At 36.1% G+C, this 72,089-nt stretch overlaps 3 protein-coding genes across 3 annotated transcripts in view; 1 reads left to right on the forward strand and 2 right to left on the reverse strand.

Moving 5' to 3' along the window:
• Window positions 1-5,716: 5,716 nt before the first annotated feature.
• Window positions 5,717-16,822, reverse strand: LOC144440727 (arylsulfatase B-like). Its single transcript, XM_078130109.1, has 14 exons — window positions 16,801-16,822; window positions 16,299-16,340; window positions 15,897-15,944; window positions 15,483-15,594; window positions 14,119-14,170; window positions 13,543-13,646; window positions 11,096-11,159; window positions 10,578-10,709; window positions 9,777-9,910; window positions 9,466-9,524; window positions 9,005-9,122; window positions 8,735-8,826; window positions 6,750-6,845; window positions 5,717-5,910 (listed from the first exon to the last, which is right to left on the reverse strand). Exons 1-14 carry the CDS (start codon window positions 16,820-16,822, stop codon window positions 5,717-5,719), a joined length of 1,269 nt encoding a protein of 422 aa, XP_077986235.1.
• Window positions 16,823-34,403: 17,581 nt separating this feature from the next.
• LOC144440728 (arylsulfatase B-like) lies at window positions 34,404-53,695 on the reverse strand. The gene is made up of 18 exons (XM_078130110.1): window positions 53,674-53,695; window positions 52,134-52,181; window positions 51,721-51,832; window positions 49,817-49,868; window positions 49,506-49,609; window positions 48,569-48,681; window positions 48,055-48,137; window positions 47,569-47,670; window positions 47,038-47,101; window positions 46,251-46,348; window positions 45,370-45,503; window positions 45,112-45,170; window positions 44,653-44,770; window positions 44,347-44,438; window positions 43,283-43,378; window positions 42,248-42,412; window positions 35,443-35,538; window positions 34,404-34,597 (listed from the first exon to the last, which is right to left on the reverse strand). Exons 1-18 carry the CDS (start codon window positions 53,693-53,695, stop codon window positions 34,404-34,406), a joined length of 1,752 nt encoding a protein of 583 aa, XP_077986236.1.
• Window positions 53,696-72,059: 18,364 nt separating this feature from the next.
• Window positions 72,060-72,089, forward strand: part of LOC144441518 (tubulin polyglutamylase TTLL11-like) — a 19,686-nt gene continuing 19,656 nt past the window's right edge. The window contains exon 1 of the mRNA XM_078131101.1: window positions 72,060-72,089. This exon is cut by the window's right edge and continues 243 nt beyond it. Coding sequence (XP_077987227.1) covers window positions 72,060-72,089 — 30 coding nt within the window.

The following is a 72,089-nucleotide window of genomic DNA, read 5'->3' on the forward strand; positions in this document are numbered from 1 at the left end:
CTATGCAGTGTATCAAAACAAGTTGAAATGTTTGGGGTGAAATTCACCAAGAATTATTTCTATATATGTGACAAGAGCTATATATTGGTAGAACTGCCGAATACACACGGTGCATTTACAATTATGAAATAGCAAAGCGAAAAACAATAATTAGAATATAAAACGTATTGTTAATTGTTCCGAGAATCAATAGGACAGTACAATACAGCTATTTTGAAAAGGCTAATTTTGAAATAAATGTGATATTTCGATCCATCTTCTAAAAATGAAATCATGGTCCTGGTCAAAACGTCGCATTCGTTTCTAATTTAACTTTCAAAAGTATCTGTATTTTACTATATACACTGGAGAATTCTCTAACGTCTGTGATTGTACTGTTTTAATAATTAGAATGTACTACCCCTCAACATAAAATGTTGAAATATTTGCGGCAATTAACGATTGTTCCTCATTTTGACTTGCATTTATCAGTTATCTACCCTGACTACTTTCAAATGGAGCCTTAAAACTATTTTAACTGAGTGATAATAGTATTGAGGTTTTGTGTTTGTTCAACGGATTGGACAGAACATTTTATGATAAACATTTTTGCCGCAGGTGAAACTGGAGAGGATAAGTATCGAATTCGACAAGCTTGGAGTCACAGTTACGCAACCTTCCTTTACCGTTATTTTAACTTACTCTTTGTCATACATCAACTTTCGTTGGAGACAAATATGTCAATTGATTAATTACCTTTTCGTTGGTCATTTCGATTTCTCCGTTGCACTGTATTTGCAGAACAATGGATTTTCGTTGGCTTTCATTCTAAATGTTTTTGTTCTAAAATTTACATACGTCCACTTTCGTCGACGTTAAATATTATCAATAGATTTCTGGGTGGAGCCCCTGCTATTATTAATTATGGGAGCTACGAGTTAATCCTATGAGTTGACATTTACTGCATGTATTGTATATCCCATGAAGGTGAGAATGTACAAGGATTTGTGCCATTTTAAGCCTGTGGCATGGGTTGGAAATTGTGTAAAGTTTTGAGCACGGTACTGTGGTGAAAGTAATATATATGAATACTTTCAACAACGACCAGTGTACTAGTAAGAATTGTTTGTTTTTAGTCCCCCTTCCAGGCTCCGTCCGTCCGTTTCAGACATGCATTATGCGATTTTTTTTCGAACTTGACAAAAAGGTGACATCACACGGAACATATGTACTTCACTTTATCTTCTGATACATGCAAATTTTACCGAATGGCGGTCATATTTGTTGTTAGAAAGTAATATTTACTGCATAACTCAAAAACGGTAAAACATAGAGACCCGATTCAAGTGTCTACTCCCACATTATCAGATGCAAACTGACCTTGACCTTGACCTTGAAATCCAGGGTCAATTATCAAAATCAAGACAATTCCTGCCTATCACAAACTTATTGTAGTATTTATGTATTTTCAAGGCTTTGACATGAATCTTCAGGTTCTAACACCGAAATTCATCAATTTCCTGCATTATCACAAGCACTTTGTAGTATTTATTTGTTGCCACCAATCTATTCTTTTAAATCACATCTCTATTCAGTCACATAGAAGTAGCGTATTTGAGGGATCGTGTCTTCTACGAAGATTTGTTTAAATAATTTTCATTGGGCTTATTACAAAGATTACACTATTTTTTCCTTGAATGGAAAGTTTAAAATTCATAATGTTTTAAAATTTTAAAAACTATTCTAAATTTGTTAATTTCAAAAAAACTGTCTTAATGTGTAGATTTAATTTACTTTTTCCAAACTGTAATAAGAAACTCTACACCCTGAATAGTCTATAAGTTTTCTTTGTATGCCATCAAATCTGTTCTTTACGACACTTTGAAATATATATATATAATGCTTAGCAAAAAGAATAACAAAATTTAATAATAATGACAGTTTTTCATCCCCTAGAATTTTCTCTCTTGGATTTCGAATATTACTGAGTCATGTTTTCCTTCTTCACTATATATAAAATCCATCCTAAAACTTCTCAATCATGAAATCAATGAATTAAAGTTTCTTCCTTTTCATCAAATAAGGTACTTTCCTCAAAAGCAACTATAGTTGGGTTCATTTTTGATAATGTCACATTTGAGTGGATAATATATTGTGCAGTAGTTAGAAAACTGAAAGTCCTTAACTTCTTGTTAAATACTGTTATCTTGTAAGGAATTTAATGAATTGGATCCCAACCAGTCAATATGTTTATTAAATAGTACTGTCAAATAAAATTTCTGATCTGGATAATTGTCTGCAATGTTTTTTTACATTCCTAGTGTAACACATTTAATTGAGATTGTTCCATACTCGATCAGGAAAACCGTATAAATGATTTGACGGTGTAATTTTTGGGTGCACCCAAACATTGCACTAGGAATGTACAGCAAATGCACATGCGTAAACCTTATCAATTGTATATATGGACTGTGTAACCCATATATATATATATATATATATATATATATATATATATATATATATATATATATATATATATATATATATATATATATATATATATATATACATATATATGTATTTGAGATCTTAGTGTTGCGAGGAACTAGTCTGTACGTACTTGTATGTGGTGATTCCAAATTTCACAAGTTCGGTGTATATGAAAGGCTTCAGATATCCAGTAATACAAGAGCATCTAAGTTATGTATTGATGGGGAATAGGTCCTGGAGACGCTACGTCAGCTTTGTTGTATTTGGAAGACTAAACTTGCTAGACGGTTTGTGTATTTGAACACTTGGTGGCGATCTACATCATCCACTGAGCTGTATTACATCGATCGTAATTCAATGAGCGACCAATCCTGTCAGATACTGCCGAATTATAGTGGCTATAACAAGGACAGGTCAACTGAACCCCACAACTGAGAAACCAGGGCACTATGTATGCTATAAAAGACACCATATCTTATATACATAGAGGCATAGCTCGCATGTATACGTCCGTGAATAAAATTCTTCTGTAGTCATGCCGATTTATTTTATTATTGGTCTTAATTCTAGGTGAGTCGTATACGGATAGACGGATAGCAATATCACTCAATGTATGCCAGTCTGACTCGGGTGTCCCAGGCTGAGAAACCATACGACCCCCCCCCCCTACTCCCCCATTGCAACATATACCTACAACTGTATGGCAATTAATAATACAGCCCATTTTATTATTGTATTTTTTTAAATGTTGCACTTCAATATAGTCATATTGTTATAACTTAACCTTAAATTGGGTAACATTTCTCACTAAGAGCCAGCTGGTGATACATGTTTGTTGGTGTTTGGTACAATACTGATGTATATACTGTAGAATGACAAGGAAAGTCTTAACAGTACCGATCGTGAATTGATGTGTGTGGTAGACAGTGTGAGTGTGTATGTGTGTGTCATGGCACAGTAAAATTTTAAATCAAGTCTATAGTATACTTAGGCCTTTTAAAGGACATGTAAACTCAAACCATAACTACTTGTCCACATGTACAGTGTACAATCCTTGTAAACATATTGTATGGCCATCAGTATTTTATTGGACATGATGCAATGTCTGACCGAATACAACCAAGAGGGATGAGTGCCCTTTAGATTTGATTGAATGCTGTTCCGTACTCCTTACCTCGACCACGACAAACTTGAGGACTGTCACTGTAGGTAGAGGGCACCTTGAGAATTGATTCACTCCTTCGGTAACAATTATTGCTCAATAGGAGGAGTCGACGGGTTCTCTGTTGTTAACAGTACTAACTTTCAAAGAGACCAGTAGATACATAGCTTATATCTATTTTCGTCCAACCTCTGGTAAAAAATCAAGAACAAACAAAAAGTCCATATCACGTGCCAGAGCAATAAACAGGGGTATAGAGGTTTTGGGAAATCATCTTAACATTGTTTCATCATAAACGAATTATCATTGTACAGAATGTAAAAATAAATAAAAAGTGTTTGCTTTGGGTGCAATAATCTGGAGACATGCCAGTGAATTTGCCTATCGTTTTGCATCATACAAATCATGTCACAAAGGCATGTCACTGTATGTAGAGTCATGTGACATATCTTCTCGATCACCATGCACGGGTGGAAAGTTTACCAATAGCCTAGGGTATCAACTGAAAAAACCAAGTATGTGCGTCAAAAATATTTGATGTGCTAAAAAATAAAACCCAGACGTAGCCAAATGTAGGCGAAGGTGATTAGGAGGAGAACAGGTCGTGTACAAAGTGTAGCCTTGGGTACGTAGTGAGTGTTTGTCAATTATTCATCTGTTTCGAGTGTTTACGCAGTAAGGAAAGTAGGGCAGAGTATGTGCAACTTACACAATGTCTCATAAAAGTGACAACCACACAACAGGGTACCTTGTTAGAAAAGATTAGATTCCCATAAACGTGACAACTTCAAACCAGAGAGCTTGTTTTTAAATATATAATGTCTCATAAACGTAACAACTGAGAAAACCAGTGCAGTTGTAGTGTAGCTCTGTTCATACTAACAACTATTTGTGTTGGCAAGTTTGCTCCAAACACACAACAAATATTGGTGTTTGAAATGCTTTAGTGGAAAATAAATGAACAGCAAGAGGCCAAGGATGACATATATTTGGATGACGTAGAACGTGAAGCTCCGGGCTTGTGATCGAACATAGGGATCATGTGATACCCCAGTGTTTGGGGCATGGGTTCTTATACACTCAGTCTCTATGCAATAAAATTGTTTGACAACAGGTGTAACAGCTTCTTAAACACCTAATGCATAATGTTGTTGATGTGTTCCTTTGCAATGATTTTTACTCTTTCTAACTCTAAACAATGGCCAGATGACCTAGTTACAAAAAATATGAATTATGCAAAGGCTCATTAAATACAAAACTACGTCAAGTAGCTGCTCAACTAGCTTTGTTGAACGCGCATGCGCGTTGTTATCATCAATATATACACCAACTTGTATGATATTTGAAAACTTTATTTCAAAGACATTGCGTAATTTTGTATTCATTTTTTTATGAAAACGCATCATCTGAAGTTCTTCCTTTTTTCATACAGAAGATGAGTACCAAGTTTCATTTCAACTGACTAAGCTGTTCATAAGGAAAATGAAGGGACAGACAGACAGACAGACAGAAATACATACAGACAGACAGACAGACAGACAGACAGACAGACAGACAGACAGACAGACAGACAGACAAAAACACATACACAAAGACACATACATGCATTCAGCATACATACATACATACATACATACATACATACATACATACATACATACATATATGCATACATACATACATACATACATACATACATACATACATACATATATACATAATTGTAAAGCGCTTTGAGCACCCAGACCTTAAGAACCAACAGTATTAATAGTATCATACAGACACACTGACAGAAAGACAGACAGTCACACACACACACACACACACACATTCATAGACACACACACGGACATCGCCTTTTCACTACTATTTCAAAAGTAAGTAAAATGAAAAGTCAATCAACAAAGCACTATTTGATTTGAGAGAAGCTACAACAAAGAATTAAACTAAATATCTGGACGTGTCTAAGGTATAAAATCAAATACGCTAAATGCCTATTATACAAACAATATTATCCAAAAGAAATTGAATACATGTTGATGGTTTTGTGTTCAGTAACTCAGTCCCATTCAATTTAAGTCTTTAACACCAACCAGGAGCCCATACACCGTTGAAATTTGCAGGGTCAGATTCTTCAGAATATCCAGGTTGGAAGAAAGCTGGCGGTGCATTGTCGAGATATTTCTTGGCTGCAGCACGCAGTTCTTCAACCTTCTCCGGCATTGTAGCAGACAAGTCATTGATTTCCCTTGGGTCCTCTGAAATGAAAGTTCTTTCTGATATTACACACGTAAAGTAGTTACAAGTGTAATCGGAATGATATGCCATGTAATACTTTTCAAATTACTGACAAACAATTTGACATCCTTTAAGTTGATATTTGAAAATAATTTCTTTACAGTGGAAGATAATGTATGATACGTGGTCTACAGAGTGTCGACCCAATATATGCACTATATGCAATTTGTGACCGCAACGTGCAAATTGTGCTTTACTGGACTTGCAAATACTTGGTATGCCTCGATCAATATAGCAAATGCGATAATGGCCGCAATTACTTTGGACTACCTGTAGAGGTCACTCGAATTTGACGTATGATACTTGTGAGTAGAAATGAAACTGTGTAAGCGCTTGACTGAATTTCATATGTGATAATGGCACGCATCTGAAAGTCACATGTCGATTTTTCAAATGGCAGTTTAAATTGTGAAATAGAAAATGACCTTCAAACAGAATGTTGTATTGTCAAAGGACGTGTAGTAGACTAAGTACAATCTCCCATTCTCAAAAAGCAAGTGCCATTCTTAAATGGAACGTAGACCAATGTAGAGTCATGAAATGGCATGTAGTAGTCAAATGTCTCATTGACCAATGGCAGCTAGCAGTCTCAAATTGTATTTTATAGTATTAATTCTGGCATTGATGTGATGGACTTCGAGAGTCTGCCTTTCAAATTTTGGAATCGGAGACTGGCACCAACATTTTGTATCAAACAAATAAGTTATAAGCTACTTGTTGTTTAACATATAAACCATTTTATTCGTGTTCCTTTTAAATACTGCATATTAACAACAATTGTTGACCTGTGTTTCAAACAAAGTGGCAAATTCCTCACCTGCGATATTGAATAGTAAGGTAGCATTAAATGATGGAAGAGGAGGTACATCAGGAATATCTGGATTTTGCAAATCTGCTGGGGGATACCAGTCGTCTGTTCAGAAAACGAATTTCGTAAAATTAATACATTACTCTCAATGATTTACATAATACTTAACCTTCCTACTGTGTAGCTCACTATGCCACGTCTGATTTTGTGAGTTACACAGTAAGTTAGGCAGTGAGTTACAAATTGAGTTACACAGGAGCAGTTGAAGTATATTATGTAATCGAGGGGCCATCATAAGCGTGAATTAAAGGTATATTTGACGAACTATATAACTCTATTTTAAAGAGGACATGCAAACGCAACATAAGTGATAATGATTTTTCAGCTCACATATGCTTATATAATAAGTAGTTAGGCTAACAAGAAAAAAATTAGTATCGCCTTTGTTCCCGTTTAAGATGTTACTGAAAACTGGGCCCCTAAACTAGCATATGAATAGTACATACAAGCTGAATGTGGAAACCAAAGGGGGGGGGGGGCGTTTGACTATTAGGAAAATATGGGCTTTAAAACAAATAAATAAATAAACAATATGTAATATATCAAACCCAGCTAGCCAGGGGACCGTGTAGAACGGCTCGAGTCCATGAACATCACTGGCCATGGCTGATAAGGTACAAGTTCTCCCATGCAACGAGCCGTCTCAGCGTCCTGCTCTCGTTGAACAAGCAACACCAATTTAACTTATAACCATCAGTCAAGTGCGTCAGGATTATTTCAAAACTGTACATTTTTAGGTTCATTAAATTAAAGTAGACTGTGTAACGTCGCGTCTCTGATTTACTGTCTCGAGCTTTCTCCGATTCAACTGATTCAACGCCGAGACATCTAGTTTTAGCAGTGTACAAGATTGTTTTGTTCTTATGTAAATATCCAAACAAAATTGTTACTTTCTTTGACCTCATGCCCCGTTTTCTTTGTTGCTAGTTTTCAACGCGTTTTCGTTATGCATTATATGATGTAAATAAAGTAATTTATCAATGCAATGCAATGCAATGTATGGTTTGTGTTCATGCAGTGTGTGTGTGTGTGGGGGTGACATGAACGTATCCACTCATCAAAATATGCTCGTTCCCGACGATCTATTACCGACGATCTTTTTCTGTACGTGCGAATTCGCCTTTTCAGGCATATAAATAACCACAGAATCACATTTTAATAGAAGAAATAGACACATATTTTGATATAATATAATAGCAATAACCCCCGCCGAAGGCGGGTATACTCTCGAATTTGGTACAATTCGCTCCATATAATTCGGCTCGTGCTATATATCGCGAATTGTATCAAAATCTCGTGTATACCCGCCTTCGGCGGGGGTTATTGCTTAATTCTACATAGGCATGTTCAGGTTGTAGATACCACTATTTGTAACATTTGAAGAAATACCAGTACCTCAATTTATCAATAGAAATGTATGATACATTGGTCGTCATGGCCTTCCAACAAGTGTAATTCATAATCCACAGAATGTTGATGTAGAATCACATGGGGATGCTAAATTTGGCCATGGCAATATTCAAGTGTTTCCAACATGGTGCTTAAAGTGGCCATATGGATGAGGAGTGGGTATTTATTTCGGATTTTTAATTTATGTAACAATTTTATCATGGCTTCCTCCCTGAAAAATCAATACATTTCAAATGATTAATAAATGTGTAAAATATTTGTTATTGAATGCACAATGACATTTTACACATTTTTTAAAAACCTTTCTCAATGTATGGAGATACAGACACAGCCTTGGCCGATGTTGTTTCAAATTCATTTTTCAAGTAAGGTATTAAAATATATATGAAAATTGTTCTATAAATCCAAAATCCAAAATAAATACCCAATCCTTATCCATATGACCACTTGAAAGTTTTACCTGATTAGGTGGTAAGGAAACTCATTGATTACAAGCTGTAGTTACTGTAATCTTTGTCACCTACCTATTCTGTTATTAATGAAGTATCCATCAAAAATAGACGGATGAGAATTTAGAAACATCCAGATACCGTCCATTAATTTATAATCGCCAACCCTAGATGAACGAAAAGAATGTAGAAATAGCCAATATCATTACAGAATGAATGGTAAGATAATCTTCTAGCAGTAAGACAGACAGACAGACAGACAGACAGACAGACAGATCTAGACAGAGACACACAAACGGCATGGATGGATGGATGGATAGGTGGATATAATGAAATACTACATACCTCATAGCATATCCACGTGAAGGCTCATAATTGTTCAAATACTGCAACATTTCCGTACGTGGAGTGGGCGCCCCTTTTGATAAAGTGTCCCAAATGTTGAAACCATCCAGGTTAGGATCTAAAAAATTGGAAATGTATGCTATACGAAGAGAAAACTTTACAACTGTGTTAGATTTACGTATTAGTAGAAATGTAAAATATGCTCCAAGGCTTTTGTTAAGTCTATAATTGCTTTATATTTTCAAGCCAACACCTCTCGTCCACTTAATGCAAGTCACTAAGGGAACTATTAGAATGAGATGTATGTACCATATCAACACCGATGTAGCAGTCATGTCTTTTACGGCGATTAATTTTTAATTAAAATTGTAAATAAAATCTAAAGTTATACAAGTTTATTCGTGTTTTATGAACATATAACAGCTATCTTCAAGGTTTACTCGGTGTCATTGTGTTCTTACCTGGGGTTCCACCAGCTAATGAGACTAAGGTTGGGAAAAAGTCAGTCACGTGAATTAATCTGTAGAAAAAAAGAAGAATGATACTACCTATATATATATATCAGTGAAATGGTTGGTTGGTTGGTTGGTTGGTTGGTTGGTTGGTTGGTTGGTTGAATTGGTCGGTCGGTCGGTCGGTCGGTCGGTCGATCGATCGATCGATCACTTCACGATGACGTTAATTATTAGCTGAAACAAAGTCATCATGAAATTTCAATAAGGAAAATTCATTTAATAGAGAGTCATCAAAACATTTCTAAGGTAGTACTTACTCATTATTGACGTATCCCGTAGATTCCAACATGTTTCCATGAATGAATGATACTGCTCTGAGTGCTCCTTCAAAGGGAGTTCCCGCACCACCTCGAAGAGGCCAACTCCTACCATGAGTTGGAAATGTACCATGCTGGTGTTTTAAAGAAAAATCATTAATCATTGTCAATGTTGTACGAGCCAAATATATCTGAAAACTATTAATTATACAAATCACACATAAGGACTCAAAGCTACATTAACAAGCTTTATGGCATACATGTGTTCCTTTATCACCAATGTACTTACAAAAGCATACAGTTATAAGATATGGCCTAATTACAACATTAATATTCATAAGTTGTTCATAAAACCCTTTCCAGTTATAGCCACATTATAGAGAACATGTGTAGTTTTTTAAATTTAACCATCCATTATTGAGAAACCCTGACAGACAGACAGACAGACAGACAGACAGACGGACACATGCGCATACATACATACATACATACATACATACATACATACATACATACATACAGATAGACAGACAGACAGACAGACAGACAGACAGATTGACACTGACACACACACACACACACACACATCACTATCACTAAAACATAATCTTCCCTTACAGAGCCTCAAGGTAACAACTATATTGGAACAATATGTTTGACCACTGACAAGATATTTCAATATACATCGGAAATGGAATCTTTGAGACTTGATGCATGAGATTCTTTGAAGAAGCTCCATTTTTTATATAACAAAAGTTGTCTTCCTTGTGCTGTGAAGTATTTTGCAATAAAACAACTTACATCATTAATGTATATAAACAATGTGTTATCCCACATATTCTTTGCCTTAAGAGTATCAGTTAGATTTCCAACTGCTTCATCCAGCATTGACATCATTCCTATTATGTAAAAGGTTACATAATCGTAACTCGTCTACAACAACATCAGTTGAATAATACAGTGAAATATAAATACAATATAACACGCTGGCATCAGATCTATTGACGGTTACACATTGCTAAGTAAACTACAACACTGACACCAGTTCTATTTAAGGTTACACAATGGTAAGTAAACTACAACACTGACATCAGTTCTATTTAAGGTTACACAATGGTAAGTAAACTACAACAAAGGTTGCACAGTGGTAAGTAAACTACAACAAAGGTTACACAGTGGTAAGTAAACTACAACACTGGTATCAGTTGTATTTAAGGGAGGGCACGTGTGTGACATTGAGTAACAAAAATCGCTAGCTACAGAAATGAAATCATCAATGACAATTCCGTCCTAAGCATGTATTATGCTGAAAACATTACCCCGTTGAACTCGTAGTGCTGGGTCTTCTGTTGTTGTATACAAATCCGCATATCTATTTGGGACCTGTTAAAGATGAAGAAGCGAGATAATGGTGACAACTATATTCTTATTTATTTGAAATATTTGTCATAAATTGTTCTTCCAATATGTTTGTGAGGGTTGATCCTCATGAATTTAGTGATAATGCAGGGTGACTACTACACAGCAAACGACAACACAAATATGGTGATGACAAACAAGCACTAGAGCGTAATAAGAAAAAAAAACTTGATGAATACACAAGAGCAGCACACCCTAAGATGTCATACATAAAACACATGCATGAAATAGCATGCTTCATTTTGTTGAATGCGGGTTTCCCACGAAATGTAGCTGAACCACATATCTAATATATATAAATTCATCTAAAAGAAGTATATTGTGATTCAGCATACGTGCAAATGAAGATAAAAACATGGTGGGTTGTTGATTTGGGGACTTATTATATACAACCAGTTTTGCATTTATACCTACCAGGTACGGGACATGAGTTAATATTGGTGCATAATACATAAACAAAGGAGTATCCGCGTCATGGTTTTTAACGATATCCACCACCCTGTTATTCATTAGTTCCTGTGAAAATGAAAAAAATGAAGTGAAAAAAAAAATATTCTGTTATTCCACGTGTGTGTGTGTGTGTGTGGGGGGGGGGGGGGTACACGCGTGTGTGCGTACGTACGTACGTACGTACGTATGTATGTATGTATGTATGTATGTATGTATGTATGTATGTATGTACACACACATACACACGTTGGTTGGTTGGTTGGTTGGTAGGTTGGTTGATTGGGTGGTTGGTTGACTTAGTATTAAACTTTTGGTCTTGTGGTGTGATTACACTTTTAAAATGGTTTGTTATTGTTTCTACCATTTATTTGTATTGTATACAAAATCATAGTCAGGGTAGTAAGAAGTAAAACTAATATCTATTTCTTGGAGATTACATATATAATCAGTCAAGTACTGTTTGACACTAAAACTGATGTATACATACCGATACATGTTGTCCTTGGCGATTCAGCACCACCCCTGTGTTGTCGTACAATGCAGGGTAATTTACAGTGCTGTTCCCACCGGCTTAGAGAAATAAAAAGACAATTTTCCCAATAAATGTACATGATTGGAGGAACTTGTGAGAATCAGAATCTATTAGTGTGTTCATGAATTTACCAAAATAGGTGGTAGGATGACAATTTATAAATCAAAGCCTGCATTCGTCATCCCACTGCACCTAATCACATTCCAAGCTCATACGTTATAAATAAATAAATGAGACCTTCTGAATCAATCCTCTGTGATCAAATCAAGTTCTTATATTAACTCAACACACTTGTTTTAATACCTATCCTTTCAGATAAACGAAATCGCTTTTTTTTATTGTCATGTACATCTGCACATGCCAAATTGCACGTGACAGCACAATGACCCGTTTCTATCAATCTGTCATGAAGCAACCGGTGTATATATGTCGTATATATGTTACTAGCATACTTACGAAAGTCGATCCCGTGAGAGTAATAGTTTAACCCATAGTAATGGGTTCCATAAAACGAATCAAATCCACGATATGTCGGTGTATATTCCCAATTACATGCACCAAGATGCCACCTGTGAGTATATTTCGTGACTATTGATTAGTTCCATAGCGATATTGTACAAGTTTGAAGATATACTTTATAGCCCCAAAAGACAAATACTCTCTTGAATAAGTCATCACTAATTACACAGTCATATCCCACGTGTGGGGATAAAAACATACTGTCAATCTCAGATCACTAAAAGAAGAAACGCGTGAACTGCATAAATTACTCTCGACAAACTGTGTCTGACCCTTGGCTTTTCTGTGAGTCCTTAAGTCTCGCTAACCCAGCCTCTTGTCGGTATAAGTGCATAGCCCCCCCCCCCTTCCCAGCAGAGTCTGGGAAACACGCTAGGTAACCGATCGCGAGACTATGTGCACTTGTGAGAACAAAGTATACATGCCTGTTTTCACATGCGCCATGTCGAGTCAGGACTATCCCCTCAATGAGGATATTTATCCCCATATGGATAAATGTTAATCCCATAATCCCAAGCGGGATGATTATCCTAATCGGGATTACTGTTTGTATTCCGTAGTGATTTTAGTGATCAACTCCTACACATGTTCTAGACAACTGGGGGGGGGGGGGGTTAGATTGTGTGTGTACATGTGTGTGTGTGTGTGGCGGGGGGTAACCCTGTTTTTGAAATTTGAAGCAGGTGATCCTGTTTTGAAAATGTGGATGGGAGGGGGTGGGGGAATTGTATTTTAGATTGTGAAACGAGACTATTTTGGTTTGACTGGCTAGTACCGAGGAGAAAAAAAACGTACGCTATCGCCCGAATAATGTCAGTCAACATATGTGTACAATGTTAGACTTACTTTCCAACCATGTGAGTGGCATATCCCAATGGTTTCAGGACTTCTGCCAATGTTGTAAAATTACGTCTCAAATAGGTTGGTGACCCTGTCAGAATAGTAATATGCTGCAAGATACGTATTGAGAAATAACAGGTATATTGACAAACATCATTTTATTTGTAAATAAAAGGACATGTAAGATTTCAATGTATTTGAAAAAGGGTGACCATCTTAAATGATAATGTCATACGAGTGGAGATAGACACTGCATGACTCTGAAATATCCATTACGGTTGATGATATTATTGACAAATTTCACTATATGAAAAGTCAAATTTACCCACATTTACCCAACCTTTACCCTAGGTGAGACGCACCTAACCACTATCTCTGTCCAGGGGTAGTACGAGACGAAGTACCACTTTTGACTGTCTACAACCCCCAGGTGAGAGATCACCGGGGGTAAATTAAGTCAAAGGTGGTACTTCGTCTCATACTACCCACATTTACACATCCTCTACCCAAGATTTACCCCGGTGGAAAGATAAGGGTCAAATATGACTTTTCGTATAGTGAAATATATTTCAAACTACTTACCCCAAGTCCAGCTCTGTGTGGATAATAGCCTGTTAAAAGTGCAGCACGAGTCCTTTAATATGAAAAAATAGTGTACATGGACATTCCGTGCTAAAACCAGTTGTGGAGTAAGTGAATGTGCATTTGTGATTACAGTAAATAATGTCACTCATTTATCTCAATGTAATTTAATTTCATAATTGATCTATCCACTTCCGTTAAAGGGATACATTCTGTGTCTATAAACTGGTTACTCAATTGAAAATAGTTTCACAAAACCTCGATTAAACTATGTTTCTAGAGACTACTATAATGTTGATACAAGCCGTCTATGACACATCTCTTCTGGCATTTTCAGATAATAGATTACCTCTACTTTAATATATATATATATATATATATATATATATATATATATATATATATATATATATATATATATATATATATATATATATATATATATATATATAGTTTTGCTGCTCTGCCACTGCGGTATAGAGCACTGTCTTAGCAGATTGATACTCACCGAGTTATATATATATATATATATATATAATATATAATATATATATAATAGAAATGACGTCAACATATATATATATATATATAATAGAAATGACGTTAGCAGGTTAATGTTTAAAGGTTATACTCTGATGTCTCAGCTAATTGGGCCTTCGGTTTTCTAAGATAGATACAAACTAAAACTATTATCGGAACGTTACATGTTAATACAACTGTGATAGATTATTGAATGGACGTTGGTTTGATTATATATAGTCGCAGTAGGGAGTTCAAGTTCCATAAACTTGCAGTGTGGTGTTTTGGGACTTCCATGTCAAACACTAGTTTGATCATAGGGTGATTACAATTGCCCAACAGAGGAACCGCTATCACCCACTTGCATAAAATTTGTGTAATGTACCACACTGAAGACCAATATATTTAGTTTCCGTTTATCTTAGCAAACCAAAGGCTCGTTTATCCGATTGTAACAGGTTTAAGTTCAGTCGAGTGATGATTGTTTATACTGTACGTCAGTAAGTAGAATACTGGGACTACCTTTAAATATCAGCAAATATTTGACCCACAAACATATATATTTATCTTGGTACAATTACCGCGTTCATCATGGACAACTAATGAACACCTTCAATATTCAGTGCTAAAAAGGATGTCTGGAAATTAAATAAGTTGACATTTTCAAAGCAAAACCGGAAAATGATAGGAAAGTTAATGTTAGGATCTTGTAAAGTTATTCTCGTCGACATATGTACTCGTTTTGTAATGTAAGGAAATTAGAGGTGTCTGGTGATTGATAACATCAGAAGTTATCGTTATAAAAGTCCTGAACATATTATATTAGATAAACACAATATACTCACGGAGAACACAGCGTCTGTACGTAAGTCTGATTCAGAATGACACCCTCTTTGGCTAGACTTTCTAACACGGGTGTCTGCATGATGGGATTGTGCCACGAATAATCACCCCAGCCTACGATAAAGAGTTAAATGTACTTAATGGAAATAAAGTTGATATTGTATATTTATTGGAAATAAATTGTAATACTGTCAATCGTATTCATGCATGTACTAGCATGGAAAATGAATGAGTGTACCGTCTTCTGGACAAAATTATTACTCCATAGAAATGTTACACAAATCATACATAACAGATTTGTTAAAAGGTGTTAATTGTGATTACCATTTAGACCCAAAGATGTCTGAATGAGATATCGACGAGAGGGCAACATTACTAACTCATTGTAAAATAAATGGAATGGCCGAGGAACGTACCGTTGCTGCATGATACAACCAGTACTATGTGTGGTTTCTTGTCATCTTCTGTTGATAAAAAATATTATATCTGTTTATAGAATTGAATATGTGGACAATATATATTGTCAAAACATTTGGCACGAGTACTAGAGATATTGCGCAAGTGGAAGTCATTTGAATATTATAACGAATTTGCTGGAAATCTTACAATAAGGAAACGAGTGACTCAATATTTACATATGACAACCACTATCTGTTAAAACACTGATGAAACACACATTTTGCCCAAATCTTCTGATATTACAATCAACTCATCGTGGATGTATTAAGTCTCTGCTATGTATAAGATTTTGTGGTTATCTATTCCTGTTCAAGCTTGAGTTATCATAAATGGAGATGAACTTATAATTGTCCTTCTACCTTCACCGGATTCCTTGCTGCAGCTTTCAGTACCTTCCACAGCTTATGGGGAGAAAAAAAATTGTTAGACGAATTATTCAACTGAGTCTCATGTTACAAGACATTGGTGAGCATGAATTGGGTTGATTAAGTATATATATAGAACATAAACCGCTCAACTCAACCAAAGCAAGCTATGTATTCCTATTGACAAAATTAAATAAACACAATTAGTGTCAACTATCGCTATCAAACAATTATTTGTAATTTTAGCATTTTCTCCCATATCAATATCTTGCATGAATCCTTTAATCTCCACACTTATTTGGTTCCCGCAAAGAGAGCTATACAACAAGTTAACATGTGTATCTTTGTCTTCATCAGACAATACGATCAAACCTTTTTTTTTTAACACGGACTGCATTAACATGAAATTTTATGAACATATTGTATGAGACAGATTAAGAGACTAATACTCCAGATTTCAATGTACAATGTTTAAACAATTTTAGGAAATACTTACTGTTGGTGATAAAACCAATCATTGTAACAACAACACAGGACAACAGCAAAATGCTAATTGTCTTCATGGTTTGTTAGTCCTTGACTTCAATAGGATTACCTGCGATTTATTTAAAACAAACATTTTAGCAGTCTTTAAGCATGATATCATGGTGACTTTGGCCTTTAATAGACATGTTTAAAACCCTCACAGCAGTATATATGAGAAGTGGAAAACCTCTTGATATATAGGCAGCAATATGTGTGAAGGGATTAGTACATAGACATTGAAAACATAACACATCAGGTCTTCGTAGAAGACACATCCTCAAATATTATGTGACTGAATTGAGACATGATTTAAAAGAAATTGGTGGCAACAAATAAATACTACAAAGTGTCTGATAATGCAGGAAATTGCTGAATTTCGATAATTGAACCCAGAGATCAGAGTCAAGGCCAAAGATCAATGTCTCAAAAGAAAGTTTGACACTTGAATGTAGGCTCTAGCTATATATTAACGTTTTTGAGTTATGTGGTAAATTGTGATTGTTCACTACAAATATGTTTGCCATTGCAGTGAATATGATCACCAGAAATAATGCATGTCTATATGTTTATCTGATTCTGCATTTATATAGACATGATCTAAAAGACATTAACCACACATAATTGTGACAAAGTGTCTGCAGTATGTTAGTAGTCTACCCTGTATGGCAAGATAAAGGTCAACGGTCACTCACATAACTAAGCTTGGATGTGATTACATGAGTTAGACACTTGAATAGAGTCGACGTATTGAATGGTTTGAGTTATGCAGTAATATAGTGGTTATTTACTGCAAATATGGCTGCCATGAGTGACAATTCCCTGAACACCAAATATGATACTAGTATATAGTTCTTCTTCAATATTACTTGCAAGTAAACATCATTTAAAAGAAACCGGGAATATGTAAATGCTGCTACGTGTCTGTGACAGGCAGGAATTGGTTTGAATATGATAGTTATCCCTGAAGTTCAAGGTTAAAGGTCAAGGCCTTAAAGGATTGCTCGTATCTGATAATATGGAGGTCTGTATGTAATACAGTTTGTGAGTTATACAGTAATACTTTTCAACTATAAATATACAGTTGCCATCCAGTAAAAGTGACCTGAGCACCAAAAATAATACTTGTGTATAATTATTTTCTTCAATATTACTAGTAAACATGACAAAATAAATTGACAATACTACAACGTGTTTGTAATAGGCGGGAATTGACTTGATTTTGATAACTGACCCTGAAGATCAAGGTCAAAGGTCAAGGTTTCGAAAAGATAGCTTGCACCTGTGTATTACAGTTTTTGAGTTTAATATGCAGCAAATTGTGATTTCCAACAACAAATTTGGCCGCCACTCGGTCACATGTACATATATAAAAAACAAATTGACATGTATCAAAGATTATTTTCTTGACATGTAAAGGGCAATCCGGATCTAAATCCAGGGACCAAAACTAGGAATCCATTTGCCAACCTCCAGTCTAAAACAACATCTAGTTTAGAGTTATTCAACATGTCATAGTCAACAAAATCGTAGTTCCTAGTAGAGCTTGTACCTTAACATTGAAAGGATTTGAAAACTAAGTCATACAATCCTCAATGATTGCTTTCTTGATTTGCTGATGCTTGATCGCAGCCACACTTTTAAAAAGGAGAGCAAGTAATTGTTTGGATGAAATGGATGCATTAACCAGCTTTAGATGCAAAGTCGATTCAAGATATTTATCAGCACCTACTTGAATAGTTAGAGATTTAGTGTTTGTTGACAAGGCATAAAGAACTAAAAATGGTGAAAGTTCACTCATCTGAGTACTACCTATATTTATTCGAATTAGTGATTTACAATATTAACCGTACCTTTGGGTAACATGCGATATGTACTCAACATATGTAATGCAAGTGGATCAAGGACAGTCAATAAGTAACTAGTACAGTGTGGGTGTGCCACTAAAGATGTCCCCAACAAGAGCTAAGAGCCCATTACTAAAATACGGTTTTTCGCTAACCAGCTCATCACAGCCTGGATGAATGGTATTGTTACCGATAGCATTCGTAATTTTAGTAAATTCCATATTTTGACCATGTAATGTCATACTTTAATTGAAAGGTCAGTAAACTGTACACAGGGACATGATATTCAAGCCATAATGTGTCCATTAACCAGGTAAAAATGGTAGGCGCATGCACGCACAGACAGACGGAGAGAACCCAGTGTAGTATCCCAATCCCTTCCCTTTTGAGTGACATAAAGACAGAGTGAATGTCACCTATCACAATAATAAAATCATGCAGTATAACAATGTAATATAATGTTTTGTGCATCCATATTACGAGGTGAAAAATTATCGATATTTGTTTTTAACCAAATGCTGAATTCAGGTTACAACGTTATGACTTTAATTGACCCCAGAGGGATTTTGAAAAGAATACCATATAGAGATATATAACGAAGGTACACACATGCAATTCTATTCATCATCACTTTTTGGGATACTTCTGATACTTCTGATGTAAACAATTTAAATTACCATGGTAATGATCGGTATAACAATGTAATATAACATTGTGTGCATCTGTATTATCAGGTGAACAATTACCGATAATTCTTTTTAACCAAATGCAGAATGCAGGTTATAATATTATGACTTTAATTAATGTCCATGGGAATTTTGAAAAGAATATAATATATTTATGTAATGAAAGCACACCCATTATGTTCCATTTATCATATCACTGAGATACTTCTGATTCTTATTTCAAGAATTTAAATTACCATGGTAATAATCGGTGCTGTTGTTGAATTACATTACTAGGCAAATATGATTAATCTAGTTTTTTTGGAGACTAATTTCAAATCATTCTCACTTTTGTTGCATTTTTCAATGTCCATTGAAAAGCATTACAGGAGTTTTCCGAAAACTAGCCCTGGGCCACTATTCGGAAAATCAGCATATTCGGAACCACAACAGAGGAACTAAATAGAAGCTCAGGGCGATTATTTGGCAGTCAACACTCAACAGCCATGTGGCTATATCATTACTAATGGGGACATACCAGTTTAGGGACACAACAATTAGGAAGACAAGAATAATAATTTCATTTTATAATAATTCAAATATATCAAATGAAACATTTTATTTGCTATCATTCTATCAGCATTGATTGTATTGTTGCGTCAATGCCTCAAAAATAACCATTACAAATAGAATAGAATTGTCAATTGACTGAAACCAAGCATGTCAACTTTATATTTATTATTATAAAGTGGATATTGTTCAACTAAAAATAGCGTACGTCTGAATATACAGATTCATAGGCAAGATTCAATGTTTCACATTAGCGGGAATTGGGACCACTAAATTTTTTTTGCAGGACCACTGCATTTTTTTCATCACTGGTCCGGGGACCACCAGTTCACAAAATGATTTGTTCACCCTGGATAAACTTGACATTAGCCTTATACTGATCGTTAAATCTCCATGAACTCATTTATACATGACATTACACATTACTTCAACTCTCACTCGATGTAATTCACTTTGTGTGCACACTCACCATGCCAATTACCCTGACCTATTTTTAGACCCAGTGTGTCGCATTGACAGTGACGTCTGCGGGTCTCCATGAGTCATCTGCCGACTTGTTGATCGATCTCAGCACAAAGGTGTATGTACCTACCTTCACGATCACATTCTCCTCGTGTAAAAAACATCCATTTTTTATTGGCACTCTAAGTTTATGGGTTTTTTCAATGGAACATTCGAACTAAATAAAAACTAACATTACCAATATAACAAGGCAAAATTCTTGCCGTAGTGAATCTGAAAAACCCATTAGACGCCCACCGGCCAAATGATCGCCCATGGGCAACTTTTCGGATGGGCTTGTTTTCGGAAAACTCCGGTATATAAAAACTAAACAAACTTCCACCGAGTATTGCCCCTAAATATATTAACATAATACTAAAATGCAGAAATCAAAACTTAAGTCTTTAGTCTGCACCAATCTTAAAGTAATATCGCATGGCATTATCAAGAGAGAGAAAAAATATGACGTCATAGTTCCTAGTAGAGTCGATGAATTACCTTGAGATTGAAAACATTCGAAAAATAATAATAGAATATCTCAATGTCTTCTTGATATGCTTGAAGCAAAACATATGTACAGTTACAGATTGCTCCAGTGATACATGTAAGTTATCCATCGGGAGGTGCTCTGGTGTATCATTCTACACATGTAATTTGATTTCACATCCATATCAGCACCTACGTGAATATTTTAAAAAAATGGTGTTTACCGACAAGGCGGCCAATATGCCAACAACTCATCAGTTTGAGTACTTTTTATGGAATAAGTGATTTGCTGGTGCTTGATCGCTGCCACTATTTTAAAATGTACAGTAATTGAATAGTTAGCGATTTAGTGTTTGTTGACAAGGGGTAAAGATCTCAAATGGTTGAAAGTTCACTCGGCTGAGTACTTTCAATCATTCGAATTAGTGATTTACAATTAACCTTACCGGTAGGTAACATGCGATGTGTAGTCAATAGATGCAGGTGGATCAAAGAGATTCGATAATAAGTAACTACATGTAGACACAGTCTGGGTATTCTACTGTCCAAACAACTAGGAGCCCTTTATTAAATATCCACTACTGTCTCAATTCAATATTTTAACCACGTTATATCGTACTTTAATTAAAAGGATGAAATGAATGTATTTGCCATCTACATTTGCACAACTATATTGGTCGAGACCTGCAGTCGATTCAAGATATTTATCAGCACCTACTTGGATAGATTTAGTACTTGTTGACAAAGCGTAAAGATCTCAAATGGTTGAAAGTTCACTCGGCCGAGTACTTTAAATCATTCGAATTATTGATAAACGATATTACCCGTACCGGTAGGTAACAGGCGATGTGTAGTCAATAGATGCAGGTGGATCAAGGACAGTCGATAAGTAACTAGACACAGTCTGGGTATTTTACTGTCCAAACAACTAGGAGCCTTTTATTAACATTCCACTTCTGTCAGAAAGGATTTTCTCTAACCAGCTCAAGCCCTGGATTAGTAGTATTGTTACCGATAACATGCTCGTAATTTTAGTAAATTCAATATTTTAACCACGTTATATCGTACTTTAATTAAAAGGATGAAATTGATGTATTAGCCATCTACATTTGCACAACTATATTGGTCGAGGCCTGCAAGTCGATTCAAGATATTTATCAGCACCTACTTGGATAGATTTAGTACTTGTTGACAAAGCGTAGAGATCTCAAATGGTTGAAAGTTCACTAGGCTGAGTATTTTCATTCCAATGAGTGGTTTACAATATTAACCTGATGCAACGTGCGAAGTGTTGTCAATAGATGCAAGTGGATCAAGGACAGTCGATACGTAACTAGACGCAGTCTGGGTATTCTACTAAAGATGTCACATATGTTCAAGAAAGATTTAACAACAAGATGCCATTTATAATGTGAGAAAAGATTTCAGTAACCAGCACAAACCCTGGATTAGTGGAGTTGAAGGTAATACAGCATATCACAGAGGAGAGTAGTATACATTGAAGAAGTCAAATTTCCTCGAAGAATCTATGATTTGACATTGAAAGCATTTTATATCTGATACATATTCCTATTTGAATGATTGGTTGTCGTTTTTATTCCCCAAATATAATAGAAGACTGAAGGAGACTACTATGTTAGGTCCCGTCTGTCCATCTATCCTTCATTTCCTGTAGCTAAAATAAGACATGCATGGGCCGATTTCAACTAAACCTTGCACAAATGTCAGGTCCACGTGCATATGCACGTCACTTTGTTTCACGACGGATAATGGTCAAGTGGAGCGCATATTTGATATTTGACCTTGTCCCTATGTTAACGGTCAAATAAACAAAAGTGGGGTACTTATAAGAAAATATTGACTCTTCAGCTTAGTACACTCTAGTCTGATTGGCTAGAGTAATCTGTGGATCTGTCTATCATTCTCTGTTTGTTCGATGTTTAGTTGCCACATTTCAGGTCGATAACTAACACCAATAAATATACATGTATTATAAGTAATTATCACATAAATACGTGCATATCTCCTACTGTGTGACGTCAAACAGGGGTGATTTCAGAGCATATCACCCCTGTTCTACCGAACTATTTTTTCTCCGTACTGTTAATGTTTGAGTGTTCGTATCAATCCAACGATCAAGTTTATCGTAATAATTAGGTGCTTTCAAAACGTAAATGCATACATTACGTTACATATATCCTTGGCTATCATGAGTTTGATACGTAGAAGTCGTTTTCTTTTTCTTTTATACATTTTATTATATTTAAAAATCACGTAGATTATCGATGAAGCAGCCGGCAAGCTTCCGATTTTCCGTCGAGCTAGCTCAGATCTCCGAACTTACACAACCAGAGAAAATATGATTAAAATGACGCCACAAAAGTCGTATTCAGACAATTCTACTTACGTTTTAAACTAAATTCGATATTACATGTACATCGCAAGGTTATAACCGATAATTTTGGTTGAGAAACCACAGAACAGTACGACCGATACCGTGTTTGTGGTAAGCTTGACCTCGCGACAGGTCACGCGATTATGTAATTTGCATAGCCGTTGGGCGCCATTTTTTAATACGCGATGAAGAATATAGTGCGATGAAATGATGCAGTATTCGTAAAATACGAATGAAAATTTTAGAAAAATACGGGGAATACTTAGTTATGTGATAAATATATAATTCCATGAAATCAATGTTAGTTTTACGTCATAATGCTCCTCGTATGATTCCGCGGACTACAAATTCTCGCCTACCGGCTCGAATTTGTATTAGTTCGCGGAATCATACTCGGAGCATTATGACGTAAAACTAACATTGATTTCATGGGATTATATATAAATATTCAATGCAAATGCTGTATCTGTCAGGCTAGCTTTGCAGTAAAGGACGCTTTTTGTAACACACCTAGTTCCTATGTTGTGATTTGTCGATATGCGGTCACGTGGTATGTAGAATTTTCATTATTCAACGCAAATGACGTTTACCAGTCAATAATTTTAGTGATAATGTCTGTTCTGTACTGGTGACAAATGACGTCATGAGTGCATGCTTACATGTTTTTACAACATACGAAAATGGTGTCACCTTGTGCAGGCGAAGTAGACGCTGGTCAGAAACTTCATGGCTATTAAAATTTCTAAAAACAAACTTTGCCACCCTTGTGTCACAAAGGATTTGGAATGAACAGAGTTGGTAATCATTAAAAGATTAAGCTTTTGCAGATTCTCATGTTGTGTTTCGAAGTAACTAAGTTTACTGTTGTCATATGGGGTGGTCAACTCGTCCCGAACTAACTCGTTCCATCCAAGTGCCCTAAACTTGTCCAACAATGATACCTGAAGTATATGATCAGTAAAGAAACATACATTTCGGGTCGAAAAATGAACAACCAAACGTCCCAGATTACTGCAATCTAAGGCTGGATCGGAGTCGGGGGGGGGGGAGCTGGGGAGAAATTATTTTGGTCAAAAAAAATTCGCACCCCCCCCCCTTCGCACTCTCATGGCCTCCCCGAAATGAACCCAAGAATTTCCGTACCACCCCCCCCTCCCTGCTACACATATTTCAATGTATAATGATACAGTACCCCCGCTCCACTTCAGAGTTGTACAGTATGGTGCACTACAGTAACAGTGGAAATCAACTTCAGCGTCAACACATAACAATGAAAGAATTCTTTACAAATATATGTAGGATTTGCGAAAAAGGTCTCACATTGGGCTGCACTTTGAGATGTACTTAGTCAGCAGGGTTGTATCTTTCAATTTTGATTCTGGGCAGAGACACCATTTCCCATGAGAGCTAGTGGGGAGCGTGTCGGAGGGGGTTCCCTCTCCCGCAGTTAGCACTTTAAAACGATTAAAGACATGTAGAAGGCCATTCAATGGCATACAATTTCAAACCATACACATCGAGAGCCATAGAGTACTAGAAAATTGTCTTCAATACCCCAATTTTACTTAAGTCAATACGCTATTATACAACTGTATGGCTATATTACCTACCCTTTAACTTACCTATTTTTGGTAGACACATACATTTGCTTGGCTATCGAGTGCCTCATAATTAGAGAGAGAGAGAGAGAGAGAGAGAGAGAGAGAGAGAGAGAGAGAGAGAGAGAGAGAGAGAGAGAGAGGCAGACAGACAGACAGACAGACAGACAGAGATAGAGAAGAGACAGAGACAGAGACTAGAGAGACAGACAGACAGACAGACAGACAGACAGACGAAGGCATATAAATACCTTCGCATGGCTATCACCCAACTTATCACTGAATATAGGATTTAGAAGGAGGGTCTATGGTCGGACATACTAATAATCTAATTACTAGCTAGCCATTTAATGTGCCAATTGGTTTCATGGGGAAAAACTAATATCTCGAGCATTTTTTAGATTAAATTTGTTTTATGCCAAGCAATATAGTGGGATTGTGTTGAGCCAGCATGGAGCATTGCTTGTTGTTGAGCCAGACGACAATTTGCCACTATTGTAGAAAGTTTGGGGACTAAGAATCTATGGCTAGACACATTAGGAAGCAGATCGACTGTTGTGAAGGTAGAGGTTGGGCAACGGTGGATAGAAAGAGAAGAAGGTAAAGGATAGGTAATGGGGAATAGAAAGAGAAATAGCTAAATCTGCCTATACTAGTATCTGTGATTTTTCGAAAGCAATAAAACAAATTTCATACGCGATCAGCAGACTTACCTCAGCAAATTTTCTTTTTTTCGATAGGGGTCTTTTCGAATAGATGCTAGTGTTGAAAATGTGATTAGAAGATTCTTCAGCTGTGGTCATATACTCTAGAATGGTTTGCAAAGTTACTGTTGACTCCTCGATGTATACAATATTATACGTCACCTATCTCCAATCTCGCATTCTAATTGGTCGATAGCAATGCAGATACGGAGGCGTATTTTTTTACTGACAGCCTGATTGGTTCAACTTTGCATTTACCTAATATCACGATGTTGTAACCGTTGAGAAGGGCTGTACGTTGGTGGGTGGCATGACCCACAGTCCCTTTAGTGATAGAGGGACTGTACATGATTGATCACACCCACCAACGGTGTCTGAACGGATTGGATTGTTAGAGTATAAACATGGTCACTCGGTGGCGCTATTACAAAATGACGCGTTTGTTACATTCCGTAAGGGAAGGTTGTATTATCTCTACTTTTTGGTAATTATACAATATCCTACGTTTGCATTTTCAAATTTCGTATTGTTTGGTACAATTAAGGGGCACATCATTTACGATAGCTAATGCTCATAAATTTTTATTCCAACAATATATATTTGTGTTTGAACAAAAATGTAAGGTTTTGGCCTCACAGAAGGCATTCAGTTACATCAGGTTTTACGTTCTATTAGTCATTTTCACAGTGGTATAAAACTCGTTTTGAGACACAGTTAGGCAGACAGACATCCGAAAGGAGAGAGAGAGAGAGAGAGAGAGAGAGAGAGAGAGAGAGAGAGAGAGAGAGAGAGAGAGAGAGAGAGAGAGAGAGAGAGAGAGAGAGAGAGAGAGAGAGAATGTCTCGGAGACAGCAAGTAAAATCAAGCGCATATCTGAATCAAATTGGACATAATCTAATAAATTCATATATGAAATTGTTACACAAAGACTTGCTGTTGGGGCAAACTATCTCTCCAGTGTTTAAACATTGCGAAATAAAACAGGGGTACAAAGAATGCACTTTGAATAGAAGATGGTGGGCAAGGGGTATTTTCGTACTTCGCATTCAGGCCATTCTTTTTTTCGTAAATTGTAAAACGTTCCTATAAAGTCCGTAAAATCGTAATTCAGTAGGTGGTCGGAGTATTCCGTAGATAACTGTGTATTGTGACTGTAGCCCGTAAAATCACCCCTTTTTCGTACACGTAAAAGGAAAAGCCATACAACTGTACCATAATTGTACCACGAAGCGAAGTCGCAAGAAATGTTCAAATATACTCAGTAAACGACTGCTCCCGAGATTTAGTTTGGTTAAAATCATGAGCAAAATATTTCGTTAACCTCTCCTTTCAGACCATCAGAATTTTAATGCCCCCCCCCTTCGAACCCCCAATTCGTTCACCCCTCCCAGTTCTCTCGATGCCTCTGCCGTAAATTCTGACCACAGCCTCACCCCTCTTTCAAATCATACCGTTTTCGTCGCGGGACGCCCCGGATACGGTAATGCGTAGGCGGCAAACAGTGACTTGAGGTCGAAAGGTTAAGGGAGCCGTCATTATCTCTCACTTGGGGGGGGGGGGTCGGAGGAATCGGAGGGGGGAGGGTCACTCAAAAAATGCTAGAAGAGGGTTACTCAAAAACTGGGGAGTGAAAAGGGGGGGGGGGCACTCACATTTTTGCCAACACTTAAGTATAGAACATACCTATATAATGATGCAAGTTAACAACAAATATATTTATTAACACAGTGTTTTTCTGCTAGATTTTTTTTCAGTGCATATTGCATATACATAGCCCCTATGAAAATGCATACACATTCGACATTTACATGTAGTTTCTGAAGCCAGTGCAGTGGACCATAAAAAACTGTAACACAAATTAATCAAACTTATACTAGATACATTTAGTTCTGTTACATGAAATAAATCATTAATTGATAAAGTAGTAAGGAATAACCAGGTTAATGAAATAAACAGCTGAAGCCACACAGGAGGGCAAAGTCTGACAAACTAGGATCAACTCATCTATAATATCACGGTGTAGATTATATGTCAGTCAGTGAAAGCATACCAGATACTGGGATGATATGGTAACTTGGTGAACTGAAAATCTCTGACAGGTTTCATTGCACAGGTATTTATAAACATTAAATACGTGTTGAAAACAAAGAATATGGTACTATATAATTAACTTTTTACTGCACAGATACTAGTAAATGGCGTTCTATTACATGAAATCAATATATAAGTATACAGTAATTTTTCATAAATGATAAAATAATGTTAAATGTTATGGCATGAAACTATACTTTGAGATTTTTTCTCAGTGTTAGTATTCTCAATAAAATTTCAATTGTGATGAGGGGAGGTTATTGCCATCATCTTGACATGTTAGAATAACTGCAGAAAGCATTCTTTTAGTTTTAGTACTTGAATTTCAAAAAATCTCCAGGAAAGTCCCCTCCTGTAGGTACCCCACTTGACTCCCTCAAACTTTGATTCAACTTGTACTGCCTACTTTCCAATTTTACTAGCTGCGTTGGGAATAAGCTGCATTCATTGTTACCTCTTCCTTTTGAAATAAGCCACATCCATCATGTTACGAGGAATTTAAATTTCAAAATGAAAAAAGTATGTATGTATGTATGTATGTATGTATGTATGTATGTATGTATGCATGTATGCATGTATGTATGTATGTATGTATGTATGTATGTATGTAACTCTGTCAGAGTGGCACTATTGTACAAAAAGGAAGATAAGACATTCGAAGGCAATTATAGACCAGTGTCAATTTTGAGTGTGATATCCAAGATATTAGAAAGAATAATTTACACTCACTTTGAATAGTATCTTCAATTTGGTTTTCGGCCTGGGTATTCTACAGACACCTGTCTAATCCACCTCACTGACTGTATCAGGTCAAACATGGACAAAGGGGAAATGACCGGTATGGTTTTGATAGATCTACAAAATGTTTTTGATACAGTTGACTACGCGATACTGTTGGAAAAGCTCGGTGCATGTGGTGTGAGTAAACAGTCAGTGCAATGGTTCAAGTCATATCTATCTGGTAGAACTCAGGGCGTAAACTATATACTAAACTGGTATACTATCTAACCACAACCCAATTCATTGTGATGTTCCACAGGGCTCTATATTAGGGCCCTTGCTATTATTAGTATATGTAAATGACATGACATGCAGTCAGCAGTGACATGTAAACTACTCTTATATTATGCAGATGATTTTGCTCTTTTGGTGTCTGGCAGATATGTTGAGCAAATCCTAACGATGCTTTGAATGGAGTTAGAACATCTACATTAATGGTTAATTGATAATAAATTATCTTTACATCTTGGCAAAATGGAATCCATTTTGGTTGGTTCTAATCGAAAACTAAAGCAATGTTCGGAGATGCAAGTTTCGTATGGCGGTGTCGACATTGCTGCCAGACACCTTGGAGCTGACTTGGACCAATCATTGTCAGGTGGAACAATGGCAGCAAAGATTAAAAAATCACACTCTCGTCTGAAGTTTTTATATCGCAATAAGAAATTCTTAGATACTAAAATCATAAAACTACGCTAATTGTCTAGTTCAACGCCATTTTGATTATGCCAGCTCATATTGGTATAGTGCCTTGACTATGAAAAGCAAACAAAAACTTCAAACGTCTCCAAATAAGGTTATACGATTTGTCCTGGATATGCCAATACGGGCTCATATTGAACCAGACCATTTCAAAGAATTTGGAAGGCTCTCTGTCGGCCACAGGGTTTTATATATTAAGCTCAACCATGTACAGAGAGTTAGAACAGGATTGGCCACGAAGTATATATATGATCCATTCGTTTTTAATAGTCATGTGTATAGAACTAGATCCAGTCCATATTCTATTTTTGTTCCAGGCTGGGCTCGGGTTTATCAGAACAGTTTTGTTTATACAGCCAATGTGGAATGGAACAAAGTGCCAATTAATGTACAGAGCATAACTTCTAGTACTCTTTTAAAGCAACTAGCAACGCCTCACCCCCTGAGGTCACTGGTGCATGCAGTCAACCAATAATCAGATGCGCCAAAACTTTACTGTCATAAGGGTATTAAACTGTTTTTAAACATTTTAATCCAATATATAAAGATTAATTGCTAATTTTAGAGAATACTGTCTAAAATTATTGCCAAGATAGTCTAAAAATTGTCTCGCCAGAGTCTCCAACTCTACCCTGCCATTGATACACAACCATCCGATGTGCTGACCTTTACCCTAATGATTTCATTTAACTTTTTTGACAGCATATTTCAACCCTATGTATAAAGAATAGTATATGATGATGATGTTGATGATGATGATGATGATGATGATGGTAGCGATGATGTTGTCTTGTAAAGCTTTGGGGTTATTACCTTAAAGGCTCTGAGTAGCATACACAATTTGGCTTTACGAGTACAAATGTCCAGAGCTTCTAGGGGGTGGTCCCTAGGACGCCCCCCCCCCCCGTGAGGTGGATATATCCAATTATAAAGCTATTCCCCCTACATCTTACTGTCAATATGCTAGTAAACTGTGTGGGTTTTTATTTTAGTATTTCAACCATATGCAGTTGCTTTTTACATGTTCATGCTGTCTTGTAAAGCTTGGAAATTATTGTTTTAAAAAAATTAAATAGCCTAAAAATGGCTTTAAGTTTCAAAAGACTCCTAGGACCCTCCCTTATGAGATGTGTACATATTCCCATCTCAAGTTTCCCCCCTAACTTTTACTGTCAAGATGCTATTAAACTCCTTTTTGAATATATTGACCCGGTGTAGTCGCTAATTTAGTATGGTGCTATATTATTAAGCATTTACTCAAGCAGTTCACTCTTAGACTAACTCTCCATCAAATACCTGTCATGTAAATATGATATGGGGAGGGGGGGGGGGGTAAAAGACGATTACCACCAGTCATCATGTTTTAGAATTAAGTGATGGTGGAAAAAGGTGAGCCACTTTTCGATTTTACAGAGAGGGGATCAGTGAATATTCGTCGGCCCGATCGATGTAAAAATCTACCTACTCCAGGCCGGAGAAACCGACCGATCCCAAAGCCTACCGCTACGTCAGCTTTGTTGCATTTTGTTGAAGAATTTCAAAATTTTGGAAGACTAAACTTGCCAGACGGTTTGTGTGTATTCGAACACTTGGTGGCGATCTACATCATCTGTTGAACTGTATTGCATCGATCATAATTCAATGAGCGACCAATCCTTTCAAATACTGCCGAATTACGGACAAGTCATTGAAAATGCAAGGTACTAGGTATCAGATAAGCAACAAGAATACAACATATCTATAAATTAACACTCAAGTATATTGTGGTATGAACATTATAGTGAATTTATTATAGTTAATTTTGTTAGAATGCTAGTAGATTATCGACCCAACAAGTTGTACAAATTCTGGAACTTTCTTCTATTTCTTGCACCAATATCAAATCTTGTCAAACCACTTCATCCGGCCATCATATCATCTTTCATATACACCTGTTTTGCTAAGTCTCTGTGTGGTTGACAAGTCTGCCTGGTATAGGCGTTTACAGGCAGTCGTCTAAAATCTTACTATCCTGAAAGTTCATGATATTTGAGTCATTAACATTTATAAATTTAATGAGAGTGGTGAAAAGTCGTACTCATGTTATATAGTGGCTATAACAAGGACATATCAACTGAGCCCCACAACCGAGAAACCAGGGCACTTTGTATGCTATAAAAGACATCATATCTTATATACATAGAGGCATAGTCCGCATGTATACGTCCTTGAATAAAATTCTACTGTAGTCATGCCGATTTGTTTTATTATTGGTCCTAATTCTAGGTGAGTCGTATACGGATAGACGGATAGCAATATCACTCAATGTATGCCAGTCTGACTTGGGTGTCCCTGGCCACGAAACCATACGGAGCCCCCCCCCCCCCCCCCCGCCCCTCATTGCAACATATACCTAACCCTACAACTATATGGTAATTAATAATGCAACCCATTTCATTATTGTATTTTTTGCAAATGTTCCACTTTATTATAGTCATATTGTCATAAATCAACCTTAAATTGGGTAAGATTTCTCACTAAGAGCCAGCTGGTGGTACACGTTTGTAGGTGTTTGGTACAATACTGATGTATATACTGTAGAATGACAAGGAAAGTCTTAACAGTACCGATCGTGAATTGATGTGTGTGGTAGACAGTGTGAGTGTGTGTATGTGTGTGTCATGGCACAGTAAAATTTTTAATCAAGTCTGTAGTATACTTAGGCCTTTTAAAGGACATGTAAACTCAAACCATAACTACTTGTCCATATGTACAGTGTGCAATCCTTGTAACCATATTGTATGGCCATCAGTTTTTACTGGACAGGATGCAATTTCTGACCGAATACAACAAGCAGGGATGAGTGCCCTTTAGATTTGATGGAATACTGTTCCGTACTCCTTACCTCGACCACGACAAACTTGAGGACTGTCACTGTAGGTAGAGGGCACCTTGAGAATTGATTCACTCCTTCAGTAACAATTATTGCTCAATAGGAGGAGTCGATGGGTTCTTTGTTGTTAACAGTACTAACTTTAAAAGCGACCAGTAGATACATAGCTTATATCTATTTTCGTCCAACCTCTGGTAAAAAATCAAGAACAAACAAAAAGTCAATATCACGTGCCAGAGCAATCAACAGGGGTATAGAGGTTTTGGGAAATCATCTTAACATTGTTTCATCATAAACGAATTATTATTGTACAGAATGTAAAAACGAATAAAAAGTGTTTGCTCTGGGTGCAAGAATTTGGAGACATGCCAGTGAATTTGCCTATCGTTCTGCATCACACAAATCATGTCACAAAGGCATGTCACTGTATGTAGAGTCATGTGACATATCTTCTCGATCACCATGCACGGGTGGAAAGTTTAATTTACCAATAGCCTAGGGTATCAACTGAAAAAACCAAGACTGTCTGTATTTGCGTCAAAAATATTTGATGTGCTAAAAAATAAAACCCGGACGTAGCCAAATGTAGGCGAAGGTGATTATGAGGAGAAGATGTCGTGTACAAAGTGTAGCCTTGGGTACGTAGTGAGTGTTTGTCAATTATTCATCTGTCTCGAGTGTTTACGCAGTAAGGAAAGTAGGGTAGATTATGTGCAACTTACATATTGTATCATAAAAGTGACAACCACACAACAGGGTACCTTGTTAGAAAAGATTAGATTCCCATAAACGTGACAACTTCAAACCAAGAGAGCTTGTTTTTAAATATATAATGTCTCATAAACGTAACAACTGAGAAAACCAGGGCAGTTGCAGTGTAGCTCTGTTCATACTAACATCCATTTGTGTTGAGAAGTTTGCTCCAAACACACAACAAATACTGGTATTTGACATTCTTTAGTGGAAAATAAATGAACAGCAAGAGGCCAAGGATGACATATATTTGGATGACGTAGAACGTGAAGCTCCAGGCTTGTGATCGAACATAGGGATCATATGATGATATCCCAAAGTTTGTGGCATGGGTTCTTAGAAGCTCAGTCTCTATGCAATAAAATCGTTTGACCACAGGTGTAACAGCTTCTTAAACACCTAATTCAAAATGTTGTGGATGTGTTTCTTTGCAATGGGTTTTGTTCTTTCTAAATCTAAAAAATGACCAGATGACCTAGTTACAAAAAATATCGATTATGCAAAGGATCATTAGATAAAAAACTACGTCAACTAGCTGCTCAAATAGCTTTGTTGAACGCGCATGCGCTTTTTTATCATCAATGTATACACCGAAATATGAGAGGTTTGAACCATGAATTCGCTTTGTTATCGTCAATGTAAACACCAACTTGTATGATATTTGAATACTTCATTTTAAAGACATTGCGTAAACTTTGTATTCATTATTTATGAAAACGCATCATCTGGAGTTCTTCCTGTTTTCATACAGAAGACGAGTATCAAGTTTCATTTCAACTGACTAAGCTGTTCTTTCGGAAAATGAAGGGACAGACAGACAGACAGACAGACAGACAGGCAGGCAGGCAGGCAGACAGACAGACAGACAGACAGACAGACAGACAGACAGACAGACAGACAGACAGACATACATACATACATACATACATACATACATACATACATACATACATACATACATAGTGGAGTCATGAAGGGTGAATGGTTAGAGCGGCCGGCTTGGAATCTGCAGGTTGCAAGTTCGAGTTCTTTTCTGAGTGGCTGAAATCCTTGGGCAAGATTTGAACCATGACTCTGCCTTATTCAACACAGCCGTATAATTGGGGACCTGGTAGGTTATAGGTTGCAATATTTATGTCTTAACCTATGTGCTTATAAACGCAGCAATGGATTCAATGCTCCACAGGGAGTTGGGGAAGCATAAAGGGCCTTTTCTGCCGCTATAGATCCGAGCCAATTGTAAAGCACTTTGAGCACCCAGGCTGGGTGGGTGGGAAAGCACTATATAAGAACCAAAATTATTAATTAAGTGTATTATATATACACGCAGACACAAACTGAAAGACAGACAGACAGTCACACACACACACACACATACACATACACATACATACATACATACATACATACATACATACATACATACATACATACATACATACATTTGATTTGAGAGAAGCTACAACAAAGAATTAAACTAAATATCTGGACGTGTCTAAGGTATAAAATCAAATACGGTAAATGAGTATTATACAAACAATATTATCCAAAAGAAATTGAATACATGTTGATGGTTTTGCATTCAGTAACTCAGTTCCATTCAATTTAAGTCTTTAACACCAACCAGGAGCCCATACACCATTGAAATTTGCAGGGTCAGATTCTTCAGAAAGAGGTGGGAAGAAAGCTGGCGGTGCATTGTCGAGATATTTCTTGGCTGCAGCACGCAGTTCTTCAACCTTCTCCGGCATGGTAGCAGACAAGTCATTGATTTCCCTTGGGTCCTCTGAAATGAAATTTCTTTGTGCTAGTACACGAGTAAAGGAGTTACACATGCACTCAGACAGATCTGCCATGTAATACTTTTCACAGTATTGACAAACATTTTATATCCTTTACCTTGATATTTGAAATCTAAATTCGTTACTGTCACTGGAAGATAATGTACTATGGATGGTCTGCATAGTGTTGAACCAATGCCAAAATTACTATAATGTAATTTGTGACCGCAACCTGCAAATTGTGCTTTACTGGACATGCCAATATTTGGTATGCCTCGATTCGTCAATATATAGCAAATGCGATAATGGGACAGTTTTTGCCGCAATTACTTTTGACTTCCTGTAGAGGTCCCTCTAACCTGACGTGTAATACTTGTGGGTAGAAATGAAAATGTACAAGCGCTTGACTGAATTATCATATGTGATAATGGCACGCATGTAAAAGTCACATGTCGATTTTTTAAATGGTAGTTTAAATTGCGAAATAGAAAATGGATGACTTCAAATAGAATGTTATATTGTCAAAGGACGTGTAGTAGACTAAGCACTACAATCTTCCATTCTCAAGAAGCAAGCGCCATGTAAATCAATGTAGAGTCATAAAATGGCATGTAGTAGTCAAATGTCTCATATGGCAGCTAGCAGTCTCAAATTGTATGTTATAGTAGTAATTCTGGCATTGATGTGATGGACTTCGAGAGTCTGCTTTTCAGATTTTGGAATCGGAGACTGGCACCAACATTTTGTATCAAACAAATAAGTTATGAGCTACTTGTTGTTTTACCTATAAACCATTTTATTAGTGTTCCTTTCAGATATTGCATACAACAATTGTTGACCTGTGTTTCAGACTAAGTGGTAAATTCCTCACCTGCGATATTGAATAGTAAGGTAGCATTAAATGATGGAAGAGGAGGTACATCAGGAATAACTGGATTTTCCAAATCTGCTGGGGGATACCAGACGTCTGTTCAGAAAACGAATTTCGTAAAATTAATACATATTAGCCCCATAACTGAGAATCCAGGGCACTTTGTATGCTATAAAAGACACCATATCTTATATACATAGAGGCATAGCTCAAGTGTATACGTCCTTGAATAAAATTCTTCTGGAGTCATGCCGATTTATTTTATTAGTGGTCCTAATACTAGGTGAGTCTTATACAGATAGACGGATAGCAATATCATTTAATGTATGCCAGTCTGACTCGGGTGTCCCTGGCCACGAAACCAGACGGACCCCCCCCCCCCAACCCTCATTGCAACATATATCTAACCCTACAACTATATGGTAATTAATAAGGCAACCCACTTCATTATTGAATTTTTGCAAATGTTTCACTTTAATATATTCATATTGTTATAGCTCAACCTTAAATTGGGTAAGATTTTTCACTAAGTGTCAGATGGTGATACACGTTTGTAGGTGTTTGGTACAATACTGCTGTATATACTCTGAATGACAAGGAAAGCCGTAACAGTACCGATCGTGAATTGATGTGGTAGGGCAGTGTGTGTGTGTGTGTGTGTGTGTGTGTGTGTGTGTGTGTGTGTGTGTGTGTGTGTGTGTGTGTGTGTGTGTGTGTGTGTGTGTGAGTCATGGTACAGTGAAATTTTAAATCAAGTCTGCTTTTAAAGGACATGTAAACTCAAACCAAAACTACTTGTCCACATGTACAGTGTGCAATCCTTGTAAACATATTGTATGGCCATCAGTATTTTACTGGACATGATGCAATGTCTGACCGAATACAACCAAGAGGGATGAGTGACCTTTAGAGTTGATTGAATGCTGTCCCGTACTCCTTACCTCGACCACGACAAACTTGAGGACTGTCACTGTAGGTAGAGGGCACCTTGAGAATTGATTCACTCCTTCGGTAACAATTATTGGTCAAAAGGAGGAGTCGACGGGTTCTTTGTTGTTAACAGTACTAACTTTAAAAGTGACCAGTAGATACATAGCTTATATCTATTTTCGTCTAACGTCTGGTAAAAAATCAAGAACAAACAAAAAGTCTATATCACGTGGCATAAAGTAGGGCAGATTATTTGCAACTTACACATTGTCTCATAAACGTGACAACCACACAACAGGTTACCTTGTTAGAAAAGATTAAATTCCCATAAACGTGACAACTTCAAACCAAGAGAGCTTGTTTTTAAATATATAATGTCTCATAAACGTAACAACTGAGAAAACCAGGGCAGTTGCAGTGTAGCTCTGTTCATACTAACATCCATTTGTGTTGAGAAGTTTGCTCCAAACACACAACAAATACTGGTATTGGACATTCTTTAGTGGACAATAAATGAACAGCAAGAGGCCAAGGATGACATATATTTGGATGACGTAGAACGTGAAGCTCCAGGCTTGTGATCGAACATAGGGATCATATGATGATATCCCAAAGTTTGTGGCATGGGTTCTTAGAAGCTCAGTCTCTATGCAATAAAATCGTTTGACCACAGGTGTAACAGCTTCTTAAACACCTAATTCAAAATGTTATGGATGTGTTTCTTTGCAATAGGTTTTGTTCTTTCTAAATCTAAAAAATGACCAGATGACCTAATTACAAAAAAATATCGATTATGCAAAGGATCATTAGATAAAAAACTACGTCAACTAGCTGCTCTAATAGCTTTGTTGAACGCGCATGCGCTTTGTTATCATCAATGTATACACCGAAATATGAGAGGTTTGAACCATGCATTCGCTTTGTTATCGTCAATGTATACACCAACTTGTATGATATTTGAATACTTCACTTTAAAGACATTGCGTAAACTTTGTATTCATTATTTATGAAAACGCATCATCTGGAGTTCTTCCTTTTTTCATACAGAAGATGAGTATCAAGTTTCATTTCAACTGACTAGGCTGTTCTTACGGAAAATGAAGGGACAGACAGACAGACAGACAGACAGACAGACAGACAGACATACATACATACATACATACATACATACATACATACATACATACATACATACATACATACATTTCCCGTGGGTCCTCTGAAATGAATAGCTTATATTTTCGTCCAACCTCTGGTAAAAAATCATGAACAAACAAAAAGTCTACATCACGTGCCATAAAGTAGGGCAGATTATTTGCAACTTACACATTTTCTCATAAAAGTGACAACCACACAACATGTTACCTTGTTAGAAAAGATTAGATTCCCATAAACGTGACAACTTCAAACCAAGAGAGCTTGTTTTTAAATATACAATGTCTCATAAACGTAACAACTGAGAAAACCAGGGCAGTTGCAGTGTAGCTCTGTTCATACTAACATCCATTTGTGTTGAGAAGTTTGCTCCAAACACACAGCAAATATTGATATTTGACATTCTTTAGTGGAAGATAAATGAACAGCAAGAGGCCAAGGATGACATATATTTAGATGACGTAGAACGTGAAGCTCCGAGCTTGTGATCGAACATAGGGCTCATATGATGATATCCCAAAGTTTGTGGCATGGGTTCTTAGAAGCTAAGTCTCTATTCAATAAAATCGTTTGACCACAGGTGTAACAGCTTCTTAAACACCTAATTCAAAATGTTATGGATGTGTTTCTTTGCAATGGGTTTTGTTCTTTCTAAATCTAAAAAATGACCAGATGACCTAGTTACAAAAAATATCGATTATGCAAAGAATCATTAGATAAAAAAACTACGTCAACTAGCTGCTCAAATAGCTTTGTTGAACGCGCATGCGCTTTGTTATCATCAATGTATACACCGAAATATGTGAGATTTGAACCATGCATTCGCTTTGTCATCGTCAATGTATACACCAACTTGTATGATATTTGAATACTTCATTTTAAAGACATTGCGTAAACTTTGTATTCATTATTTATGAAACACATCATCTGGAGTTCTTCCTTTTATCATACAGAAGATGAGTATCAAGTTTCATTTCAACTGACTGGGCTGTTCTTATGGAAAATGAAGGGACAGACAGACAGATAGACAGACATTTGTACATACATAAATACATACATACATACATACATACATACATACATACATACATACATACATGCATGCATGCATACATACATACATACATACATACATACTTACATACATACATACATACATACATTTCCCTTGGGACCTCTGAAATGAATAGCTTATATCTATTTTCGTCCAACCTGTGGTAAAAAATCAAGAACAAACAAAAAGTCTACATCACGTGCCATAAAGTAGGGCAGATTATTTGCAACTTACACATTGTCTCATAAAAGTGACAACCACACAACAGGTTACCTTGTAAGAAAAGATTAGATTCCCATAAACGTGACAACTTCAAACCAAGAGAGTTGTTTTTAAATATATAATGTCTCATAAACGTAACAACTGAGAAAACCAGGGCAGTTGCAGTGTAGCTCTGTTCATATTAACATCCATTTGTGTTGAGAAGTTTGCTCCAAACACACAACAAATATTGGTATTTGACATTCTTTAGTGGAAAATAAATGAACAGCAAGAGGCCAAGGATGACATATATTTAGATGACGTAGAACGTGAAGCTCCAGGCTTGTGATCGAACATAGGGATCATATGATGATATCCCAAAGTTTGTGGCATGGGTTCTTAGAAGCTCAGTCTCTATGCAATAAAATTGTTTGACCACAGGTGTAACGGCTTCTTAAACACCTAATGCATAATGTTGAGGATGTGTTTCTTTGCAATGATCTTTATTCTTTCTAACTCTAACAATTGACCAGATGACGTACTTACAAAAAATATCAATTATGCAAAGGATCATTAGATATAAAACTACGTCAACTAGCTGCTCTAATAGCTTTGTTGAACGCGCATGCACTTTGTTGTCATCAATGTATACCCGGAAATATGTGAGATTTGAACCATGCATTCGCTTTGTCATCGTCAATGTATACACCGACTTGTATGACATTTGAATACTTCACTTTAAAGACATTGCATAAACTTTGTATTCATTATTTATGAAACGCATCATCTGGAGTTCTTCCTTTTTCATACAGAAGATAAGTACCAAGTTTCATTTCAACTGACTAAACTGTTCTTACGGAAAATGAAGGGACAGACAGACAGACAGACATACAGACAGACAGACAGTGAGACAGACAAAAACATACATACATACATACATACATACATACATACATACATACATACATACATACATACATACATGCATGCATACATACATACATACATACATACATACATACATATACTTACACACATACACACGTACATGTGTATGTATGTGTGTGTATGTGTGTGTGTGTGTCATGGCACAGTAAAATTTTAAATCAAGTGTGTAGTATACTTAAACTCAAACCATAACTACTTGTCCACATGTACAGTGTGCAATCCTTGTAAACATATTGTATGGTCATCAGTATTTTACTGGACATGATGCAATGTCTGACCGAATACAACCAGGAGGGATGAGTGCCCTTTAGATTTGATGGAATGCTGTTCCGTACTCCTTACCTCGACCACGACAAACTTGAGGACTGTCACTGTAGGTAGAGGGCACCTTGAGAATTGATTCACTCCTTCGGTAACAATTATTGCTCAAAAGAAGAGTCGACGTGTTCTCTGTTGTTAACAGTACTAACTTTAAAAGAAACCAGTAGATACATAACTTATATCTATTTTCGTCCAACCTCTGGTAAAAAATCAAGAACGAACAAAAAGTCCATATCACGTGCCAGAGCAATAAACAGGGGTATAGAGGTTTTGGGAAATTATCTTAACATTGTTTCATCATAAACGAATTATTATTGTACAGAATGTAAAAATAAATAAAAAGTGTTTGCTTTGGGTGCAAGAATCTGGAGACATGCCAGTGAATTTGACTTTTCGTTTTGCATCATACAAATCATGTCACAAAGGCATGTCACTATATGTAGAGTCATATGACGTATCTTCTCGATCACCATGCACGGGTGGAAAGTTTACCAATAGCCTAGGGCATCAACTGGAAAAAACCAAGACTGTTTGTTTTTGCGTCAAAAATATTTGATGTGCTAAAAAATAAAACCCAGACGTAGCCAAATGTAGACAAAGGTGATTATGAGGAGAACAGGTCGTGTACAAAGTGTAACCTTGGGTACGTAGAGAGTTTCTGTCAATTATTCAACTGTCTCAAGTGTTTACGCAGTAAGGAAAGTAGGGCAGATTATGTGCAACTTACAAAATGTTTCATAAAAGTGACAACCACACAACAGGGTACCTTGTTAGAAAAGATTAGATTCCCATAAACGTGACAACTTCAAACCAGAGAGCTTGTTTTTAAATATATAATGTCTCATAAACGTAACAACTGAGAAAACCAGGGCAGTTGTAGTGTAGCTCTGTACATACTAACAACTATTTGTGTTGGCAAGTTTGCTCCAAACACACAACAAATATTGGTATTTGACATTCTTTAGTGGAAAATAAATGAACAGCAAGAGGCCAAGGATGACATATATTTAGATGACGTAGAACGTGAAGCTCCAGGCTTGTGATCGAACATAGGGCTCATATGATGATATCCCAAAGTTTGTGGCATGGGTTCATAGAAGCTCAGTCTCTATATAATGCAATAAAATTGTTTGACAACAGGTGTAACGGCTTCTTAAATACCTAATGCATAATGTTGTTGATGTGTTCCTTTGAAATGATTTTTACTCTTTCTAAGTCTAAACAATGGCCAGATGACCTAGTTACAAAAAATGTGAATTATGCAAAGGATCATTAAATACAAAACTACGTCAAGTAGCTGTTCAACTAGCTTTGTTGAACGCGCATGCACGTTGTTATCATCAATGTATACACCAACTTGAATGATATTTGAAAACTTTATTTCAAAGACATTGCGTAAGCTTTGTATTCATTATTTATGAAAATACATCATCTGGAGTTCTTCGTTTTTTCATACAGAAGATGAGTACCAAGTTTCATTTCAACTGACTAAACTGTTCTTACGGAAAATGAAGGGACAGACAGACAGACAGACAGACAGACAGACAGACAGACAGACAGACAGACAGACAGACAGACAGACAGACAGGCAGTCAGTCAGTCAGTCAGACAGACAGAAATACATACATACAGAGACAGACAGACAGACGAACAAACAAACAAAAACAAAGAGACATACATGCATTCAGTATACATACATACATACATACATACATACATACATACATACATACATACATATATGCACACATACATACATACATACATACATACATACATACATACATACATACATACATACATACGTAATAATTGTAAAGCGCTTTTAGCACCCAGACTATAAGAACCAACAGTATTAATAGTACCATACAGACACACTGACAGAAAGACAGACAGTCACACACACACACACACACACACACACACACACACACACATAGACACACACGCGGACATCGCCTTTTTACTACTATTTCAAAGGTAAGTAAAATGAAAAGTCAATCAACAAAGCACTATTTGATTTGAGCGAAGCTACAACAAAGAATTAAACTAAATATCTGGACGTGTCTAAGGTATAACATCAAATACGGTAAATGCCTACTATACAAACAATATTATCCAAAAGAAATTGAATACATGTTGATGGTTTTGCATTCAGTAACTCAGTCCCATTCAGTTTAAGTCTTTAACACCAACCAGGAGCCCATACACCGTTGAAATTTGCAGGGTCAGATTCTTCAGAATATCCAGGTTGGAAGAAAGCTGGCGGTGCATTGTCGAGATATTTCTTGGCTGCGGCACGCAGTTCTTCAACCTTCTCCGGCATGGTAGCAGACAAGTCATTGATTTCCCTTGGGTCCTCTGAAATGAAAGTTCTTTGTGCTATTACATGAGTAAAGGAGTTACACGTGCAATCAGACAGATCTGCCATGTAATACTTTTCACAGTATTGACAAACATTTTATATCCTATACCTTGATATTTGAAATCTAAATTCGTTACTGTCACTGGAAGATAATGTACTATGGATGGTCTGCATAGTATTGAACCAATGCCGAAATTACTATAATGTAATTTGTGACCGCAACCTGCAAATTGTGCTTTACTGGACATGCAAATATTTGGTATGCCTCGATTCGACAATATATAGCAAATGCGATAATGGGACAGTTTTTGCCGCAATTACTTTTGACTTCCTGTAGAGGTCCCTCTAACCTGACGTGTAATACTTGTGGGTAGAAATGAAAATGTACAAGCGCTTGACTGAATTATCATATGTGATAATGGCACGCATGTAAAAGTCACATGTCGATTTTTTAAATGGTAGTTTAAATTGCGAAATAGAAAATGGACGACTTCAAATAGAATGTTATATTGTCAAAGGACGTGTAGTAGACTAAGCACTACAATCTTCCATTCTCAAGAAGCAAGCGCCATGTAAATCAATGTAGAGTCATAAAATGGCATGTAGTAGTCAAATGTCTGATATGGCAGCTAGCAGTCTCAAATTGTATGTTATAGTAGTAATTCTGGCATTGATGTGATGGACTTCGAGAGTCTGCTTTTCAGATTTTGGAATCGGAGACTGGCACCAACATTTTGTATCAAACAACTAAGTTATGAGCTACTTGTTGTTTTACATATAAACCATTTTATTCGTGTTCCTTTTCAATTTTGCATATTAACAACAATTGTTGACCTGTGTTTCAGACTAACTGGTAAATTCCTCACCTGCGATATTGAATAGTAAGGTAGCATTAAATGATGGAAGAGGAGGTACATCAGGAATATCTGGATTTTGCAAATCTGCTGGGGGATACCAGTCGTCTGTTCAGAAAACGAATTTCGTAAAATTAATACATTACTCTCAATGATTACATAATACTTAACCTTCCTACTGTGTAGCTCACTATGCCACGTCTGATTTTGTGAGTTACACAGTAAGTTAGGCAATGAGTTACAAAGTTAGTTACACAGGAGCAGTTGTATAGTATGTAATCGAGGGGTCATCATAAGCGTGAATTAAAGGTATATTTGATGAACTATAGAGGACATGCAAACACAACATAAGTGATAATGATTTTTCAGCTCACATATGCTTATATAATAAGTAGTTACGCTAACGAGAAGAAAATAGTATCGCCTTTGTTCCCGTTTAAGATGTTACTGAAAACACTTTGTTGACGATATGTACCAAATGATACATTCATACAAAGTTATTCTTAAACCAATATGGTATAAGACAAATTCTACATTGGCATGTTCAGGTTGTAGATACCACTAATTGTCTGTAACATTTGAAGAAATACCAGTATCAATAGAAATGTTTGATACATTGGTCGCCATGGCCTTCCAACAAGTGTAATTCATATCCCACGGAATGTTGATATAGAATCAGATGGGGATGCTTAATATGACCATGAAAATATTCAAGTGTTTCCAACATGTTGCTTAAAGTGGCCATATGGATGAGGATGGGGTATTTATTTCGGATTTTTAATTTATGTAACAATTTTATCATGGCTTCCTCCCTGAAAAGTCAATACATTTCAAAGATATTTTACACATTTTTAAAAACCTTTCTCAATGTATGGAGATACAAACACAGCCTTGGCCGATGTTGTTTCATTTTTCAAGTAAGATATTAAAATATATATTAAAATTGTTCTATAAATCCAAAATCCAAAATAAATACCCAATCCCTATCCATATGATCATTTGAAAGTTTTACCTGATTAGATGGTAAGGAAACTCATTGATTACAAGCTGTAGTTACTGTAATCTTTGTCACCTACCTATTCTGTTATTAATGAAGTATCCATTAAAAATAGACGGATATGAATTAAAAAACATCCAGATACCGTCCATTAATTTATAATCGCCAACCCTAGATGAACGAAAAGAATATAGAAATAGCCAATATCATTACAGAATGAATGGTAAGATAATCTTCTAGCGGTAAGACAGACAGACAGACAGACAGACAGACAGACAGACAGACAGACAGACAGACAAACAGACAGACATATCTAGACAGAGACACACAAACGGCGTGGATAGATGGATGGATGGATAGGTGGATATAATGAAATACTACACACCTCATAGCATATCCACGTGAAGGCTCATAATTGTCAAAATACTGCAACATTTCCGTACGTGGAGTGGGCGCCCCTTTTGATAAAGTGTCCCAAATGTTGAAACCATCCAGGTTAGGATCTAAAAAATTGGAAATATATGCTATATGAAGAGCAAACTTTACAACTGTGTTAGATTTACGTATTAGTATAAATGTAAAATATGCTCCAAGGCTTTTGTTAAGTCTATAATTTCTTTATATTTTCAAGTCAACACTAAGTCCACTTAATGCAAGTCACTAAGGGAACTATTAGAATGAGATGTATGTACCATATCAACACCGATGTAGCAGTCATGTCTTTTATGGCGATTAATTTTTAATTAAAATTGTAAATAAAATGTAAAGTTATACAAGTTTGTTCGTGTTTTATTTACATATAACAGCTATCTTCAAGGTTTACTCGGTGTCATTGTGTTCTTACCTGGGGTTCCACCAGCTAATGAGACTAAGGTTGGGAAAAAGTCAGTCACGTGAATTAATCTGTAGAAAAAAAGAAGAATGACACTACCTATATATGTATATCAGTGAAATGGTTGGTTGGTTGGTTGGTTGGTTGGTCGGTCGATCAATCACTTCACGATGACGTTAATTATTAGCAGAAACAAAGTCATCATGAAATGCCAATAGGAAACATTCATTTAATAGAGAGTCATCAAAACATTTCTAAGGTAGTACTTACTCATTATTGACGTATCCCGTGGATTCCAACATGTTTCCATGAATGAATGATACTGCTCTGAGTGCTCCTTCAAAGGGAGTTCCCGCACCACCTCGAAGAGGCCAACTCCTGCCATGAGTTGGAAATGTACCATGCTGGTGTTTTAAAGAAAAATCATTAATCATTGTCGATGTCCTACGAGCCAAATATCTCTGAAAACCATTAATTATACAAATCACACATAAGGATTAAAACCTACATTAACAAGCTTTATGGCATACATGTGTTCCTTTATCACCAATGTACTTACAAAAATACATGAAATTTAGAGCATACAGTTATAAGATATGGCCTAATTACAACATCAATATTCATAAGGTGTTCATAAAACCCTTACCACTTATAGCCACATTATAGAGAATATGTGTAGTTTTTAAACTTAACCATCCATTATTGAGAAACCCATTATTGAGACAGACAGACAGACAGACAGACAGACAGACAGACAGACAGACAGACAGACAGACACAGACAGACAGACAGACAGACAGACAGACAGACAGACAGACAGACAGACAGACAGACAGACACAGATACACGTACACTCACATACTCAGACACATGCGCATACAGACAGACAGACAGACAGACAGACAGACAGACGGATTGACACTGACACACACACACACATCACTATCACTAAACCATAACCTTCCCTTATGTTGCCTCAAGGTAACAAATCTATTGGAACAATATGTTTGACCACTGAAAAGATATTCCAATATATATTGGAAATGGAATCTTTGAGACTTGATGCATGAGATTCTTTGTAGAAGCTCCATGTTTTAAAACACAAGTTGCCTTCCTTGCGCTGTGAAGTATTGTGCAATAAAACAACTTACATCATTAATGTATATAAACAATGTGTTATCCCACATATTCTTTGCCTTAAGAGTATCAGTTAGATTTCCAACTGCTTCATCCAGCATTGACATCATTCCTATTAAGTAAAAGGTTATACAATCGTAAGTCGTCTACAACAACATCAGTTCAATAATACAGTGAAATATAGATACAATATACATGTAATACGCTGGCATCAGATCTATTGACAGTTACATAGTGGTAAGTAAATTACAACACTGGCATCAGTTCTATTTAAGGTTACACAATGGTAAATAAACTACAACACTGACATCAGTTCTATTTAAGATTACACAGTGGCAAGTAAACTATAACAGACATCAGTTCTATTTAAGGTTACACAGTGGTAAGTAAACTACAACACTGGCATCAGTTCTATTTAAGGTTACACAATGGTAAGTAAACTATAACACTGACATCAGTTCTATTTAAGGTTACACAATGGTAAGTAAACTACAACACTGACATCAGTTCTATTTAAGGTTACATAATGCTAAGTAAACTTCAACACTATCATCAGTTCTATTTAAGGTTACCCAATGGTAAGTAAACTACAACACTGACATCAGTTCTTACTTTTCTGTGTTTTAAGGTTACATAATGGTATGTACACTACAACATACATTGACATCTGTTTGGAACAAGTGAACATGGGGAGGGCACGTGTGTGACATTGAGTAACAAAAATCGCTAGTTATAGAAATGAAATCATCAATGACAATTCCGTCCTAAGCATGTATTATGCTGAAAACAGACTGTCATTACCCCGTTGAACTCGTAGTGCTGGGTCTTCTGTTGTTGTATACAAATCCGCATATCTATTGGGGACCTGTTAACGAAGAAGAAGCGAGATAATGGTGACAACAATATTCTTATTTATTTGAGATATTTGTCATAAATTGTTCTTCTAATATGTTTGTGAGGGTTGATCATGAATTTAGTGATAATGCAGGATGATTACCACACAGCAAACGACAACACAAATATGGCGATGACAAACAAGCACTAGAGACTAAATAAGAATAATTGAAAATGAAAACAATTTGATGAATACACAAGAGCAGCACACCCTAAAATGGCATACATAAAACACATGCATGAAATAGCATGCTTCATTTTGTTGAATGCGGTTTTCCCCACGAAATGAAGCTGAACTACATATATAATATTATAATATATAAATTCATCTAAAAGAAGTATATTGTGATTCAGCGTACGTGCAAATGAAGATAAAAACATGGTAGGTTGTTGATTTGGGGACTTATTATATACAACCAGTGTTGCATTTATACCTACCAGGTACGGGACATGAGTTAATATTGGTGCATAATACATAAACAAAGGAGTATCCGCGTCATGGTTTTTAACGATATCCACCACCCTGTTATTCATTAGTTCCTGTGAAAATGAAGTGAAAAGAAAAAATAATATTCTGTTATTTCACATGTGTGTATGTGAGTGTGTGTGTGTGTGTGCGTATGTATGTATGTATGTATGTATGTATGTATGTATGTATGTATGTATGTATGTATGTATGTATGTACACACACATACACATGTTGGTTGCTTGGTTGGTTGGTTGGTTGGTTGGTTAACTTAGTAACTTTAGGTCTTGTGGTGTGATTACACTTTTAAAATGGTTTGTTATTGTTTCTGCCATTTGTATTAGTCTACAAAATCATAGTCAGAGTAGTAAGAAGTAAAACTAATATCTATTTCTTGGGGATTATAGATATATAATGAGCCAAGCACTGTTTCACACAATAGCTGATGTATACATACCGCTGAATGTTGTCCTCGGTTATTCAGCACCACCCCTGTGTTGTCGTACAATGCAGGGTAATCTACAGTGCTGTTCTCACCGGCTTAGAGAAATAAAAAGACAATTGTCCCAATAAATGTACATGATTGGAGGAACTTGTGTGAATCAGAATCTATAAGTGTGTTCACGATTTTACCAAAATAGGTGGCAGGATGACAATTTATAAATCAAAGCCTGCATTCGTCATCCCACTGCACCTAATCACATTCCAAGCTCATACGTTATAATTAGGATAAAAACAAATAAATGAGATCTTCTGAATCAATCCTCTGTGATCAAATCAGGTTCTTCTATTAACTCAACCCACTTGTTTTAATACCTACCCTTTCAGATAAACGAAATCGCGTTTTTTTATTGTTATGTACATCTGCACATGCCAAATTGCACGTGACAGCACAACGACCCGTTTCTATCAATCTGTCATGAAGCAACCGGTGTATATATATGTCGTATATATGTTACTAGCATACTTACGAAAGTCGATCCCGTGAGAGTGATAGTTTACCCTAAAGTAATGGGTTCCATAAAACGAATCAAATCCACGATAAGTCGGTGTATATTTCCAATTGCATGCACCAAGATGCCACCTGTGAGTATATTTCATGACTATCGATTAGTTCCATAGCGATATTGTACAAGTTTGAAGATATATTTTATAGCCCCAAAAGACAAATACTCTCTTGAATAAGTCATAACTAATTACACAGTCATATCCCACGTGTGAAGATAAAAACATAGTCAATCTCAGATCACTAAAAGAAAAAAAAAACGCGTGAACTGCATAAATTACTCTCGACAAACTGTGTTTGACCCTTGGCTTTTCTGTGAGTCCTTAAGTCTCGGTAACCCAGCCTCTTGCCGGTATAAGTGCATAGCCCCCCACCCCACCCCTCCCGACAGAGTCTGGGAAAATACTCTAGGTAACCGAGACTGTGCACTTGTGAGAACAAAGTATACATGCCTGTTTTCACATGCGCCATGTCGCGTCAGGACTATCCCCTCAATGAGGATACTTATCCCCATATGGATAAATGTTAATCCCAAGCGGGATGATTATCCTAATCGGGATTACTGTTTTTATTCCGTAGTGATTTTAGTGGTCAACTCCTACACATGTTCTAGACAACTGAGGGGGGGGGGGGTTAGATTGTGTGTGTACATAATTGTGTGTGTGTGAGAGTGTGTGTGTGTGTGTGTCTGTGTGTGTATGGCGGGGGGGGGGTAACCCTGTTTTTTGAAATTTGAAGCAGGTGATCCTGTTTTGGAAATGTGGATGGGAGGGGGTGGGGGAATTGTATTTTAGATTGTGAAACGAGACTATTTTGGTTTGACTAGCTAGTACCGAGGAGAAAAAAAACATACGCTATCGCCCGAATAATGTCAGTCAAAATGTGTACAATGTTAGACTTACTTTCCAACCATGTGAGTGGCATATCCCAATGGTTTCAGGACTTCTGCCAATGTTGTAAAATTACGTCTCAAATAGGTTGGTGACCCTGTCAGAATAGTAATATGCTGCAAGATACGTAATGAGAAATAACAGGTATATTGACAAACATCATTTTATTTGTAAATAAAAGGACATGTAAGATTTCAATGTATTTGAAAAAGGGTGACCATCTTAAATGATAATGTCATACGAGTGGAGATAGACACTGCATGACTCTGAAATATCCAGTAAGGTTGATGATATTATTGACAAATATATTTCAAACTACTTACCCCAAGTCCAGCTCTGTGTGGATAATAGCCTGTTAAAAGTGCAGCACGAGTCCTTTAATATGAAAAAAAATAGTGTACATGGACATTCCGTGCTAAAACCAGTTGGGGAGTGAGTGAATGTGCATTTGTGATTACAGTAAATAATGTCACTCATTTATCTCAATGTAATTTAATTTCATAATTGATCTATCCACTTCCGTTAAAGGGATACATTCTGTGTCTATAAACCGGTCACTCAATTGAAAATAGTTTCACAAAACCTCGATTAAACTATGTTTAGTGTAAGAGGTAAGTCATAAACTGAAGGAAAAGCGCTCAATACTGAGAAGTAGAGCTGTATTTACACAAAATACACAAGTTATGGTACGGAGCCGTTACTCAGAGTTTCACGCTTGAATGCGATCTTCGGACGACTAAATTTTAACGGAAATTCAAGTGATGGAATTCGAACTCGCAGAAGAACTGGTACCCGGATGTGATGCGCGTTGAGGTTTGACATGGTGGAATGAAAGAATGTATTTGTTTTCATGGCGGCACTTTGAAATCAGTTCTGATCGTTTATTAAGGAGTCCCAATTTATTTGCACTGATGATAAACATCTTCTCTGTAACACACAGGTTGCACCCTTTTGTTGCATTAGAGTAGGCGGCTACATGGGCAATGATAGCCCAGTTGATGGAATACTGGTGGCCCGACTCCTTTGTTTTCCAGACACACTTTGAAAGTTCAGTACAATTTCCATATTTGTTATTGGCGAAAGAACACTTCTGGTTGCCGTAACGCGTTTTGAAGCTGTTTTCTGTTGAGCCAATGTAGGATTTGGTATCCCTGTTGTTTATCTTGACTTGGGCCCTGTAGACGATATTATCTGATTGGCATTTCCCATCAAACGGGCAAGTTGATTTATCACGACAGTTGCATGTCCCTATGGGAGCTTCATTTCCGAGTTTAAGGATCATAGTATTGTGAGCTTTGATGATGGGAGCCACTTTATTCATACAACTGTAGCTCACTTTCACATTTCACACACACACACACACACACACACACACACACACACACACACACACACACATATATATATATATATATATATATATATATATATATATATATTATAATAGAAATGACGTTAGCAGGTTAATGTTTAAAGGTTATACTCTGATGTTACTCAGCTAATTGAGCCTTCGGTTTTCTAAGATAGATACAAACTAAAACTATTATCGGAACGTTACATGCTGATACAACTCTGTTAGATTATTGAATGGACGTTGGTTTAATTATAGTCGCATGCGCATATAGGGAGTTCAAGTTTTAATTACATGCAGTGTAGTGTTTTGGGACTTCCATGTCAAACACTAGTTTGATCATAGGGTGATTACAATTGGCCAACAGAGGAACCGCTATCACCATCTTGCATAAAATTTGTGTAATGTACCACATTGAAGACCAATATATTTTAATTAGTTTTCTTTTATCTTAGCAAACCGAAGGCTCGTTTATCCGATTGTAACAGGTTTAAGTTCAGTCAAGTGATGATTGTTTATACTGTACGTCAGTAAGTAGAATACTGGGACTACCTTTAAATATCAGCAAATATTTGACCCACAAACATATATATTTATCTTGGTACAATTACCGCGTTCATCATGGACAACTAATGAACACCTTCAATATTCAGTGCTAAAAAGGATGTCTAGAAATTAAATAAGGTGACATTTTAAAAGCAAAACCGGAAAATGATAGGAAAGTTAATGTTAGGATCTTGAAAACGTTATTCTCGTCGACATATGTACTCGTTTTGTAATGTAAGGAAATTATAGGTGTCTAGTGATTGATAACATCAGAAGTTATCGTTATAAAAGTCCTGAACATATTATATTAGATAAACACGATATACTCACGGAGAACACAGCGTCTGTACGTAAGTCTGATTCAGAATGACACCCTCTTTGGCTAGACTTTCTAACACGGGTGTCTGCATGATGGGATTGTGCCAGGAATAATCACCCCAGCCTACGATAAAGAGTAAATGTACTTAATGGAAATAAAGATGATATTGTATATTTATTGCAAATAAATTGTAATACTTTCAATCGTATTCATGTATGTACTAGCATGGAGAATGAATGAGTGTACCGTCCTCTGGACAAAATTATTACTCCATAGAAATGTTACACAAGTCATACATAACAGATTTGTTAAAAGGTGTTAATTATGATTACCATTTAGACCCAAAGATTTCTGACTGAGATATCGAAGAGAGGGGAACATTACTAACTCATTCTAAAATAAATGGAATGGCCGAGGAACGTACCGTTGCTGCATGATACAACCAGTACTATGTGTGGTTTCTTGTCATCTTCTGTTGATAAAAAAATATTATATCTGTTTATAGAATTGAATATGTGGACAATATACATTGTCCAAACATTCGGTACGAGTACTAGAGATAGTTGATATTGCGCAAGTGGAAGTCATTTGAATATTATAACGAATATGCTGGAAATCTTACAATAAGGAAACGAGTGACTCAATATTTACATATGACAACCACTATCTGTTAAAACACTGATGAAAAACATATTTTGCAGTGTGCTAGGTTTAAAAAAATGTGCCTTGGTGCATTTGTTGATGCCGTATTTCCAGCCAAAATGGCACTTTTATTTATTTTTGAACAGGGAATATGCTTAATTTTAACACACACATATTCCTTTACCTATGTCGTGAATGGTCAATACATAGTCACGTGGTATTAATAATGTTTATATTAATCATGTTGGCCCTTGGGAAACAGTCTGTGTTGGTGTGACCCACAGTCGTATGTTACCCTCGCGATCAGTCAACGTATGTATAAGGGAGCCTTCAGTAATCACAAGGGGGTAGGGCTGGGGAGAATCAAATATACGGAACTAAATGCGACCCTCCCCGTGTCCATTGTGTTAAAAGTGACCGTCCCTCAATTTCTTATCTCTATAATATGACCCTCCCTCTGTGTAGATATTTCAATGAAAAAACATTTTAACACTTTCTCCCTGTGGTATAGCTGTTAGAGCTGAAGGACGTCCTGGGTTCGAATCCCACCAGAGATTTCTGTATTAAGATCCCACCACATTCAGATTTGATAGTATTTAAGGCCTTGGTTGTTGTTGTTGTTGTTGTTGTTGTTTTTATTGTTGTTGTTGTTGATGATGTTTTTGTTTTTGTTTTTGTTGTTGTTGTTGTTGTTGTTGTTGTTTGTATTTGTTTGCCCAAATCTTCCGTGGATGTATTAAGTCTGTGCTATGTGTAAGATTTTGTGGTTATCTATTCCTGTTCAAGATTGAGTTATCATAAATGTAGATGAACTGAAAATTTTCCTTCTACCTTCACCGGATTCCTTGCTGCAGCTTTTAGTACCTTCCACAGCTTATGGGGGAAAAAAATTGTTAGACGAATTATTCAACTGAGTCTCATGTTACAAGACATTGTCATTGGTGACCATGAATTAGGTTGATTAAGTATAGAACATAAACCGCTCAACTCAACCAAAGCAAGCTATGTATTCCTATTGACAAATAAACACAATTAGTGTCAATTATCACTATCAAACAATTATTTGTAATTTTAGCATTTTCTCCCCTATCAATATCTTGCATAAATGCTATAATCTCCACACTTATTTGGTTCCCGCAAAGAGAGCTATACAACAAGCTAACATGTGTCTCTTTGTCTTCATCGGACAATACGATCAAACCTTTTTTTTAACACGGACGGCATTAACATGAAATTTTATGAACATATTGTATGAGACAGATTAAGATTTAATACTACAGATTTCAATGTACAATGTTTAAACAATTTTAGGAAATACTTACTGTTGGTGATAAAACCAATCATTGTAACAACAAGACAGGACAACAGCAAAATGCTAATTGCCTTCATGATTTGTCAGTCCGTGACTTCAATAGGATTACCTGCGATTTATTAAAAACAAACATTTTAGCAGTCTTTAAAGCATGATATCATGGTGACTTTGGCCTTTAATATACATGTTTAAAACCCTCACAGCAGTATGTATGTGAAGTGGAAAACCTATTGATATATGTAGGCAGCAATACGTGTGAAGTTAAGGGATCAGTACATAGACATTGAAAACATAACACATCAAGTCTTCGTGGAAGACACATCCTCAAATATTATGTGACTGAGTGGAGACATGATTTCAAAGAAATTGGTGGCAACAAATAAATACTACAAAGTGTCTGATAATGCAGGAAATTGCTGAATTGGATAATTGAACCCAGAGATCAGAGTCAAGGCCAAAGTTCAGTGTCTCAAAAGAAAGTTTGACACTTGAATGTAGTCTCTAGCTATATATTAACGTTTTTGAGTTATGTGGTAAATTGTAAGTGTTCACTACAAATATGTTTGCCATTGTAGTGAATATGATCACCAGAAATAATGCATGTCTATGTTTATCTGATTCTGCATTATATATAGACATGATCTAAAAGACATTAACCACACATAATTGTGACAAAGTGTCTACAATATGTTAGTAGTCTACCCTGTATGGCATGATAAAGGTCAACGGTCACTCACATAAGTAAGCTTGAATGTGATGACATGAGTAATAGACACTTGATTAGAGCCGACGTATTGAATCGTTTGAGTTATGCAGTAATATAGTGATTATTTAGGCAGGAATTGGTTTGACTTTGATAGTTATCCCTGAAGTTCAAGGTTAAAGGTCAAGGCCTCAAATGATTCCTCGTATCTGATAATATGGAGGTCTCTATGTAATACAGTTTGTGAGTTATAGGGTAATAATTTTCAGCTATAAATATACAGTTGTCATCCAGTAAAAGTGACCTGAGCACCAAAAATAATACTTGTGTATAATTCTTTTCTTCAATATTACCAGTAAACATGACTTAAAATAAATTGGCAATATGTAAATACTACAACGTGTTTGTAATAGGCGGGAATTGACTTGATTTTGATAACTGACCCTGAAGGTCAAGGTCAAAGGTCAAGGTCTCGAAAAGATAGCTTGCACCTGTGTATTACAGTTTTTGAGTTTAATATGCGGCAAATTGTGATTTCCAACAACAAATTTGGCCGCCACTCGGTCACATGTACATATTTAAATTGACGTTTATCAAAGATTATTTTCTGGAAATGTAAAGGGCAATCCGGATCTAAATCCAGGGACCAAAACTAGGAATCCATTTGCTAATCTCCAGTCTAAAACAACATCTAGTTTAGAGTTATTCAACATGCCATAGTCAACAAAATCGTAGTTCCTAGCAGAGCTTGTACCTTAACATTGAAAGGATTTGAAAACTAAGTCATACAATCCTCAATGATTGTTTTCTTGATTTGCTGATGCTTGATCGCAGCCACACACTTTTAAAATGGAGAGTAAGTAATTGTTTGGATGAAATGGCTGTATTAACCAGCTAGAGATGCAAAGTCGATTCAAGATATTTATAAGCACCTACTTGAATAGTTAGAGATTTAGTGTTTGTTGACAAGGCATAAAGAACTAAACATGGTGAAAGTTCACTCATCTGAGTACTACCTATATTTATTCGAATTAGTGATTTACAATATTAACCGTACCTTTGGGTAACATGCGATATGTACTCAACATATGCAATGCAAGTGGATCAAGGGCAGTCAATAAGTAACTAGTACAGTGTGGGTGTGCCAATAAAGATGTCCCCAACAACTAAGAGCTAAGAGCCCATTGCTAAAATACTGTTTAAACGGTTTTTCACTAACCAGCTCATCACACCCTGAATGAATGATATTGTTACCGATAGCATTCGCAGTTTTAATAGTAAATTCCATAATTTGACCCTGTAATGTCAAACTTCAATAGAAAGGTCAGTAAACTGTACACAGGGACATGATATTCAAGCCATAATATGTCCATAAACCAGGTAAAAATGGTAGGCGCATGCACGCACAGACAGACGGAGAGAACCCAGTGTGGTATCCCAATCCCTTCCCTTTTGAGTGACATAAAGACAGAGTGAATGTCACCTATCACAATAATAAAATCATGCAGTATAACAATGTAATATAATGTTTTGTGCATCCATATTACGAGGTGAAAAATTATCGATATTTGTTTTTAACCAAATGCTGAATTCAGGTTACAACGTTATGACTTTAATTGACCCCCAGGGGGATTTTGAAATGAATACCATATAGAGATATATAACGAAGGTACACACATGCAATTCTATTCATCATCACCTTTTGGGATACTTCTGATTCTTCTGATGTAAACAATTTAAATTACCATGGTAATGATCGGTATAACAATGTAATATAACATTGTGTGCATCTGTATTATCAGGTGAACAATTACCGATAATTCTTTTTAACCAAATGCAGAATGCAGGTTACGATGTTATGACTTCAATTAATGTCCAGGGGAATTTTGAAAGAATATAATATATTTATGTAATGAAAGAACACCCATTCGGTTCCATTTATAATGTCACTTTTTGAGATACTTCTGATTCTTATTTCAAGAATTTAAATTACCATGGTAATAATCGGTGCTGTTGTTGAATTACATTACTAGGCAAATATGATTAATCTAGTTTTTTGGAGACTAATTCCAAATCATTCTCACTTTTGTTGCATTTTTCACTGTCCATTGAAAAGCATTATATAAAAACTAAACAAACTTCCACCGAGTATTGCCCCTAAATATATTAACATAATACTAAAATGCAGAAATCAAAACTTAAGTCTTTAGTCTGCACCAATCTTAAAGTAATATTGCATGGCATTATCAAGAGAGAGAAAAAATATGACGTCATAGTTCCTAGTAGAGTCGATGAATTACCTTGACATTGAAAACACAGTTACAGATTGCTCCAGTGATATATGTAAGTTATCCATCGGGAGGTGCTCAGGTGTATCATTCTACACATGTAATTTGATTTCACATCCATATCAGCACCTACGTGAATATTTTTAAAAAATGGTGTTTACCGACAAGGCGGCCAATATGCCAACAACTCATCAGTTTGAGTACTTTTATGGAATAAGTGATTTGCTGGTGCTTGATCGCTGCCACTATTTTAAAATGTACAGTAATTGAATAGTTAGCGATTTAGTGTTTGTTGACAAGGCGTAAAGATCTCAAATGGTTGAAAGTTCACTCGGCTGAGTACTTTAAATCATTCGAATTAGTGATTTACAATTAACCTTACCGGTAGGTAACATGCGATGTGTAGTCAATAGATGCAGGTGGATCAAAGAGAGTCGATAAGTAACTACATGTAGACACAGTCTGGGTATTCTACTGTCCAAACAACTGGGAGCCCTTTATTAAATATCCACTACTGTCTACATTCAATATTTTGACATGTTATATCGTACTTTAATTGAAAGGATTAAATGGATGTATTAGCCATCTACATTTGCACAGCTATATTGGTCAAGACCTGCAAGTCGATTCAAGATATTTATCAGCACCTACTTGGATAGTTTTAGTACTTGTTGACAAAGCGTAAAGATCTCAAATGGTTGAAAGTTCACTCGGCTGAGTACTTTAAATCATTCGAATTATTGATAAACAATATTACCCGTACCGGTAGGTAACAGGCGATGTGTAGTCAACAGATGCAGGTGGATCAAGGACAGTCGATAAATAACTAGACACAGTCTGGGTATTCTACTGTCCAAACATCTGGAAGCCCTTTATTAAATATCCACTACTATATACTGTCAGAAAGGGTTTTCTCTAACCAGCTCAAACCCTGGATTAGTAGTATTGTTACCGATAACATGTTCGTAATTTTAGTAACTTCAATATTTTAACCACGTTATATCGTACTTTAATTAAAAGGATGAAATGGATGTATTAGCCATCTACATTTGCACAGCAATATTGGTCGAGACCTGCAAGTCGATTCAAGACATGTATCAGCACCTACTTCGATAGATTTAGTGTTTATTGACAATGATTGAGTTGTCGTTTTTATTCCCCGAATATAATAGAAGACTGAAGGAGACTACTATGTTAGGTCCCGTCTGTCCATCTATCCTTCATCTCCTGTAGACATAGCATACACGCGCATGAGCCGATTTCAACTAAACCATGCACAAATGTCAGGTCCACGTATATATATATATATATATATATATATATATATATATATATATATATATATATATATATATATATATATATATATATATATATATATATATTCTACATACGTTCATTTTTAGAGAAAACCTGGCACACAACTCCCATTTAGTATTATAGATTATACACTGTGTGTGTGTGTGTGGGGGGGGGGGGGTGAGAGAGATAATATTGCTTCAATCTCTAGGCTTCCAATTCTTCTAATGTACTTGCCAGTACTCTTTAGTTGATATTTCATATCAGCAATTTGGTATATGTAATCCCGGATCGGAGTTTAACTGAGTAGAACGTTTGGCTTGAACTTCGAAATTAGTCAACACTACCCTAGCAGGGTTCAATTAGACTTACTTAAAAATGACTCACACACAAACTATTTGGTAGATATCATCTCTCTTTTCGTACTTTAATTCCAATACAAACATTTGACAATTACTAATTAAGGAGCTCCAAATTGACTGCATTAAGATAAAACAAAGCCGGTATATAGTTAAACTCAGTTCACGTTACACCTAGCTATATCACACGACAGTTCAGTAGATGATTCCAAACACAAAGTCGCGTTGATGGATGAGGCGATGGCAGGTTTGTTCACTGGTTTTTCCTGATGTCGCCTGTTTGTCTCCGTCTGTTGGTTTCTTCAAATGATTGTAACGTTAGCCGTCTCAATGTTCTCTCTCGAGTTCAACTTTCAAGGTCTGAAAGTTTAATCAATCAGAGCAAAGGACCAACCACGCTGTCTCCAAATAGCACAAGCTTAGACCACGATGTTCTGCTGCTAGCTCTCAAGTCAAAGTGAGGTAGCATAGAATTATAGTGCAATGTGATATTGGAAATCTGAATGGGATTCCTATCTGTGATGTCATACTTAATACGTATCGGGAAACACTGTCACATGACTTGATTATATGTTATATTAAATCTTAATACAGGCAAATTTGCTGACGTCATTAGTCTTCCCCTTGGCCTAGGCAAATTCCAATACAACATAAACTGTTAGGATGATGACAGATATCATAAGGTCATCATTACCTTGACTCATTAATTCGTTACAAAAACGTTCACTCTCCATGGTATACTCAGAACAAAAACTATTATCATGTGTTACATATAGAATGTTTCATTATAAGTACTTTCAGGATTGGATAACAGACGATTCTGAAAGTATCAAAAGAGAAAGATTCAAAGATGTCCACGTATCCTGTTTTGACAACTAGCCTGACCTAGTAAGCCTAAACGTCAACCTGTTGTAAAAATGAATTCACTGCTGGATAAAAAAATCGACACGTTTTTTTTTCTTCTGAAAACGTTGTGCTTCGTACGGTTTATCTTCACTACTGTGTGTATTACTCATTGTTACATCTTTGTCCAATTACCGTTCTAAAAAAAATATCGGAAGTGTTTCGCGTACGTCCACAGAGAACAACGCAGCAAGTGCACTCGTGCAAATACCCCCGAGTACGTCACACTTACATTCGGGCGTCATAGGGTCCGTCATATACTAATTAAACTAATTACAAGCCAGCCATTTAATATGTCAAATAGGTTTTATGGGGGAAAACTAATATCTAGTGCATTTTTCGTAAGATTTGTTTTACATCAAGTAATAACAAGAAGCAATGTTGTGGGATTTTTGTTAAGCAAGACGATAAATTGGAGCATTGGTGATTAGCTTTCTGTCGAGCCAGACGGCTGATAGAAAGAGAAGTCGCTAACCCTGATTATACTTGTATCTGTGATTTGTCGAAAGCAGTAAATATATATTTTTTTCACACGCGATCAGCAGACTTACCTCAGCAAATGTCCTTTTTATGGTAGGGGTCTCTTTGGGTAGATGCAGTCTTGAAAATGTGATTAGAAGATTCTTCGGCTGTGTTTATAAACTCTAGAATGGTTTGCAAATTTATTATACGTCACTTGTCACCAAATTCGCATTCTGATTGGTCGATCGCACTTCAGCTATAAAGGCGTACATTGTATTTTCACTGATAACCTGATTGGTTCAATTGTGCATTTTGCTAATATCACGATGTTGTAACCCAGTCCCTCTAGTGATAGAGAGAGTGTGCATTAATGATCACACACCAACAGTATTAAAACGGATGGGGTTGTTTAGAATATAAACATGGCCACTGGGTGGTGCTACAACACAATGGCGCGTTTGTTACATTCCGTAAGGGAAGGTTATTACCTTTCGCAAGGGAAGGTTTAATATTATCTTGACATTAAGAGGTGGGGGAAGAGCTTGAGACTGGGATCTGTTCACCTCTTGTGGAGGAGAAGGGGGCTAGGGGGTCTCTCCTATCAGCTCTGGAGGAGCTTTTTTACTTTATAACTTACATAGGGTTGAAATATGTTCATATTTAGCCTAATTACTAAAAATCATCAATTATGCAAGTGAATAATTAATACTGATTTCTAATCAGTTCTTGTGACTAGCATATGGAAGATGTGTGGCAAGTTTCATTAGAATTGATGCTTTAGTTTTTGAGATATCGTGTCCACAGTCAGACAGACAGACATACAGACAGACAGACAGACAGACAGACAGAAACGGGCACATGGATTGATAAAAACATAAAATAACCACCACCATGGGATGGAGATATTAGTAGTGACTAAAATGCCTTCTTGTACATGAAAACAAATTACCAGTCCGGTGATTGGTAAAATATTGTCTGAAGACGATCAGATTGCAAAATTTGGTGAACATATCTCGGCTTACACTATAAGCACCCACATACACAATATTTTAGAACACATCCTATCCCCACACCCCCACCCCACCGCACAAAATATTGTTACCATAGTGCGCTTCAATTGCCTATAGTCCTCGGCCTTAGAAACAACACTGAATCCCCTGAATTTGGTGCCGTTGGGGCTAAGAAGCCTGCACCTACATCAGAGGCACCCATATTGTTGTTTTATGTCAGTTGTATTATTGTGTGTACCTCATTTTGTCATTGTCTGAAAGTCTTTCCTTCGCTCACTTCATTCAAGCAAATGCACCGGTGTTTTTTCGCGAATTGTAAGAGGAGTTACAAAGTATCTCCAGGGAGTGAGTATCACACTAACACGGTGGCATATTTAGTAATTTGTCAAGTTCTTGTTTGCAAATTTTGTTTAAGTTATTTAATTTAAATATTAGTATAAATATTGGAAACACAAACAAAGCTAGTCTAAATGTCATTTGTGTAAGAGAAATACAATTTTCACATGACAGTTCTATGCAAACAAACATTCTTGACTATGACCTTGCCAAAATATCATACTCCATGATTTACTGTAAAGTAATACATCAGTAAACATGTCATGTGTACAAAAGGTAACACATCAGTAAACATATGTCATGTGTCACCATTTACGAATCTCTTGTTTGACTTCTTTTAGTATGGTACAGGTCTACCGAGTAAACATTTGAAAGTTGCCAAGTGTCAACGCAATACCAATATATCTATGTTGTATTAAACATTCCAACATTGAAACTATTTAAATGAGCGGCCCTTTAAATTCTTTTTGTTAATTTTGGTGACATCAGTGACTAAAATCTGAGTTTATGATACAACTATGATACAAGTTTGTAACAATGATCAAAACACCGTTCTGCTTGGCCTTCACGCCATGTCAAGCTGTAAGAACGCCTTACATTGCACATGCGTAGTGAAAAGATAAAGCCTTCCAAGGTCACATGTGCATTAATGAATGATACATGAGGACAGGACTTTGTTTGCTGACTGCTTAACAGATGTAAACAACACTTTACAGAACGTGGAGGCTAGTAAGAAACTGTTACATTATTATATGCATTATATAGATCATACCAGTGTACATGTTTACATCTGGTTTCAGTTGGCCGGTATGGGTAAGTGGACATTGAGTCGTAAAGTATATTTCCTGCTGTTATTGTACTACATGTAGTCTACGTTTCATTTTTACTTGAACCAAATGAATACTCCAGTGAGTCTTGTAGTGTCAGCATCACTGTCCCTAAACTTTGGTAAGGAGACCTGTGGACAAGGTAAGAACAGTCCTATCAAGACTAATATACAGAACGTATCAAATGTGTCCAGGCAATGTGCCAAGGCCACGCCTCTGCTATAGTTTCAACTCTACTACGGTACATGCACTGGCATACAGTGTATGTGTATATCTTACTCTCTCTCAGTGTCACCACCCTCTAAAAAATGGCTGCCTCAATTCAACCAAAATCGGGTACACATATTCTAATGTAAAGGCAAGAGCTGATTAGGTTTTGGTAAACATCCTATTAATGAATGTTAATGATGTATTTGCATAAATAAAGATTTCCTGTAATTAAATAGCGCACATTTAACATTTCATGTCATTCTGTAAATACATTGATGTCAACAGTGCGCGTGTCATATAAAGCTGAATTGCTGGTGTAGCTTTGAACACGTATTAGTAATTTGCATATATAATTAATGATTTTCAGTAAATATGTAGAGTTACTAAAATCTCTGGACTTTTTCACTCTTTATGTGGATAAAAATTTCTTAACACAAGTGACACGTGTTCTTTTGTGTGAAAGTGACCTGAGTGAGTGATTTCAACAGTCCAGTGAAGAACATAAAGCCCTTGGGAGACTACTTGTAACTGGGAAAAGAGAAGAAAAATGAAAAAAAGAGAGAAAAATGATGAAAGATGGACATTTTCCGTTGCAAAATTTGAAATGGGCAACAAATTTGATACATTTGAAAACCATGACAAAAAATCCCAAGGGTCTGGTGCCAGTCTTGTCGCATGGTACAAGTAACAGATACAATCCGACCAATATGCGTCGAGAGGATGGTATTTCTCATATTCTCAGCTCCCCGGATTTTGAAGCGGGAAGTTTGCGGACACCTGATTGGTTGATCGCCATTGTCTCTAAAGTAAACGTGATAACCATGTTACATAATAGTAAAACGAAAGAATCAAAATAGGGTTGACATGTGTTTAACAATAAGTTCAAAGAAAAGGAAAAACGTGCATTCATGACAACACCATGTTATAAAAATGTACTACAAAAATACAGTAGTAGCTGTGTTTTTACTGATCTGCTATGCATATAAGATAATTCTACAATCAAAGTACTCACGTTCGAGAGTTATAATCTATCTGGAGGTAATCAAATCTAATGACAAATATTCAAGTTCTACAGTGATTGGGACTATATTCTTAAATATTCAATCAATGTGTCTTCCAAGGACTAGTACTACATAGATGTTGTTATTCTTGCTGTGGTACACTTTCATAACACGTGCTAGTGGCAAGTCGTTGCATGAGCATTTCTTTTCACACAGGACAACAACCTCTCCTTCACTAAGAATAATTGTAGACTTGTTCCATTTTTGTCGTGTCTGATCATGATGACTGAAAATATTCTCTTCTCCATCGTAGCGAGAATTGGCTGTTCAGCGAGAGACTGTATACTAAAATATCTCAAACAGTTGAAGTATGGCTTTTTAGCTTTATTCAGTCTTTTTATGCATAATTTACTTTTTTCAGTGTATCATGAAAAAGCAGATTTCGACTTCAATATAATATTTTATAAACGTCACAATAACAACGCTCACGTATAAAATAAAGCTTGTTGATGTTGGTATTAGTTTGTGTGAATCGTTTGCATCGATATCGTTGATAATTTTGGATAATAATGCAAGCTTCAAATTCCATATAACTTGGTACATGTATGGGTGATAATAAAGTCCACGTGTTTGATATGGTTTGCTGATGTGGTTTGCAATTGTAATCAATAATTTGCATACTTAATTATTTGTATCACTGTGGCAATATCCAGAGAATGACCATTTCGTATTTCACATAATTTTCTATTAAAGTGCATTGATAATAACACAGTGCATGGTTAGTTAAAGCTGGTTAGTGTAACTGTTTTTATTTATTAATTTGCATTATAAATGATTTTCTTTAATTGAGCAATATCCTAAGTATGCATCCTTCAAATTCCATACAGTTTCGTATAATTGATTTGCCATAAGGGGTATGCATATCAGGTACAACAGCTATATCTCAGAATTGTGCATTCCTGCACTTAATGTGTCTAAGAACAAAAAGTATATAAAGGCTTTGCCCATTCAGTTCATATGTGGTTTGTTTTGTTATGCAGTGATAACTCAACTACTAAGCTTAATTAATGACTTTACTGACACTAGACATTCATTCACCAAAATCATAAAAGTGATTGAGAGTAGAAGATCAAGTCACTGATTTAGCTATAGAAACTGGCTATAGAAGTGACGCAACAAAAGCTATATACAATGACACGAGTGTGTTCGTTTGGATCTTAATCACAATTTGGAGAACAATTGGAAAATTTCAATATGAAGTTACCAGGGGTATGTACGGGGCGAGTTCAATAGTTCAATGTAGGATAAATAACTAAATTCTTAAAAAAGCTACATAAAATTACGTGTGTGTGTGTGTGTGTGTGTGTGCGTGTGCGTGTGCGTGTGTGTGTGTGTGTGTGTGTGTGTGTGTGTGTGTAAATTAAAAAAGATTTGAATTTGTGACTTAAGTCATTATTCATCTATAGACTATCAGTGACGAGGGCCCTTATTTACTGTTGGCTGGCATTCATGATTGGCTGGCATTCATGAATGTGAACACCTCATTACTTTGAAATTCTGTTTGCTGTTATCACTAGTGATCAGTCATTAGGATCTGTAATTACCATGAACTTGATTGTGACAGCGTCCCTAACAGTTGAAGGTCAGGGATTTACTCCCACATTCTAAACTTAGTGCCATCTCATATAAAAGATAGTGTCATTCCTTTGTTCATAACCTATAGCTCGGCTTTACATACCTACCTAAATTTTAATCCTTATTTAAACTTGACCCTCCTCAATATTAACACCACCACCACCGAAAGCAAATCTTTCAGTTTAATGAGAAAACAATTGCTATGGAATTCTGTTTACAAAACTTTTTTGAACCAAATGTGCGGTTTGTTGCTCTAATCAAATATAACGTGTGTCTTGGAACTATATGGTTTGCATTGTACATAAATGTATATTACTTTTGTTTAAACAACTCCTCTGTTTTGACACTCAATACAAATTACCATTAACACTGACATTATTAAATGAATCACTAAATGTGTCAAAATTCGTCAGTCTGACCACCACTAATTTTGAGCTCTGTGCAGTATAATGTAAAGTAGTATTATACATGTACATGGTTCGATTCAACATGGTTTTTTTTTTTTTTTTTAGCAGCAATGAGCACATTTTGGACTTACTTTCAATTAACATTAACTGTTATATAACCCACAATATGTAATTAGGAACTATGTATTTAATGACTACTTATTTCATTTTGTGTTTATACAGACAACTGAGTACCATACTTTACTAAGATTAAGTGATGTACAATATAAGATTGGCTGACACTGTATTAAATTCTACACAGCCGAAGACTACACATCAATTGGTTAAATATTCAATGCTGTCATAATGGTCGACGGTCAACTACAACTTTCCAGAGTGGAGCGGCTTGGAGATCACAACATTGGCAGGAAAACCACAGTTTATATTGTGTTTATAATTTGTGTTCTAATGTCAACTGCTTCCACTGATGAACCAATACTTTATAAATACTGTCTTTCAAGAACAGTTCCTGGATATGATGAAAGTAGCTTTGACTGTGCACGCCTAGGACTGCAAGAAATACCGCCATTTTTGCCACAATCAACATTTGAAATTAAACTTCAGGGTAATGTTATCAAACAACTGAACAACACTTCGTTTACTCACCTTCCTAATTTGAAAAAACTAGATCTGAGTAATAATCAGATAAACAAAATCACAGCTGACAGTTTCAAGAATCTTTCAAAACTTGAAGAATTAGATCTCTCAAGAAATGTGTTTACATCAATACCATGTGGCACGTTTAAAGAATTGACAAGTCTGAAAACATTACATTTAAATACTGTATGGAAATTTCCTGTTGCAAATCTGGAAGTTTACACATGCTCATGGAATGGATTAGATCACCTTGAGTATTTAAATCTCAGTCGTTATACAGTACAAGTCCCCAATAACACTGACTATTGTGTAGATTTTGAATTATTTGCTTACCTACCCAGTCTTAAGTTTTTAGATTTATCATGGAGTGGCTATAAAAATGCATGTATAAATTCAAAGTTATCAAATACACCTACATTGATCAGACGTTTACAGAATCAAAATACTTTAGGTCAAAATGCAAAAAGAAAATTAAATGTTACACATTTATATGTTTCAAATAATCAGTTTTTACATGCATCACTTTTCAATGATATGCATAACCTACAGTATTTGGACCTTTCACAGAATTTGGTGAGAAGGCTGCTTACTGGTACATTTAATAGATTAACTAACTTGACACATTTGAATATGTCATTCAATGGTATAAACACAATAGATCATGGTGCATTTGATGGTTTGTTCAAAGTCGTCCACCTTGATCTTTCATTCAATTGGGTGAAAAGGCTATACACTGGTACATTTAATAGATTAACTAACTTGATCTATTTGAATATGTCATGGAATCACATAGATACAATAGATCATGGTGCATTTGATGGTTTGTTCAAAGTCACCCATCTTGATCTGTCATCTAATGAGATATCTTGCATAGAAAAATCAACTTTCATGAACATGACCTGTTTGACTTATTTAAACTTGTTAAATAATAAGTTAAATTCTGTTCAATTTAATCATTTGCCTAATCTACAGAACTTTATATTAAGCAATATTAGATTGTCACAGGTAGATTTTAAGCCCTTGACAGGATTAAGATTTTTAGAATATAAATTCGATGGTTGCAATATCCACGAGTTATTTTCTATCAGGGAAATAAACACTAGCCTCGGCAACTGGTTGTGTAGCTATCCACAACTTGAAACTTTCCTTTATTTTTACGAAGGTCCTGTTAATGAATTGATACCATGCATGACTTTATCAAGACAACCTAATCATAAGACATGTAACTTCATCGACCGCCTGTCATTAGTCTTCTCACCAGATGGTAAAAATACTTCAAATATGTCAGATTTTTTAATTGATTTACTATCAGATACATCAATCAACTGGCTGAATTTCAATGCACCAACAGAATGGATGCCAGAATGTGCACAGAACAAGTCTACTATCAAAGTAGAAACACTGTTGTACAATGGATATGACAAAACAATGAACAATGTATTCTCTTGTTTTAATTGTTTGAAAGCCTTGTATCTCAACCACAGTAACCCTCCATTGGAATCCATTGACTTTTCTGATTTGACTGGTCTAGAGAACCTTGAAATTCTTGATCTTAGTAATAACAAATTTGGGGAACATGATCACTTATACCTGCCTTCAGTAAAAATGCTCGACATCAGTTACACATTTGTCGGTTACAACTCTTATCTCTGTAACTCTCCCATAAATTCTTTGATGCTTGACATGTCTTCAAATTACCTGGTTGAATTTACTCATTGCTTTACCAATTCAACAGAAATTTTGAAAATTAATAACAACCATGAAACCATGACCTGGCAATATTCTACAAGTCAAAATTCCTTAAAGACATTAGACTTGACAAATTCAACTGTTGCAATAATATTTATAGGCACTGACTTTACTTTTCCGTCTCTGACTGAAATGATTGCACAGATTTATGATTATGATGCCTTGTCTATGATAACAATTCATGTACCATCACTCGTTAAACTTGATTTGTCACATTCTAAATTGTATCTCAATAATCACTATTTTCAGTTTTCAGACACAAGACATCTCAAGTATGTTGACCTAAGCTATACACAATTTGATGGTTATACTGCTGTTAGGTGTAACACTCCTGAAGAGCATATCTTGTTTCAGGATTTTGTTGAGTTAGAATACCTTAATATTTCTCATTCTAGGATAAGTGTACTGTGCCAATTTTATTTCATGAATTTAACGCAGTTGAAATATATAAATCTATCTGACAATAACATTGTCACTGTTACAAATGATATCTTTACATTTAATACAAATCTTACGATAATTGATCTAAGTGGCAACCAAATCAAACAACTAGATCCATTGACTTTCAGATTTAATACAGATCTTAAAATAATTGATTTAAGTGGCAACCAAATCACACAACTAGACCTACCGACTTTAAAATTCAATACAAATCTTAAAATAATTGATCTAAGTGGCAACCAAATCATACAACTGGATCCATTGACTTTCACAGATCTACCAGTTTTATCTGAATTGTATTTTGAAAACAATCCATTGGGTTGTGACTGTGACATGGTTGCTATGCATGCATGGATGACAGCCAACCAAAGTATCAAGTTTACAAGAGATGGGTCATTACCATGGCAAACTTATCAATGTAATATGCCAAGAGAAGTTCTAGGAAAACCTTTATTGATGATGAATTTTCAGGACATGATTTGTGGAAAGGGTTTCCCTTATGACGTTTTAGCTGGAGTAGTAGGAGCTACTACAGTATTTGTTGTTATTGGAATCATAGTGTGGATATACAGATGGAAGTTAATCTACAAAGCTTACAGACACATGGCCAGGCGTAGGCAACGATATCCATTACGATATGCTGTATTGGACGATGACATACAAGTATTCCAATATGATGCCTTTGTTTGCTACAGTAGTGAAGACTCTGATTGGGTAGAGGACACACTTCTACCAACACTTGAGGGTCAGCCTCATCGCTTGAAGCTATGCACCCATGAGAGAGACTTTGTGCTAGGCAAATACATCCCAGACAATATTGACGACTGCATGACATCAAGTCGTAAAATTCTATTTCTGATATCAGACAACTTTGTTGAAAGTCCATGGTGTGAATTTGAACTTCAACATGCAAATCAACACATTCTGAATGATGATGTTGACGGAGATAAATTAATGTTTGTCATTTTAGAAGAAGTTCCACAAAACAAAATGTCTGAATTGTTGATGGTCAATATTAATATGAAGACACACATTAAGTGGCCGGGTGATAATAATAAAAAAAGACTGAAAGCATTCTGGAAAAACTTAGCGAGAGATTTGAAAGAATGATGTGAATTTCAAATCATGCCAAGCATTTATGGATTAGTACATGTTTAGTGGTACAGGCCAAGTTTATAAGCTTTTTTACCGTAGCTCAAGTGAAAATATTTTACATTCTCGCAAACCAGAGCTGTTATTTCTTCCGCTGCACTTCGAAATAACGAGACTCATAGTATATGAATGCATCTACGGCCTGTTCGCACGGCAAGTTTCGACGGTGCCGTAAAAGAGGCCATGGTTTGCGACGATCTGATTATTTCGAAGTATAGTGGAAGAAATAACAGCTCTGGTTTGCGAGAATGGGTTTTCACAAAGTATGATTCCGTCTCACAATTATGTGGAACAGCGCCCCCTAGTGACCAAACTATACAATCTTTTATCTTTCCGATAACTATGGTGATTGGATGTGGATGTATACATAGTACACACATTTTGGTTGTTTTTCTCACTGATCTTTGAAATACACTGTTTTGATTTTATGTCTAACCTAGAATGTTTTTAAACTAGAATTGTTCGTACCTAAATTTGTACACATATTTTGATACCATGTGTAGTATTCAGACTTGTATGTTTACCTTTATAGATTGTGTTACAACTAGACCTGTTTATATTTAAATTTGTACACATAATGTTTTTTTAATATCGCGTGTAGTACTCAGAATTTTGTCGTTTTAAAACTAGTATTGTTTGTACTTAGCTTTGTACACGTATTTTGATATCATCAATTCTGATTTTTTTAGTCAACTTTTAAAATGTTTTGTGTTATCATAGAAAATACGAACGCATTATTAATCTGGTTATTAAAGGAGAATACCAGTCCAGGAAATAAAGGAATTTTCGTAAACTTTTGGTTCTGGAGAGTCATTTCATGGTTTCACATCACTTTTCACTCGATCAGGTGCTAAGAAACACCAAATTGAAATTCTATCACCTCTATTGTTCTTGCAGTGATACACCATTGCTTCATGTGTCTTAGCAGATATGAATATATGTTAGATGAACACTCAATAGTCATGTCTATCAGCAGGAATCAATAAGCTTTCATGGGGTCATGAATATCCAGTGTGCATCTAATAAATATTCATGTCTGATGGACCATTAGGTTAAATTTTGCACCTAATCAAAAATATATAAGCAGTTAGGCTAATCAAATTAATTAGTAAATAAGGATCCCAAGTTCAGCAGTTACAGTGAAGACCCTAATATTTCAATTGTTTTTTTTTTTAAATATATAAATCTTAATTCCACATATATCACAGCTGATACCAAGTAAGTTTGAAACTGAAATATAGACTTTTTACCCCTTGTTTCTAACGCTGTAATATATATAGACTTTTGATTCCCAGATTTGGAATTTTTGTAGTGTTGTGTATACCCATGATTACCCACCTGTGTACCTCCCCCCCCCCCCCCCTCCCAGGACATCGATGGGTCTTGTAAACGATGTTGTGGTAACGAAATAAATAAGAATCACCAGGCAAAATTTGCTACTTTTGACGGATTTCGAAAGCCATATAAATATATTGCCGGATGTTATGTCATTTGTCATGAATATTTATTACTAATACTCAGTAATTTGAAATAACCGTCCGTCCATCGTAGGAAGCCAGAGTCTCGTTATTTTTGCAGTGTCACAGAAGAAATAACAGCTCTGGTTTGAGAGAATGATTATGCAGATCGCAATCTGATTTAAATCTGGTATAGAAATACGGCTTTAATTCCTTTATTTTATATCTTCATATGTTGTTGTTAGAAGAGGCGCTCACTGTCAGAAAAAAGAACATATACGAAGAAAGTGAATTTATTGTAGGCACATATGTACATGTAAATGATCAATTCTGACATTAGATTCTTTAATCAAAGCCCACAAAATTGTGTAGAGTGGAAACCAAAGGGTATGTGTGTAAAAAGACAATATCTTTTTGATATGACTTATTGAAATGAATAAACCTAACAGGAGTTTTCCTAAATAGAGAATAATATTATGGTTTATTATTGTATCCTACCTCATGGTTAATTTTGGTTGTTTCATGGATCTCGCCAAAAAACACTACATGTACATACATTGCCTATACCTGTACTTACTACACATACTTATCATGCAATACGCGTAAAATATAAGCTGGTGACATGAGAGAATACATTTTCTTCATATTTTGGTATTTAATGAACATATTTGGAAGAGACGTGACATTGTCTCGATACTTTAATTTTTGCGTTCATAAACGACATTTTTGAAGAGAGGAAAATAATATTCCCGCCCAATTTTTTTTTTAATGAAACACAATTTAAACTAAACTGTTATCGATAAAGATGGCTTCGGATTAATCGATAACTTCTCAATAATTTTAACTAATGATGACGCCACCTTTGTACAATTGAAAGTGGAGTCCCGGGTGTATGAATGGCTGAATTTAACCGACGGCGAAGTAAACTTTTCCAATGGCCACCTGTAACCCCGATAGCAAAGTGAACTTCACAACGCGGACACCTGTTACCATGTACCAATGAAATCCTGTTACAATAGACCAGTAATCTATTATAATCTATACACACGGCGGTGTAGGCGGCAAAGGTATTCTAAGGGCATGTTGACTTAGCTACAAGTGGACGTTACAAGTCAAGGCCTAAATAACAACTGACCTGTATTTGCATACCAACGGCGGCCACTGACCTAGAAACCAGCCAATCACTCATTTGTACAAGAAAAGAATTTGGTCATCTTCATGGATATTTTTGTAAAAAGTTGAAAGTAGTAGATTTTACAAAAAAAACCCTTTAAATTAATGTGGTAAAAAGCACTAACTTTTTGTTACAAGTTCGTGCAAGTGTTAAGTGTCACCCACAAAGTATAATGGGATAACCCAAGAGTTGGCACAACAAAAATGGCGGTGTACGTGTGGACGTAGTGCTCACGGTACGTACGTGCGTGTTTACATGGATCAGAGTGTGAGAAATCTTTGGACAGTACTTTTAAAATAGAAAAGTAATGAGACTCAACTCCGCGTGGCAACATCGGCGGAAGAAGGATGAATGCCACGTTTACTATGAAAGCCGGC

This window comes from Glandiceps talaboti, chromosome 10 (assembly GCF_964340395.1).
Source record: "Glandiceps talaboti chromosome 10, keGlaTala1.1, whole genome shotgun sequence".
In the NCBI taxonomy this organism is placed as follows: Eukaryota; Metazoa; Hemichordata; class Enteropneusta; family Spengelidae; genus Glandiceps; species Glandiceps talaboti.

Excerpts from the sequence above, each read along its gene's own strand:
- LOC144440728 (XM_078130110.1), bottom strand. The coding sequence starts at position 53,695 with ATGATTGGTTTTATCACCAACA. Across the intron at positions 48,138-48,568 it reads CTCTCACGGGATCGACTTTC|CCGGTGAGAACAGCACTGTA; the intron begins GTAAGTATGCTA and ends TATTTCTCTAAG. Across the intron at positions 47,102-47,568 it reads TAACTCATGTCCCGTACCTG|GTCCCCAATAGATATGCGGA; the intron begins GTAGGTATAAAT and ends CTTCGTTAACAG.
- LOC144440727 (XM_078130109.1), bottom strand. The coding sequence starts at position 16,822 with ATGATTGGTTTTATCACCAACA. Across the intron at positions 11,160-13,542 it reads GCCACTCACATGGTTGGAAA|GTCCCAAATAGATATGCGGA; the intron begins GTAAGTCTAACA and ends CATCTTTAACAG. Across the intron at positions 9,525-9,776 it reads ACGGGATACGTCAATAATGA|ATTAATTCACGTGACTGACT; the intron begins GTAAGTACTACC and ends TTTTTTCTACAG.